This window comes from Triticum aestivum, chromosome 5B, assembly GCF_018294505.1.
Source record: "Triticum aestivum cultivar Chinese Spring chromosome 5B, IWGSC CS RefSeq v2.1, whole genome shotgun sequence".
In the NCBI taxonomy this organism is placed as follows: Eukaryota; Viridiplantae; Streptophyta; class Magnoliopsida; order Poales; family Poaceae; genus Triticum; species Triticum aestivum.
Window position 1 is genome coordinate 432,202,653 of NC_057807.1, and position 72,089 is coordinate 432,274,741.

The window sequence follows — 72,089 nt, forward strand, 5'->3', positions numbered from 1 at the left end:
CAGATGCCAGGTGCAAAGGCCAAGTTTTAACTGGCCCACTATACTAATGGATATCTTCGGATCACCAAACAAATACCACGCCGAAGAATAAGTCTTCGGCATTGTCCCCTCATACAGTAATTACCACATACTACCAGGACGAACCACGTTGGCTAGACTCAACGGGGTACAACATTAGGCCATTCCCGCGTGACATAGCCACAATTATGGGCAAGGTCGAACCCCACCCATAGAGTGGAAATCATACCGCTGCTGGAATAGCGAGTCGTGCCTGTTTATCAAATTTTGATTCGGCAGCCAACTACCCGGACACCAATTGAGGAGTTCGAGCTACTTTAGGACATGATAGCCTGGTCCAGCCAGGCTCCAATCAAGCACCCGCGGTTCAACCACAACAGTACATGCAGATGCCTTCAAGCATTTGTCTTTACAGACTAACTTTGGCACAGAACAGGACTGGCGACGCAGAATCAGCTCGGACGCACAAGGCAGGAACACATAAGGCAGTCCGGATACACCTCAGATCCACACACAGCCTCCTCCAGTCCGGCCACGACAGGTTCCACCAAAAACACTCCTTTTCATAAGCATAAACCGCACTCATATGCATAGACATGTCATTCTACTACAATGCATAGACTTAAATAACACTTACCAGCCGTCATTTCTCATTGACGCCTTTTGTCACAAACGGCACCCATGCCTTGTGTTATGCCCGATTATTCCAGGGGCTTCATACTACGGCAATAAAGTCCGACTACATTTTTGGTCGCTCGGCACCCCGAACTTATAGCACTATATGCATCAGCTCTGAATCATGTCTTGGGTCATTAGTTGGGTTTGCCCGGCTCCCATGTTTTGGTACCTTACGTTCCGCTTCATTGGATAAGGTAGCGCTGGGAGAACTACTGCGATTGTGTCCCGGTTCTTCCGGACAAGCACCTCAGTAGAGAAAGCCGAAAACTGACTGTCATGATACAGCGAGAGCTGGTCAGCTATTCAAGAGGTTGTAAAATCCTTAAAGATTTATTCCGCATAATGCCATTATAAATGCAAAGTGCGACAGATCGTTCTTCCGATCAGGCACCGATAGAGCCCCTAGTACGGTCTTCCGAACACCAGGGGTTGCGCCCACCATACTCGAATTCCTATGGCTAAGTGAGAGTGATAAAGCCCTATAGTCTGATTGCCTGGTTCGTGGTGAGAAACACCTCCTTAAAAGGACCCAACAATGGGATAAAGAGTGTTCAGGTATGTCCCTAACACCCCCGTACTTTTTACATGGGGGAAGAAGCTGATGACTGGCCAACCCTCGGGATTTATATACACTAAACAGCCGCACAGGAAGAACAAACATTCAAATAAAACATGCAATAAATAATAAAAGTGCCATTATCCCACATTACAAAGAATGACATGACTGCCTTCAGGGAAATATAGTGTCTTTGGCACACTTATCCGCCACAAGGCGGGATCCTTTCAGTACACCTTCATAGTATAACTCGGGCTTGCTATGCTCCTTACCCTCCGGCGGTCCCTTAGTCATCATCTTCTCAGCATCAAGCTTCCCCCAATGCACCTTCGCACAGGCAAACGCCATGCGTGCACCTTCTATGCAGACCGATCGCTTAATGGCATCAAGCCGAGGGCAAGCGCCAACAATCCGCTTCACGAGTCCGAAGTAACTGCTTGGAATTGGCTCCGCGGGCCACAGCCGGACAACCAAGTCCTTCATGGCTAGTTCAGCCGCCTGCTGCAGTTCGACCAGCTGCTTCAGCTGATCGATAAAGGGCACCGAATAATTCGGCGCCAAATACTGCGACCAGAAATCCCTCTCCGCGGACTTCTTCTCCTCGGTCCGGCAGAATTGGGCAGCATCTGATATGCTGCGAGGCAGATCTGCAAACGCCCCTGGAGAAACAAGAATTCAGCTTATCGCTTAGAGTTCCTCCCATTACTATGTAAAAATGGCCTTGAGTACAAAAGGCCTTACCAGCCGCAACCTTCCGGGCCTCCTGAATGTCCCTCAGAGCACCTCGGGCTTCTTCCCGAGCATCCTCTACGGCTTGGAGAGCTTGGGCGAGTTCGGATTCTGTCCCTACTAGACTCTGCTCCAAGCCCTTGCTTTTCTTCACGGCCTCTAGGAGCTCTCGCTCAGCTTCAATGACCCTGGCCTCATGCTTCTCATGAAGAGCCTGTTCGGAGGCGGCCTTACTATTGGCTTCGGCCACAGCCTTCTTCAGTGCCTCAATTTCAGCACTCGCCCCTAGAGCATACAATGGAAATATCTTAATCAGGCACAACTTCTAATTCGTGCTCAACTTAGCACAAGGTTTCGACATACCTTGCTTGTCCTCCAACTGCTTCTTCACGCGGCCAAGTTCCTCTTCGGCCCGTTCCAGACACTGCTTTAGTTCGGACACCTCCGCACTATGAGCGGCGGTCATCCCTACAGACGCCTGTTTTCAAACAAAGGGATACACATCATTAACCGAGTCTCCTGCAAAACGGAAAAATTTGATCCCCCTATTCAGCTTTATTTCACCGGACAGTGCATCAGGGGCTACTACTCATAGTATGACAATCTCCCAAAGGTTTCGTAAAAAACATACCTCAAAGCCCTTTATAAGACTAAGGCAGGATTCGTTTAGCCCGCTCTCAGCAGACTGAATCTTTTCAATAACCGCACCCATGAGGGCACGATGTTCATCGACGATAGACGCGCTTCTTAGCACTGTCGATAGGCCGCCCGACAACTCTGCTTGGACAGAGGCCGCTGGCGGAGCAGGCAAGCCCCCCAAAGGCGGCTGCTCACCCGATCCCGGAGCTTTAAAGGTCTCCAGGACCGTGTCCGGCTGGGGTCCGGACCTAAGATCACCCCCGCCATCGACATGCATGGGAGCCGCTGCTCCCGTGTGTCCGGCCCCAGGGATATGCCTCCCTGGTCCAGGTCCCGCTGAGACGACACCTCGGTGTCGCGCCTAGGCTTCGGGGAAGGGGGCTCTGGAGGCGTCTCGCTCGCCAGGGCATCTGAGCTCAGCGAATCCTCCGATGAGGACTGTCCAGCGTGGGACCTCGCCGGGCTGTACAAAACATGGCGACGGTTAAAACTACTACATCCTAATGACCTCGCGCACGTAGGTGTGTGCGGGTTTCGTATACTTACGACTTTACCAGGGGCTGGGCCCTGGGATCCCACTCGGGGCTGCTATCAGCAGCCGTGGTGGACGCCTCGGGGAGGGAACCTTTCCCGCTCTTCGGTGATTCGGCCTCCAGGGATGAGGAGGCCATCCTTTTCTTCCCTCCCCCTGCGGGGGACTCGTCTTCTTCCTTCTCTTCATCTTTGGAGGAAGGATGGTCGCTGGAATCCTTTGCGTCCGAAGCATCACGATGACGAAGGCCACTCCGGGTCTTCTTGACCTTCTTGAAGGCCTCTTTCTTCGGTGCCTCGTAAGGCGCTGGGACCAGCATCTTCGTTAGAAGAGGTCCGGTCGGTTCCTCCGGCAGTGGGGCCGGACAGTGTATCCGCTCCATCTTTTTCGTCCATTCCTGGGATTATTGTAGAAAACATGATGAGTGCGTCGGGATATGCCGGCTAAAACACGGATGGACAAAGCACAACAATGACTTACCGAACTTGCAGAGCGGGATAGTTGATACCCGCGGTCCTCGGCGGAGCCCGGCCACGGTTTGCCGGACTTGAAGAGCACCTTCCAGATGTCCTTTTGGGAGGAGCCATAGAGCTCCCGTAGGGTCTGGTGTTCGGCCTGGTCATATTCCCACAAATTCCAGGCTCGACACTGGCAAGGGAGAACCAGGCGAACTAACATCACCTGGACTACGTTGACGAGTTTGACGTCCTTGTCGACCACGCTCTGGACGCGCGTTTGGAGCACTGACAGCTCGTCGGATGAGGACCAGTTCAGGCCCTTCTCGGGCCAGGACGTGAGCCGCAGTGGGGCTACGGATCTGAATTCGGGAGCAGCGGCCCACTTTTTACCACGTGGTTCGGTGATATACAACCACTGCTGCTGCCACTCCTTGACGGAATCATTGAAGGTGCCCGTTGGCCATACGACCTTGGGCATCTTGCTCACCATAGAGCTGCCTCATTCGGCGTGCTCGCCATTCACCACCTTGGGCTTCACGTTGAAGATTTTCAGCCATAAGCCGAAGTGGGGCGAAATACGGAGAAAAGCCTCGCATACGACGATGAACGTCGAAATGTTAAGGAAAGAATTGGGGGACATATCATGAAAATCAATCCCGTAATAATACATGATGCCGCGAACAAATGGGTGAAGGGGAAACCCGAGCCCGCAGATGAAATGAGGAAGAAACACGACCCTCTCATGGGGCTCCGGAGTGGGGACGATCTGTCCCGCCGGTGGAAGACGGTGGTCGATTTTCTTGGCCAAGTACCCGGCCTCTCGGAGCTTTTTGATATCCCTCTCCTGGACGGTAGAGGCCATCCATTTGCCTCCTGCTCCAGATCCAGACATCTTCGGAGAACCTCTCTTTGGTGGAAAAGAAGAGTGCTTGGGCGCTAGAGCTCGTGCAGAGGGGAATGGACTAGCAGAGGGAAAAGGCGTGGGTAAAAAGGAAGAGACCTTATCTCTTTACAGAGGCGGTAAAAGCTTTTGCGCCTCCCGACTTGCCTGGTGGAACCCGCTCGTTCTCCACTCGCCGCAATTAGCGGTGCGTTTGGGCTACCCATACCCGTATTGATGAGAACCCGCAATAAGGGGACACGATCTCTGCTTCGGCAAGACATGCAGAGGAAACCGCCTCGCGATATGCGCTATGGCTGGTTGTGGGAAAACGGTTCGAATAATGACCCGACCGTAGTGTCATGTCACTTTGTCTAAAGTTGTCAGCAGATTATATTTGTAAAATATCATTCTCTCTACGGTGGTGTATGAAGATCATCTTGCAGATCCGGACACGATCCAAGTGTTCGATAATTATTTTGGAGTATTCAGACAAGGAACCCGCCTTGCAATGCCGAAGACAAACTGCGCGCCGGACTCATCGTCATTGAAGCCTGGTTCAGGGGCTACTGAGGGACTCCTGGATTAGGGGGTATCCGGACAGCCGGACTATATACTTTGGCCGGACTGTTGGACCGTGAAGATACAAGACTCAAGACTTCGTCCCGTGTCCAGATGGGACTCTCCTTTGCGTGGAAGACAAGCTTGGCGATCCGGATATTATATTTCCTTCTTTGTAACCGACTCCATGTAAACCCTAGCCTCTTCGGTGTCTATATAAACCAGAGGGTTTAGTCCTTAGAGGCACAATCATAATCATCATAGGCTAGCTTCTAGGGTTTAGCCTCTACGATCTCGTGGTAGATCAACTCTTGTAACACTCATATCATCAATATCAATCAAGCGGGAAGTAGAGTTTTACCTCCATTAAGAGGGCCCGAACCTGGGTAACATTGTGTCCCTTGCCTCCTGTTACCATTAGCCTAAGACGCATAGATCGGGACCCCCTACCCGAGATCCGCCGGTTTTGACACCGACAGACGCCCTGTCCGTTTTTTGATTTGGGTCGGCGTGTGCACACAATGCTGGCCCGACCATATTTTTGCGGTCAATCTAGCATTACTTCCATTGTTACTTGCTCTGCCTTGGCCATGAATCAAAATGAAGGGGAATGAATTGTTCATATTCATTGCTAGGAGTACACTGTATCCATCCATAATTTCAGGAAATTGTGGTAAATTTATCTCCTCAAGTTTAGTTTAGTACAACACACACAAAAATTATGCACAATAAAACAACAAACGGCTCCAGCTCCCCTGATCTACTTCAGGAACACATACAACAACATAGGATTGAGATGGGATGCTGTTATCTTACAACAAACTGGAAGAAGAACACAGATAACTAGCTATCCAAACTCATGACCTCTTCTAGCAGTTTCTCAAAATTCAAAACCACATATGTGGCAATTCGGGGCCTCTGCCCAGGCATTTGCCACCTTCAGCCCTCCCCAAAGTTGCCTGGTGACAGAAAAAAATGCTAGTGCAAAGACGATGAAGCTATCACCTCTATCTAGCGGTTTCTCAAAAATCAAAACACATAGCATGTGGGAAACTCGGGGCCTCTGCTAGGCAATTTCCAACTCCAGCCCTCCCCAAAGTTGCCTGCTAACAGAATGTGCAACGATGATAGTGCAGGCAATCAGACTAATTATCAGACATTCAGTCTGACTGAATCACCAAAGCTAAACGAGCAATCAGAAAGGTACTCGCTGGATTCCCTCCCAAAATCCACGAGCATCACATCACAGATTCATAGCCATATGAAATCAATCAATCATCCATCCATCAATCCATCAGTTTATACAACACCACGACTCAGATTTCGATTTACATGAACAGACACGACCTGTTTGAGTTTGACATGAGGACATGGAATTTGGCAGTACTCTGCAGTGGAGCGAGCCAAGGACACGGAGTGCCATCTCAATCAACCGGGAAAGGGGTAGATCGGCGGCTCAGCCAAGGCAGCGCACGACGGCGGAGGGGCAGAGCAGAATTGGAGGAGCCGCTCCTTCTTTTGTTCCCATCGTTGGACGACAAGTGCTCAGATCCGACAGGGATCTAAGGTCCGAGCCGCGGGATGCATCGACCCGGTGAGGGATCGACACGGTGGAGCACAGGACGACGCCGGGAGGGAGAAGCGGGGGCGCGTCGGCGCCGGTCTAGAGCGAGGGAGCCGGGGTGTGGGGTATGTCGGCCGAGAAGAAGGCTGGGGATGGAGGATCTCCGGTGCCAGCGCGAGGGCTTCGATGGAGGCGCAACGCAGTCGGTCTCGCTGGGGCGTGGAGGAAGGTGTGTACATGGGAGAGGAGTGGATCGTGGGGCAAAACGGCCGCACCGGGAAGAGAAACGGGGTGAGTGTTGGGTGCACCGCCCGCCCAGCACCTGAGGCCGCGATTTCCATCGGACGACGCAAAACGGTGTGTGCTCGCAAGCTCAAAAAACTGCAGCTGCACTTTTTAGAATTTAGGATAGAAAAATCCTTATGTGTTAATTTCCACCGTGTGGTGCTTTCGGCCCGCGTCACTGCATCCCGGCAAAAATGACAAATCTGACCTATAAACGGAACTATTTCACAAACTGAACTATGTTTGAAAAAATTTCATCCAACTTTTTTATGTAGCGCCTGACATTTAGGCGTCACATTACACTGTGCAACGTCTAACTTCCGGACGCTACACACCTAGATAGTGTCGTACCTCAGGTTGCCTGAAAAATGCTAAATCGGTGTGCAACGTCTAAGAGCTAGACGCTACACTATACAGTGTAGCGCCTAGCGTATAGGCGTTGCACTACTGGCTGGTATACCAAGCTCCTGTCGGAAGCAGCACATCATAGAGCAATGTGTATAAATACGCTGATGCGTGCATGGATAGGTTTGCATGAGAACCAGAAGTAGCATGTCCCACCGATGGTGCCATCAACGTGTTTCCGTCGCATTGGGACAGGCCTGGCCAGGCTCACGTGGGCAGGGCACGTATGCACATGCTGCTCTATCTATCTCGTGTCCATAGCAAAGGACTGAAACGAGCTAGGGGATAGGGCGGCAGCGACGTTTCTGCAAGTAGGTTAGACAGATTTATAGACGCTATGTAATCTTGTACTCCCTCCGATCCGTTTTCTTTTTTCGTTTTTTTCCTTATTAGTCTGCGCGTTTCCAAGCATACCCTGGTTTAACCGCAGTGATTAGCACTGCTTTTGGCAGCTGTAGTGAAACGGCAGCCAATCAAACACGCCATGCAGCGGGCCCGTACTGCGCGCATGGGATAGATAAAAGCAGCCGCAAGTACCGGCCAATCCACTGCATGCAGTGATTAAAATAGGCCAGCGCTTTTCATGCATGCATAGGGGTAAAGCAGTTAAAAAAACAACCAGCAAGCTACTTCTAGGTATCCGAGATGTTACTTATGCGCAGAAAAAAAAGAATCGGAGGGAGTATAGTGCATGTCACACTGACTTGGCATTTTTTAGGTAGCTTGGGGTGCGATGCTGGCTAGGCGTGTAGCGTCTGAGCGCTGTACAGTATAGTGTGACGCCTAGATGTCGGACGCTACATAAAAGGGTCAGTTGCGTGAAATTTTTTCAAACACAGTTCAATTTGTGAAATAGTATTGTCCACAGATCAGATTTGTCATTTCTGCCACTGCATCCCAAGTCTCTACGAATACTAGCAGAGGCGCAGTGTGAGGACAAAACGTGTTACGGACTGTGAATTGGTCCACATGCTCGCAGGCTTTCTTTTCTTAGTAATCTTAGACCAACGAGTGGAGCCTCGTGCAGAGAGAGTACTGCCTCCTGGGCCCCGTCCATCTTGGAGCAGAGCTGACTGATTCAGGGAACACGAAAATCCCACACGTCTCTATGGAATATCAAGGCAACACATCAAAATCGTTTGAATGTGATGCTGGGCAACGATTTCACACAGGTGCCTAGATACTGCCAGCTTTGAAGTGGCTCCACCTCCACGCGTCCAGGATCCCTCCTAGTGAATGAGATGAGTTGCTAAGCGCGTGTCTGGTTGTCATGTCAAATATTATCAGCATTGCATATTGGTCTCAGTTCAGCCTGGCCGAGTAAAAACAGGTTAAAAATCAATATCTGCATGTTGTTTGGTAGTTCGTATTGCATCAGTGCTGATTTTAGGGCTAGTTGTTTGGTTGCACACATATGTGCTTCAGAAGTCGGCAGATGCACATCACACCTGTTTGGCTGTGTACATGTTGATGTTCTGCTCATCCCTTTTAAATTCGGTGACCTTACCACCACATTTATAGCACAACAAGAAGCATAGCATAAGAACAAACTATCTAATGAGTGCGGCGATTTGGAGCTCGGGCTCATCTGAGTCCGAAATCCCTCTCGTCCATATCTGTCTCGGGATGGGAACAAATCCAGCTGGCGTGTCAGATGCGCGACGCGGTAAGTCACGGATACGAGCGAATACGGTACAAAACAGTAGCCAATGCGTGGGTCCGCAGTTGCGCCCTGGACGGACGGCGGCACGGCACGAGCTGGGCCGTGGACTAGGACGTCACATTTTCTATCTGGGCCTTGTGTCAGATAGGGTCCAGGTAGAAAGCTGACATCTGGTCGCCCACCCGTGCGGGATGTGGGTCGGAAAAGGAAAAGGATTTCCCCGTCTCCCTTTGTCTCGCTCATCCTGGAAACCTCTCGCCGCCACCCCCGATTCAGTGTAGGGAAAGCACCGGATATACGTGTTGAGCCGCGCCGCCCCGTGCGTAGTCGCCGGAGAACCTTCGGATGGACACCGCGGGCATGGAGTTCCTGCTGGATGCAGTCGACAGGTTAGGTTCAAATCAGATCTATGTTTTTTCCTTGTTTGATTTTCCTGCAGTAAGCAACGACACTGCGAGACAACGAGCTTACAAGCCATCGTTTTCTTCTGGCTATGGCCACCGGTTCTCTCAGGTTCCCCATAAGAAAGGAATTCGCCGACAGCCTTGAGAATCCGGATCCGGTTCCACTACATTACCTCGTAGAAAAATGGGGGGAGGAGGGAAAATGTGGAGGGCGGTGATTCAGACGGTGGGTCTGCCATGGCTGAGAATGTTGGGGGAGATGGAGATGCTGGTGCGATAGTAGGGGCGCGCCGTCAACGTGCTGCTTCTCCGACAAGGTCAACACAGTCCATTGACAGGGTAAACCGAGAGGCGCCTGGCTGGACTAAGCGGTATGAAGAAAAAAATACAGTGTTTTTAATTTCTGGCATGCGTTTGTAAAATACTGATATGCATGGTAGACATTATGGTCTGGAAGAACAAACACTGATTAAGGGAGTCGTTCATAAGTTCCCTGAATTTATCTTGTGTGGTGAATAAACAATGACTGTAATTTTAGTTCTGAAGAATGTGTGAACTGGCAAAATGCAGTCTTCGCCTTGGCAGTGCGCCGCCGGACAGGGCCCCGTGCCCATCCCGGATGAGTGCACTCGAGCTTTCCGTGCGCAAGTATCGAGAGCAGCCTGACAAAAGCGTAATACGACCAGAGCTAGGCCTTAGCTTCGATTCTTTGGGCGAGGCATATGATTTCTATAATCTGTACTCAGTACTCCTGGGAGATCGGGTTTGGAATAAGATACAGCAAGAGCCGTCTAAATGCTGGAAGAACGAAATGCATGCAAGAAATCGTCCGTGGTTGCTCAGTAAGACAGGAGAAATATTTCTGAAAACATAATTTGTGTAAAAGCATTCGCGGTGCATGAACTGCCGTAATCGTTTACTTGTTGCTGATGTCAATGCAGGGAAAACCAGAAGCCGAGAACAGCAAGTCGTGCAGATGCGAGTGCCCAGCACTAATCAGACTTCTGCGTGCATGAGCTGATTCGCATTTCTGGGACAGCTATGCGTCAGCAGCTCCTTGAGCCGCGAGCACTCGATCACGAGCTCGCGTCTATCATCATAAGAAGGTACACTCAATCCGACCAGGAAGCTACTTCAGACTTCAGAGTGCCCATACATGAAATGGAGGCACAATATGGAGCCTGGATTCACGGTAATCACAGTGCGCAAACTTGTTTTTCCATTTTTGAATACCTCCAAAAATCTGCAACTTTATTCTCACCTCTTTTTTTATGTTCATACCCACGTGTTTTTATCCCAATCAAGACGATTGTATTAGCGGACCATGAATATGTCACCAACATTTCAATCCAGGACCAGCTTGTTGGAAAGGATATCCCTTATGACATAACCTCATCTCAGATGGTGTGTCTTTCATACTTGCCCTGTTTTGTTTCCCATGGTACATTATATTTTTGTGTGCCATCAGTACCTCCCTTAATTTTTTTATTCCTGTGATATGTTTGATTTTCTTGCACAGTTCTTTCTACCAGTTCCACTCGAAGAAGGGTGGATACTTCTGATGTGGGACATGATTCAAGGAAACTCCATGTCATTGACCCCTTCATCAAAGGTGACGGCCCAAGCGAAGCATCAAAAGATAAGCATGAAATGATTGCCTGGAAGCTGCACCATGCATTATTCCAGTGCCTTAATGAGTATTATGCTGGATGGCCTACGCAAGGTGGTCAGTGGGTGACCAAGTACCCGGTTGTAGCGGAAGAAACTTTTACTAAGTACTTTCCTAATCGCGAAGTGTACAGCAAGCATATAAAACATAAGGTTTTTTCCCCGGATATCTGCAAGTGAACTAATTTTTTTATTCATTTTTTTTTTGCATAAATGATCGAACCAAAAGGGGTGAAACTGGAGCTTGCGTGCTTCATGTTGTCAGGCACTATGACCGCTCTAAGTTGAAGATCCCGCTAACAAAGGTGAATACTGAACGTAAACTCTTTTTTTTTTCAGTACTCATTTTATGAGTTATTCCTTTTATTAGTCACACCTGATTCACGCATTTCAACTCCCTAACAACATCAAATCCTATACAGAACAACTTCGACAAAACAAAAAAGCAAGCACTACATGAGTGCCTTAAACTACAGGGGAACTCGTCAAAGTTGGCGCACAATGAACTCTGGACGGTACTAGCACCCAGTGACTCATGGCTTGACTCCAGCTAGTCCATTTAGTGGGAAAATATAGTCTCCCAAAAGGATATGAGTGCCGTGTGACGGTATTTTCTTTCTTGTGCCGTGTGACGGTATTTTCTTTCTTGTGCCGTGTGACGGTATCCATGAATGTTTTTCTTTTCCCTTCTTATTTACCGTAACCCCATGCTTTATGCGAGGGCTATATTTAAATTCGACGATGTAGAACCAGATACATCATTATGCCTGTAAGTTGTGGAACCTTTTATTTAAGTCGCATCAGCTTTCACCCTTGTACCATTATGGTTTCTTCACTACACATATTACGACGTGTTCATATTGTGCCTCCAAAACTGACTTCATAAACGAGCATCACTTAAATATTAGATTTTTATTCATTTAGTGTTCAGAATCCTCACATCTATGCAAACTTAGCCTTACATTTCAGTTTGTCCAGCTTTTTCTCATCGGCCACCGGTACCGGATGAACATAGTTTATCTTCTGCAAAGCCATATTTTCCAATACATTTGCCCTACATAAATTTTGATTTTCATAAACACATGTGCGTCCGCTGTTGTTCGTCATTTTACTTATGCACCGATCCATGACCAAAACAAGGCAGTACGTTTTCTTTACTAGACATATTCAGCAATGAGAGTTGGGGAGTGTGGGTTGGCATTTATGGCCAGCGGGCTGGGCGCGACTGGCTAAACGACCCGCGCGGCTCGTGATGGCTCAGAAACAGTGCCGAGCCATCTCTTGCATATCTGTCCCGCGACGGCGGCTGGACGCTCCGTCGCAATGAATGCGTCCCTGCAACGTTCCAGAAAAGGGCATATACGGCCGGGAAATACATCGGGCAGCCCTGATCCACATGCGAACCATCGGTCTTGATTTCGAGAGCATCTGAGCTCGGGCTCAGAAACAAATTTTCGCTACCTAATTAACTACACAACAACAGATAAACAACCACTGATAAGCATGCATACTAATAGTAGTGTTTAAGGTTTAAGACAACAGGGGCATCCCATGCCCCCTACTTCACATCAGGTCTTGATCCTGCCAAAATATAAACAAGTTTGCAGCACTAGTTCACACCATCAACACAAACTACTAACATGTTTATACTTTAGACTTCTAGAGCGCGAGAGAAATGTTGCCGATGCAGTTGTGCATGCTGCAGCACACCCTGCACATGATCGAGTTGTCGTGGTTGTAGATCTGCACCTTGAGGCCAAGCACGGAGATTCACAAGATGAGGAGGTCGCCGGGGACGATCCTGTGGCGGCGGCAGAAGTACTGCCAGCCTCGGTTAAGGACCATCTGACCCAGGAAGTTCTGGACCTGAACCCAGAACTCGCACCACTTGTTGGCCGACAGCGTAACGACGCGCGGGGGCTTGATCACCAGCCGTTGCTCCATCACCTCCGTGAACTTGGGCGGGATGATGAGCATGGCGAGATCCTCCATGTCCTTGATCTGAACGTAGAAACGCAGCGGCTCTCATGCCCCCTCTTCGTGGCCGATGCTCAGAGACCGTCCCCATGAAGGTGGCTGGCTCATGGCAGCGATCCTACCGGGCAGGTTCACCCTTTTAAGCAAGCAGTTCGTTAGGATCAGGTCCTCGGCGCCCTCGGTGCCAGCCACGACATGCGCTCCTCCACCGGCTACGTCCCACTCCGTCTTCATGATCTTGTCAGGTAAGATGACTTGTGTTAGTAACAAAGCATTGGCAACTGCCTCTAATGGTTGGCGGTTGCAAAGGATCAGTGAGATGATCATTGGCAACTGGCATTGATCAGTGGCAGTTGCCCAAGTGCCAGTGTCACTCATCAGTGCCACTTGCACTTGGGCAACTGGCACTGATCAGCGCTAGTTGCAAAACATGCAATGCTCTGTGTAGATCATAGCACTGGATCAGTGGCAATTGCCAAATCAAATCCAATCTAAGCCATGCCTGGTACAACAAACCTTAATCTACATCTGCGAGCAAAGGGGGGAAATGCAACTTACAGGAGCAGGTGCCGTTGGAGCGTACACCGGCCAAGGAGAAAATCCCGGCGGGAAGGAGAGGCAGGCCGAAGAGGACGAGCTGGCAATGCCGAGGGCCACTGGCGATGCACTGGTGCTCCTGGTTACGCAGGAGGTTGAGGAAGAGGGCGCCGTCATCCATGGCACTGCCGCGCTGCCCAAAGAAAACCCTCGAATGGGGGTTAAAAAAAACCTCCACCCACTGGGGTTCTGAACAGTGGCGCACCTGATGTCTCTTCCAGCGGCGCAACCGAACCAAGGACCACCAGGTCCGGATACAGCGGCATAGACGAAGCAGCCGACACCTCATCGGCCCTATGATGGGGCCTGGTGCAAAAGGGGATGGCGCGCGGATGGCCGCCATCAGGTCAATGCCTGAGTTCACGAGGCCGGCCACCCATCGGTCTTGGATGTTGTTGTTGCCGGCGATGATGGGGTCAGGGGGCGGTGCGGCAGCGAGCGAGCCGTCGGAGGAGAGTAAGGGGCGGTGAGGAGAGTAAGAGAGTGGTGTGAATGGAGGGGTGGACGGTGACACGAGAGGGGGAAGGGAGTTATGAGACATCCCGTCCGTCTCCCGCGCTCTCCGAGGCGTGCAGCGAAGAGGCACGCGTGGCTCTAGTGAGTCTGGCTCGCAAAAAAGCTGCCGATTCGCAGCCGTGCACCTTCCTCACATGCAGTTACTGATGGCAGCCGCTCAACCAGGAGGAGTGCGGGGCCGCCGGCATTGCCTTCCTCGCTTGCGGTGGCCAGTGGCGGCGAGGAGAGGCGCAACGGTAAGGTGGCAGATTATTCGTGCGCTACACCCTCCTTGCCTAAATATGTTTCTGCACAATTCTTTTCCCTCCCTTTAGCAACTTCAGAAACAAGTACAGGATGCAACATCTATTGCCAACTTTTGGAATTGTTTACTCTAGTCAGCTTTATCTCCGTGCTTTTTCTTAGAACCTATCTCTGTGCTATTGCTATTGCTATTGGATGCTTAATCTTCCCATTTCTTGATCAACCAAGTTTGTCACCATCTGCATTTAAGATCAACCTTTAACTATATATAAGCAGTAGATTTTTTAAGGAAGGGGTACAAGGCTTCGGATTTGGAACTGAATCTCACACTGCTTTTACTACTTCCTATATCTGCAGTATGAAGTAGACACTATAAGGTGGGCATACAAACTGAATTTTCTCTTAGCAAGAACAACTACAGCCAACCACATTAACAGACAAATACATTTTACTCTTAAGAGCTAATTTCTCTTATTTCGTTCTGAGTCAACAGAAAGTAATTCAAAAATTATGAAAACATTCATGATTTTCAGCATATGCATATTGGAAGATTTAAATTTTAAAAAAATATACACAACTTTAATAGGCAGACACGTGATGAAAACCTGACAAGTCTTTTCTCTTGGTAGTTGATGTGAATTCCCCACTTCCTAACATCTTTCACCTCTGCTTTGATCCTTGGGAACCCGCTTTTACTAAGTTCTGCAACTGAGCTCATCATCAAGAGCATGCAAATAAGAAATGTATGGAATTACTATGGAAACAAGTGAAAGATGCAGATGCATATCCATGCTAAACTTGAGTAAACTAATGTATGGAACTTCATGACTGCTCGGAGATTGATTAATAGAGAATGTAAAGTTTAAACAGTCGGCAGACAACACATTTGATAGCATGACTGGTAAGAGAATGTCCAATCCTAAAGTGTAAAATTAGAAGAAGGTACATCAGCTCTGTGGAATCTACGACTTTACAAAATGGCATCATGGTTTGAACATATTACATATGGACGCAAATAATCATGGCATGATGGCAAAAAAAAAGGCCATTCGGATCTCAACCACAAAAATCCTCTTGTAGCCCTTCACTATCTTCTAACCTCTATGACCTAAAGGGTAGAAAAACTGAATCAACATAAATATATGACTCTATACTCTGTAGTTTTTTTTGAACGGTCACCGCGGGGGGGGGGGGGGGGGGGGGAGTCCCCACCTGAATATATTGCTCAAAGTGGCCATAATGCCAAATATTTGATCCAGTTTATAAGGAAAACCGGATCGAAAACCTTAACAAGCTGACCCCGTTTATAAGGGAAACTGGGCCGAAAAACCGCACAGTAGGGAAAGATTACATAGGGTGAGAACATATGGACGCCCTGAAGAAGGCAAGACCTAGCCAGCAAGCCAAGAGACCACCACCATAAAAGTCGAGTGGAAGTGGTGTGTCGTCGAGGAATCACAATACCAACACTAAACAACTATCCTAACGCACCACACCGGCGTGCGTACCAACCCCTTGGCACAACAGAGGAGCAGCACCAATCAACGAGTGACCCATCACGAACCTTAACTGGAAACTCCGCCACAGTAAGCCGACACGATTAGCAAGGTGGGAAGGCATCATTGCGTCGTTGTTGAGCAAAGATGAACCGAGATAGCACGAAGAGCACGAAGCTCACCAAAACAGACGACGGTCATGAGAGGGTCTTGAGCTAGCAGAGCAGAGGATGACCAACCCCCAAGGGCAAAGAAGGATGAATGGCGGCAAGGAGCTCCCTAGTGACGCCTTCAAGAAGGTGGACGACATCCGAGGATGACGCCGTCACAGAGCTTTCGCCTGGAGCATAACCGGTTAAATTCCCAGAGGGCAGAGCCGAGAGCTGCGAATCCGGACCAAGAGACAGGAGTGGCACATGAGCCACGCCCCCAAGAGGGTAAGTGACGCCGAAGTAGCGCCGCCGTGGTCAGCTGAACAAGGTCAGCGGGGATTTCTCCCGTAGCACATCCGTCAATGGTGAGCCGCCATCCAAGAGGAGTCGAGGGGCTACAGAGGACAAGACCGAGACGGACATGTGAGGCGGATGGTGAACCGAGGGAGGACGAGTGGAGCAGGCCGCCGGTGAGGAGGGTGGAGACAGAGCCAATGGATGGGAGGAGAGGATGCATTTTTGGATTAGAGGATCTGGGAAGAACCTGGCGATGGCGCATCTGAGCGTGCAAGAGCATGCCGCACAGGAGCCAGGTGACCAGCCGAGGGCCACCCCGGCGTGGAACAGGTCCAGCGCACACGACGCGACGCAGGGCAACCACCAATAGCGTCGGGCAGCGCTGGGATGGACAGCCCCAGATCCAGGTGAATCCCACCGGCAGCGACGTCGGCAGGCTCCCTTGACGTCGAGGACACCAGTGAGGACCACTGGTGCGACGCCGCCTGCAGGTGAAGCCACGAGACAGCGACAACCCACCGGGGGATCTGGGAGATGGAGGGCTCCCAAGATTCAGGAGCCACGACGCCACCTTCGTTTGGCGAGCGCGCGGAGGAGCACAACGACAACAGAACGAGCGGCGGTGGAGGACGAGGGAGGAGGCCCGTGGCAGAGCATGGGACGGGGCGCAGGGGCAAAGACATCCAGGTCGGACCCTGCCATGGCGGCCAACACGGCAGGGCACGAACGCGGAGGGGAAAACCACCGGTCTCGGGCGCTGCCGGACCCAGCTCGCAGTGCAGCATGGGGAGGTGGAGGGGGTCGATGCCTACGGTGGAGAGGGACGAGAGCCAGCTAGGAAGCCAGCCGGAGCCGAGGCAGCCAAGCGGGAGGGTGTCGGGTCCGAATCCGGCCACGGGCAGCCCCCCCCCCCCCCCCCCCGAGCAGGAAGAGGGCGGATCCGGAGGTTGGCATGCCAAATCCGGCACGGGAGAGGGAGGGGGAGATCGGCTCGGGGCGCCTGCCATGGCCATGTCAGCGGAGCTTTCGGGTTGGATCTTGAAGGAGCAGGTGGGGGGTGGTCGAGGCGGAAGGTACCTCGCCGCCGCCGTCCGCCGCTAGGCTTCGCCCCGCGGCCTCCTCCGGCGACAGTGAGGGGAAGGAGTGGTGGAGAGGGGCGGAGGGTAGGTGGCGGCGGCGGCCTCCAGAGTCGCCCGAGGAGAGCGACCCGGGAGGCTACAAACATATCCTGCATATATATATATATATATATATATATATATATATATATATATATATATATATATATATATATTTCCGTGAGTTTGCGGGCATAAATAAATAAATTTATTTTCATTACTGTATTGGAGACATGCAAGAAAGCTTACATCCTTTTCCAAGCCCTTGTTCCAGACTTTGAGCTCCTGGGTTTGCGTGTTCAAGCATTTCATCTCCTTGGGCTTGAGACTTTGAGAGCCAGTTTAACTCCCAACTTCAATTTTCCAGTAGTGTAGTTGTTTCACCTTGTCATCCAGCTGAAACCTCAGGCTCTCGATTTCCCCTGAAATCGCGCAAGAATCGTCCTTAGAGACCATCGAAAACTTTCATTATCACTAGCTTTCTTCTTCCCACTTGCAGCTGATTCTGGCCAAAAAAGCTCTGCATTCCGACTGCTGCAGAGAATCATTTGTGCATTCGGCAAGTAAAATGTAACAAAAATGAGACATGCATGAGATATGACACAAAATTTTCAACTATACTTGTTCATAAGGGCGTTGTGCACTTCTAGTTTTATCAACCAACTAAAATGGCAAGATGATGGTGAGTGGTCTGATATTCATTCTTGAACAAAATTCTGCTATTGGCCGCCGGCCCTTTCAAAAACCTGCCCAGGTTATGGATAGCGCCGATCAGAAAGCGGATAATGGAACATACGTCTTCTCCATTTCCAAAAAATAAAAAACGTCTTCGCTTCCCGTGCGTGCCCGTCTCTTATCTCCAATGGTTCGAAGCGGAACACGGCGGCCGCCGCGGCCGAGGAAAATCGAGGATGTGCGGGCCGCAGGCGAGCGGCGCCGCGGCTTCGTGAGTGGTGGGGGCGGATGGACACGGACGAGCACCTCTAAGAGGATGCCACCATGCTGGGCTCTTGGCGCTCACCGTCTCCCGCTTCGATGCCGACAAGGTCAATGGGCTCAAGCGCCTCCTCGCCCTCTTCGGCTCTTCCCATAGGTTCGGTTCCTCCCGTCCTCTGACGCCATGGAAATTTGAGATGATTTGCGTGTGTGCGCAGGTAGGCAAGAACATGGCAGCGTTCTCATTCCATCTCTTCACGCAGATCACGCAGGTTGGGTTCGGCTCGCGCCTCCTCCCCTCGTCGGATTTCAAATTTTCGATTTGGCATAATATTGCATTGATAACAATATTTGACCTATCTGGATAAAAACTCGGTACTGGTAATGAAAAAATATTTAGTTCCTTTACATTGAATTTAAAAGGTAAAGCAAATATTTACCATCTGTCTCCATGATAATATACAATGATATTACGACCGACAAAGTTTATGAGAAACTGATAATAAAGATAGACAAACTGATTGATTACATTACAATAAGGTCACTCACACTGCATAGTATATATCATAGTGCATGATACTGCTTTAGTTACTGTATTCACACTGCATAGCATCATATTATCATTTCATTTATCCATTTGTAGAATCCAAACATAAAGTTGTGGATATGATCTATTTCTTAAAAACTTTTCTCGTTTAATGTATTATACTATTCCACAATATGATGCAACAATCTTCTCTCACATTCTTAACTGCAATGCCGCATCATCGTTTTCCTTAAGTGGCACTGCATTGATACCCTTTATGATACTTGCACCGGGACAGGTCTAAGGTACGATTACTCATCAGCCAGATCCCAGACTCGTCACTGCTTCCTTCTCGATGCTAAAATATTCAGCACTAACAACCGTCGAGTTGACCATTGCCGATCGCTGCCCAAGTAAACTTTCGTTCTCTTCAGGGTTTTGCTGCAGTTGCACCCAGGGATGTTGCATCACCTTCCTCAACCTATCAAGCTTCTCTGCAACTTCCTTCATCGATGGCCTATTCGTACCGCACATCTCCAAGCATTGCTTCGCTAGCTCCGCGATCTCTTCAAGAACCTCCATGTTGTCTTGCTTGATCCCATCATCCAAGATCTCCTGAAGCTTATTCTCCTTCACTGCAGACATAAACATCATTGATAGGCTCTTCTCTTGGTCAGAGGCATCAAGACTAAAGGGCTTCTTCCCCGTGAGCAGCTCCAGAAGAACGACACCAAAGCTGTACACGTCACTCTTGTCTGTCAACTGGCATGTTTGCATGTACTCCGGGTCAAGGTACCCGCACGTCCCTTGTACAAGTGTTACAAATTGTGACTCATCGGTTGGTGCCAGGATAGAGGCACCGAAGTCGGAGACTTTAGCCTTGTAGTCGCCATCAAGGAGGATATTGGAGGACTTGACATCACCATGAAGGATTGGTGTCGAAGTGGATGAGTGAAGGTAGGAGAGCGCGTCCGCGGACTCATGAGCGATCCCCAAGCGAGTGGCTAAGGGGATACGTCGGCCATGGTTGCCGTGGATGAGATGGAAGAGAGTGCTGTTTGGGACGAACTCATAAACCAACATGGGGACTTCCACTTCGAGGCAGCATCCCAGAAGCTTCACAATGTTTTTGTGGTTGATTTGGGATAGGATTAGCATCTCCTTACCGAACTCTTTCTTGTGTTGCTCGTTGATGGTCATGCATCTCTTGACCGCCACCTCCAAATTGTCCTTGAAAAGTCCCTTGTACACGGTCCCGTGCCCCCCATGACCTAAGACTTGTTGTTCGCTGAACTTGTTCGTGGCTTGCTGCAGTTCTTCCTCTGAGAAGATTTTGAATGTAACGCCTTGCTTCTCCTTCATCTCTTCAAATAGTATAAGGCCGCCGTGCTGCCGGAAGTAGTTCTGTTTCATGTTCTGTAGCTTCCGTCTCTCTTGGATGAAGCATGCAAAGGCAACAAAAATCACAATGATGACAAGTCCAACACTTGCACCTGCATGATTATCAATCCAAGTATAGTTATGAGATACCTTCTCAAATGAATTTAATGTCTTGTTTTCTTCTTTTCAAATCAAACACAGTGGCCCACTTGAAACCTAGTATGTTGGAGTTATGTTTTGTACTATGGTCCAAACTAAGAATTTTTTTGGTCCTTCAAACTATTTATTTGGTTCACTTTCCCTTTTAAAGTATTGTTGGATCAGTTTCTCCTTCAAACTATAGTGTCTAGTTCATTTCACTATCGAGACTAATTTTGGACGACATCGGTCTTGACGTTGTGGACGGTTGTTTTGCCAGTGCGTGACATGCATGCCATCCAAATACTGCTTGTTCCAATTTTATTTTTCCAAATACTGCACACACAAAATGACACGTGGTAGCAGCACGCACCACTTTTCGTTGGCTGATGCACCGTCGTCTATCAATACCTGACTACTCCGGGGTCAACCTCATTTTTGAAAAAAGAAAACAATACCAGAGCATTGATGGTGGGGCGCAAGCTCGGTGAGCTAGGCAACCACGGCCATCACCATGGTCTTCGATGACGAAAGCGTAGGAGGCAGTCATACCCAATATCTGATCTTCCTAGAACTTGGATAATGCCTTGCGGGCAAAACCATTGTCGAAGTCATGAAATCGAGCATCCAAGAAAGGTAGGGGATAAAGACATAAATGTAAGTAGTATAGTTTTGGAGGGGTATATTGAACCTAAAACATATTTGAGAAAAAATAGCAAATCAATAGTCATTTTGGGTAGGTGGGGGTGGGCGTTGAGCTTTTTTCCCCTTCTTAGTAGTGATGATGTATATGCTCACTTAGCAAAGAGAAGAACACACCTACAACTGGCACCGCAGGAAAATGGGGAGACTTTGGAATTGGTACGCAGACACCATTTGCCATATAGTTCCCAGGGTGGCATGAGCAACTGTATTTCCCCTGCGTATTCTTGCAGATCCCTCGGCCACAAGGATTAGCTTTTTCACGGCACTCGTCAATATCTGGGAAAGAAATGTTTTATATTCAAGTAGTTATACAATGCGTATACTTATGATCTACATGAGATGGTGAAAATGTAAGTGAGGTAGAAGGAAGGAAAACGGAAGGTACCTTGGCATCCAGCCGTGATGTAAGGGTTGCCTTTGTACCCATTGGAGCACTTGCAATGGTAACCTGGATTGTTGGTGGTGGAATCAACACACGCACTATGGCTGCTGATGCACGCATAGGTACTCATGTTCTTTTTAGCTGCCTTGCAAGTCCATGGTCTTATTACCCAGTTCGCGACAAGAGGAACTCCCTCCTTGTATGTCTCATAGAATACTTTGGGTTTGACATAGCTGGTGTTGAAACTGAAAGCTGCCTTTTCCATCACTATCATGTAGTTGCAAGGGTAGTCTTTCCATATTTGAGCAGTGTTGTGTTTTCGTTGAAATAGCCACGATAATACTGTATTCCCTTTGGGACATCGGCTTGACAACAGCCAGCGCCAGAGCATTTGCCATTCTCGAGGGTGACATTCTTGCATGTGGAATAGCAACCTATTACGTACTGCACACAAAACGAACCAAACAAAACTTATATTATGAGATGTCCTTTCTGTGTGTGTGTGTTGGGGGGGGATATGGGGTGTCTTTAACCAGAGTAACGGTTTAAATTAGGAAATTACGTGATTTTTATCCTAAGGAAATGTTATTTTAACCTATTATTTGTAGAAAAAGTCTTGCAAATCTGTTCACACTGGTTAATGGTAAGAGTTTTTTTTCTATGACAATCGACAAATCAACTTTTCTCTATGCACCATATCGTTAGCTTTAGAAGTATTCATCCTATTTTTCTCCCCGCTATTTGGAAACTTAAGATAGCACCTAGAACTCACGCATTTCTGCGTCTGATCCTCAAAATAATTATATGGAACCTAGCGGATTTATTCAATGTAATGCTCACAGCGCATGAATCGTTACAATATACATCTTCTCTACTGTGTTGTGGCCAAATTTCAACTTGTGTGGGAGGAAAGTTAGTTATTTCTGAATCTTTGCAAAGTTTTTGGGAAGGTGCCATTAATACTGTAACTTGTAACTAATGCAACGATGTGAGGATTATGGAATAGCAGGAACGAAATTGTGTGAACAAAAAAGTCTGGGTTAATATGGAACAGTTTGTCCCCTCGAAAAAAATAGTGATAATAATAGTATGGAACAGTTTGGGACATGATCATGGCCTACATCGGGAACTGGAAGGTCCCTTGCAAAGGGGCATATAGATAGACTTGCTGGAAAAAGTTGGGGCTCTGTTTGTAAGGAGGGTGAGAGAATTTAACCTCTAGCACTACCAGGGGCTGGGGGGTAGAAGTGCAAGCTGAAAATTAAAGGTATCTTTCAAGCCGAGTCCAGCAGAGCTTTGATGTCATAGAAAGCTCAGAAGAATGCACTGGTAGGAAGTGGTAGGAAGAATGCATACATGCTCACAAGATTAACTATTAGCTATCAGACGACAACGCGTGAATGGTTCATCATTTTGTTATGTAGCATGTTCTTTGCCTGGTTATCTGTAATTAAAAACGGATGTCTACTTAACTGAAAAACACTTGTAGGTTTCATCATCTACATAATGAAAATGGAGCTAGAGAGGTTTTACTCGCTGAAAATTAATAGAAGTAACGGTTTTTTCCTTCCCAAATACTTTGACATGGATCAGTAATTCAGTATAATAAAAATGCTGAAATTACTCACAGTAGAGCTCATCATATAAGCGACAGCATTGCACCCGATGACGATAATTTTGTTATCCACTTCCGATATCGAGAAGGGTGAATTTGTGAAGCTCAAGCTTGCATCAGAGTAATTCGTCGTGCGAGTGGCTTTCAAATAGCACTGCCGGGACATCCTCGTCATCATCCAGACCTTGCTGCTGGGTACGGAGATCTTGGTCACCTCGATGTTCCCTTTAAAGGGCTTCATGGTGCCGTTGATGCTCTTGCAGTTGAGGCTAAAGCCACTGTGCAACGCGCAGTGCTCGCCGATGCCGAACGGGAACGGGATTGCAACGTCGCCGCACTTGGCCGGGCAGCCGGGACGCTGGCCTGCCGGTACATCGGCCGTGGCCAGCACCCATGTCGCCGAAAGGCAGATAAAAAGAAGCCGAGAACAACCCGGCTTCATCCTTGCGTGAACTAGTAGGTGTGTGGCTGTTTGCCCCTGGGCTCCTTGCTGACCATGGCGCTACCGTGGGCTATATAAATAGATGAATGAACAAAGCAACAGTAGTTCTTTCTCGTTATTGGCTGCCTTTTTTTTTGCGAGGGACTAGAGAGCGACTACCAGTTGACTAGGGTTAAGTGATGAAGTGACACAGGCAAAGCGTAATAGCTGCATTATCACCCCTGCCTTATATGGCCATCTTACTTCCTGGCATATTTGAAACATCAATCCATGCCTGAGTCAGATTTGGCCTTCCTCATCCAGTAGGGCCTTCAGCAAGCAGCTTCAATTCCATGACCGCTTGGGTGGTTCAAGATGGAAACCTGCCTGTGCCTGAATATGCTCTTTTTGGCATGACAATATAGGTTCGTTGACATGCTAGATTGTCGATGAATATATTTGTTAATCTACTAATTAGCTACACTTCCAAGTGTATTGTTATTATTCAATTTGGACAGCCCGTGGATTTCTCCAAGCACACAAAACAGTGTTCAATGAAATGCTTGTGAGGTTGTGAAGAATAGCTTGTGGTTTTTGGTCGTTTTCACTATGCCGTTGTACCCACGGTAGTGTTGAAGTCTGTTTATGTATCTTTCAGCAACTCTGCTACATTTAAATTTTACGGCCACCTTGTAAATGAGCATAATAATCAAAAATGTTTTCTTAAGGGAAAATGATCATCGAAAGTTATATCCAGTTTGTTCTCCAGTGAAAACAGTTTTGATCACTAGTGGCGCAACAAAACGATTCACTTCCTGTTAAGAAAAGACATTTCTCGGTCAGTCCAAACAGTTGACGACCCCAGACCTTCTAATCACGTAGAGAAGAAGACTTGAAGACTTGAAGACTTGGACTTGGACTTGGCTGTCTATGTGGGACCCTTGGAATTCCGATGATAGTATATTCATGTGCACGACGTACACGCTTCGTTTCATGCTCACTTGTCATTGTCGAGTATTTTGGTCGTTCACAGATACTAGCCACTTATGTTTCCGGAGCAAGCATTGTTCTAGTTTCCCCTCGTTCATCCCTCCCTAACACTTATCTATGTGGCGGTAACCCCAAGTTGAGCTCTCGCATATATGCTCCCAAAAATGAAGCCGTCAAAGATCATGAAAAACATCAAACTTCCATATTGATTCTTTTTCTACTCCCCCGGTACTTTTTAATCTGCATATAAGTTTTGTCTCAAGTCAAAGTATCTCTATTTTGACCAAATTTATAGAAAAAAGTATTAACATTCACAATGTCAAATCAATATTGTTAGATTCATCGTGAAATGTAGTTTCATAGTATATATATTTGTTATTGTAGATGTCAATATTTTTTAATATAAATTTGGTCAAACTTTGTAAAGTTTAACTTGACATAAATCTAATATGCAGAGTAAAAAGTACCAGAGGGAGTATACAGAGTTTGGTGCAACCACATGTATTCGTGTGTCATGTGAAAAAGAACAAATTAAGTGTGCAAAAAAATGAGCTGAGCGTAGCTCAGATGGTTAGGTTTCATGTGCTGGAACCAACCCACTAGGCTTCAAGTCCTACATTTGACATTGTTGCTCGATCTTTCTTGGATTTATTTCAGACTTCCCCAAAATGTTCGTTCGACCGCGCTCCCCTCCCCGTACCCCCCGTGCCCCTCCCCCCTCCCCCCCGAGCGGGGCTACCGGGGCGGCCCTCCCTCCCCTCGCCGCCCAGCCCCAACCTCCCACCCCTCCTCCCGCCGTTGCCGCCGGCTGGCGTGGCCGGGTGTTGCCCGCGCGGCGCCGTGGCGAGGCCGGCGGTGGCGGCCCTCTTCCTCTCCCCCTCGCGGTTCCCCGGCTCGGGCGGCGGTTTTCGGCGATGGTGCGCCTCGGCGGGCGGTGCTCCAGTGTAGATCGGGCGCAGATTCGATGGCGGCGGTGGCGGCTAGCGGCGAGGGTTGGCCGGCGGAGCCCTGCTGGCCCAGATCTGGGCCCTTTTGGGCCCGATCTGGGTCAGGGCGGGTTGGTCTGGCCTCCCGCGGGTCTCCTCCGGCTGGGCTGGCGGGATGCGGTCGTTGGGATCGGCGGCTCTGCGCTGCGTCGGCTGCAGCACGACAGCAGGAGCTTAACGGGCCCGATCTGGGCCCGGCTGGGCAGGGGATCCGGCGTGCTCCCGCGCATGCATCCGGTCTGCTACGACTTGTGCCAGTGGAGGTTGTCCCCTCCCACGTGGTTGTGGTGCTCCTGGTCCCTATCGACGGTGGTCTCGTTTGGTTCAGCCGGCCTCGCAGCGTCTGCGGTGGAGAGACGATGGTGGTGTCCCCGTGACTGTGGTGGCGCAGGTTGGTGGACGGTTGGCGTGGTGGAGCCGCCGGTTGGTATGAGGGGTAGGGCGAAATCCCTCTCGGGTCCGCCCGGCACCGACACGGTGACGCCTGCGGGCGCCATCAACCTTCTTGAAGGGCGTCGGGAGTACCTCTCGCCTGCTTCCCTCCGTGTACCGGGAGAAATCCTAGGATTCGTCCGGGCAGCAGCGTCGTCGTCGTCGCAGTCCTTCTTGAAGGTGTTGCTTGGTTCGCGGCGACTCGATGGCATTGGAGCATGGTGGATGTTTCCGGTGGGCGCAGCGGTTGCGGGATGCTTCAACTTTCGTTCATCCGGTGCTGTCGGCATTTCTTTCTCTTGCTCTTCTCTTGTTTTTCTTTTGGGTATGATTGTGTTGTTTGCCCCAGCATCGAACTTCTTGCTGTATCGGGTGGTTGCTATATTAATATAGCGGGGCGCAAGCCTTTTTCGGTAAATGTTCGTTCAATGAGAGGAGATGTTCCCGTCGACCACAAAGACGCCTTAAATTCGCTTTTAAATGTATGCGGACACGACTGGATGAGCGGTGATATGACTCTCATATCACCGTTTATGGAAGCGTCTGGATGCATCGGCGGACAAATACCGTGTCTGTTTTATGGGTTCGTGTTGGAGATGCCCTTACTCTGCTTTAATTTTTTTTTGAGGTTGCTTACCACATACACCGTGTGGTGCCCTTACTATACTTTAATGAAGACTAGATCCTTCGGGGCCGATCTTTCTTTTTCCAAAAACGGTCTTAAAATAATTGGATTAGTTACCAGGGGCATTTTGGTTATATCTCAGCTATTCAGTTGTACATCACGATCGTGAAGTCGTCAAGACCTGGTGGTGTTCATGCCGGTACTTCTAGACCACCTGTCGCTTCCAGTGGAAAAAGACTGCCCCGACATGCATGTCCCCAATCCAACGAACTGGGGTGACCTTGACTCAACGCGGCTCCCCTTGGTTGCAATGAAAGAAGGGGTTTTAGGTTTGAAAAATACAGAGAATGTCTTACGTGCGCCGGTGCTTCCGGCTCGCATGAGACAGCATCTCAAGTCTCGGCGAGCACTGACGCCGGTCGTTTTACGGGACCAAGGCGGGACTATAACGTTCAGTGATTGTAATTTTTTGTTGATAGCTTGACCACTTGGTAGCGGGACTATAACTTTTTTTTGAGCATAGTACAGACACAAGCGCTCATATACACACGCATACACTCATCCCTATGAACGCACACACGCACACCCTATCACTATGAGCACTTCCGAGAGACCGAGCCAGCATATCATTTTGAGATTTACGAAGTCACCGTAGGCGCCTCGTCATCGACGGGAACGTCTCCTCCCACTAAAAGCGCATCGCCGGAAATCCTGAAATAAATCCAGGAATAATGCGAGCACCAGGATTTGAACCCTGCTGGGTTGGGGATACCACTGTCCACCTAACCAACTCAACCACAGGTTGATTCGCAGCGGGACTATAACGTTGGTTGTACGAGCAATCGGAGGTGCAACCGTGCATGGTTCAAGTTATATTGGACGCACTAATTTTTTTTCCTTTTTACTGAGCAACTATTTGTTTTCCTTTATTAACCGGGAGCAAGTAATTAACGAGCGCTCCTTCGGGAGCCTCGCAACGATCAGCGCCACTTGGCGCGCTCTCAGCTATTTGCCACGTGTCGCGCTCTGGACGCTTCCTCCGGATTTATTTTTTTATTTTTCCGCACGCGTTTTCGGCTTTTAAAACTGTTTTTTTGTTTTTTTTTTACGTTTTGGTTTTCTACCGGTCTTCCCTAGCTTTTCGACCAATTTTTTTTTCGAAAAAATAATGTGCAAAAGACACATTTTTTTCGCGAGAGTCACGATTTTGTTTTCGCGAGAAGCACAGCCGTGCCTCTTGGAAACGGAAAAAAAATGTGTTTCCTGTTTTTTTTTCTTTCGTGAGAGGCACGGTTTTGCTTGCGCGAGAGGCACGGTTGTGCTTTCGCGAGAGGCACGGGCGTGCCTCTTTCGGAAAGGAAAAAATACGTTTTTTGTTTTTTTTTTCTTTCACAAGAGGCACGGTTTTGCTTCCGCGAGAGGCACGTTGTGCTTTCGCGAGAGGCACGGGCGTGCCTCTTTCGAAAAAGGAAAAAACGTGTTTTCTGTTTTTTTTTCTTTCGGGAGAGGCACGGTTTTGCTTCCGCGAGAGGCATGGTTGTGCTTTCGCGAGAGGCACGGGCGTGCCTATTTCGGAAAGAAAAGAAATGCGTTTTCTGTTTTTTTTTTCTTTCGCGAGAGGCACGTTTTTGCTTCAGCAAGATGCACGGTTGTGATTTCTTCATAGGCACGGGCGTGCCTCTTTCGGAAAGGGAAAAAAACCGTGTTCCCGGTTCGGTTTTTTCATCAGTTTTTTTCTTCTGGTTTTTTCGTGAAAAAAAAAGTTTCATCAAAACCTATCAACATGAGATCTAATTTTGAAGTTCTCGATGCGAGAAATCTAACGGCGAAAGCGGTTCAAGATTTGAACACACGATTTAAGAGATAAAATATTTTGAATAAACGGATCTACGAAAAAAAGGAAAACTCCCAGGTTGCGACAAGTGGCGCACATGTAGCGCGCCACTTGTCGCAACTTGGGAGAGTTGGAGTGATCTCCGCAAGGAGTACTCCTTAATTAGTAATTTCGCTATTAACCAACCTCTCACGTCAGCCCAAAACTGACCGCCTAATCAAAGTCCAAGAGTGGGTCAGAGCCCATCAAATGGCCAGTAGCAAGGCCCAGCCTAGGTCGTCCTCCTCCTTATCGCTTCGTTGGACATATGCTCACAATCACACGCGGTCTTCCCATCGATCCCAAGTTCCCAACCTAGCGCCGCCACCCGAGCTTGCTTGCCCCGCTTGAGCGCCTCTGCTAGTTCCCTTCCCCACCTCTTCTCATTTCTTCCTCATCCTTTCCCGTCGACCTCACTGGCTCCCGTGGCTCTGCCTCCCAACCATCGGGACCCTGAAGCAAGCGGCCACGCCGCCCGTAGTTAAGTCCTCGACAACCTCCGCTTCGCCATGGCAAGTGTCTTCGAACACCGACGACTACCTTCCTATAGCCCCTCTTACCTCCATGCTCCTGTGCCAGCGCGCACCTGACGCCGTCGCAACCACACCCACATGCCTCGTCCGCCTACAGCGTGCTGGCTGCTCCTGCCACAAGGCTCTCTCCCGATGAGGTCAGCGTTACTTGCCTCTGCGCGACCTCTCCACAGCACGTGTTCCGCCGCCCCAGTTCGCGTCAGCCCTGATCTATCCGCGTGTTCCGACACCTCGCATGCATGCCCAGTCGGCAGCGGCGGTCGCTCGTCGTGTGCCTCGCCCCGCACAGCTCATGTAAATCTGTCGGGAGAGAAGAAAGAAAAACAAACTGATATGCAAGACGAAACGTTTTAAACTTACAATAGTACTGCGGGTTAATTACCCAAAAAATAGAAGGACTATTTTGTAAAAACTCCATGACGATGAACCCAACAGATTCAACCCGTACTTTATTATTAGGGAAAGATAGGTCAAAAGTTTTCTCGTGAAAAAGTCACGTGAAAGGGCGACCAACATTATTCCTACAGTAAATAATTTGTGAGGTAATATTACAGAAGATCTGTGTGATAATAATTAGACTAGCCACAATGGGTAGTAACATAGAGTAGTAACATGTCCATGTTAGTACTCTATGTTACCACCTTTATAATGGGGAGTAACATATGTGTGATAATATGCAACAATTTATTTATTAGGCTATAGACTCATCTTGCCTTGATATGTGCGATATTACTCAGGCTGGTTATAGTGGGGAGTAACTTATACTAGTATCATGCATATGATACTAGTCTAAGTTACTACCTCCATAGTGCAAAATAACATAGTAGTAGTGTCATAAATGGCTTCATTTATTAGCTTATAGACTCATTTTGCCTCGGGAAATGCTATGTTACAGTAACATATTATGTTATCATAAACATCTCTTTCCTCATTAAATACATGCCACATAAGCAAAATTGTCTTGGGATGTGTTAAGTTACTACCTAAGTTACCCCCACTATGGCTAGCCTCATACTAGTAGTAACTAGCTATATTACCACATGTCTCTCTTTCTTCATTTATTACTTGCCACACCATCTATTTTATCTAAATATGTGTTAATGTTACTACCTATGTTACTTCCATTGTGGGTAGTCTTATAAAAAAGGTAGGTTTAGAGCACTATCTGGAATTCAAGTTATTTTGAACATGTGTAAAAAATTCAGGTTTGGACCATCCATGCGGCATGCGCCTGAGATTTTGTGCGGCATTACCTACCGAAATCACTAGTTAAGGAGTACTCCTTGCGGAGATTACTCCAACTTCTCCAGGTTGCGACAAGTGGCGCGCTGCATGTGCACCACTTGTTGCAACCTGGGAGTTTTCTCTTTTTTTGTAGATTCGTTTATTCAAAACATTTTATCTTTTAAACTGTGCGTCCAAATCTCGAACCGCTTTCGCTGATGGATTCCTCGCGCCGAGATCTTCAAAACTAGATCCCATGTTGATAGATTTTGACGAACTTTTTTTTCACGAAAAAAACCGACGAAAAAACCAAACCGGGAACACAGTTTTTTTTCCTTTCCGAAAAAGGCACGCCCGTGCCTCTAATGAAATCACAATTGTGCCTCTCGCGGAAGCAAAACCGTGCCTCTCGCGAAATAAAAAAAAACAGAAAACACATTTTTTTCCTTTCCGAAAGAGGCACGCCCGTGCCTCTCGCGAAAAGTACAACCGTGCCTCTCACGGAAGCAAAACCGTGCCTCTCACGAAAGAAAAAAAATAGAAAACACGTTTTTCCCTTTCCGAAAGAGGCACGCCCGTGCCTCTCGCGAAAGAACAACCATGCCTCTCGCAGAAGCAAAACCGTGCCTCTCGCGAAAGAAAATAAAAATAGAAAACGTGTTTTTTCCTTTCCGAAAGAGACACGCCCGTGCCTCTCGCGGAAGCAAAACCGTGCCTCTCGCGAAAGAAAAAAAACAGAAAATGCGTTTTTTTCCTTTCTGAAAGAGGCACGTCCGTGCCTCTCGCGAAAGCACAACCGTGCCTCTCGCGGAAGCAAAACCGTGCCTCTCACGAAAGAAAAAAAATAGAAAACATGTTTTTTTGTTTACAAGAGGCACGGCCGTGCCTCTCGCGAAAGTACAACCGTGCCTCTCACGAAAGCAAAACCGTGCGTCTCGTGAAAGAAAAAAAATAGAAAACGCATTTTTTCCCTTTTCGAAAAAGGCACGCCCGTGCCTCTCGCGAAAGCACAACTGTGCCTCTTGCGGAAGCAAAACCATGCCTCTCACGAAAGAAAAAAACAGAAAACACGTTTTTTGTTTCTGTTTCCAAGAGGCACGGCCGTGCCTCTCGCGAAAGCACAACCGTGCCTCTCTCTAAAACAAAATCATGACTCTCGCGAAAAAATACGTTTTTTTGCGCAAAAAAATATTTTTTTTGAATTTTTTTTTGTTGAAAAGCTTGGGCAGACCGGTAGAAAACCAAAACGTCAAAAAAAAAACAAAAAAAAAAACTGTTTAAAAAGCCGAAAACGCGTGCGGAAAACTAAAAAAAAATAAAATCCAAAGGGAGTGCCGAAAGCGCGACACGTGGTAAATGACTGAGAGCGCGCCAAGTGGTGCTGATCCTTGCGAGGCTTCCGAAGGAGCGCTCATTAATTAGTTGCTCCCATTACCCACCTCCTTCTGGAGGTTGTTCAAGTAGGATTCTTTTGGGTTGAGAAAAAGCTTGGCCGACATCCACTTGATTTACATTGGTGAATTTTAAATGAGGCCGATGGTTTCTTATGGAATTCAGTGGCGGTCAATGGGGAGTCGGAAGTTAAGTTTAGGCGTGCCTATATTTCTGGTTGACTTTGTTCATGTTTGCTGCTATGACCAAGGTTTATTATTTTGTTTCAGGATCTTTTTTCCTGTGCAAGCGCCAAGATCCATAGATTTTGCCAAATTAATGAATTTACAAGGAAAGTTCCAGAAGGTCAGCAAATTCAAAACTCTAGCGCTTAAATTCCTTTAGAAAACTAAATGGTCCCTTTGAACCAATTGATTCTCTTTCTATAGCAACAGGTTTAATATAGTTGCTTTGTACTCGATCTGTTCGTTTTTATAAGACATTTTGGACGGCCAGTTTTGAACTGTTTTGGGCACTGTCTGAGTTATTTAAAACGTCTGATAAAAATGAACAGGGAAGTACCTATTAACAATGGGCGCTAATAGGCACCGGTGCACCGGCCGAAAGTTTCGGCCGGTCTAGCCTAGGCCATTGGATGTGAGCCGCGCGGGTCGTTGGATCCAGGCAACAAAAAAAAACGAATCGCCCCCAGCTTCTTCTTCCTCGAGCACTCGGGCTGGATCTGTAGAGAGATGTTTTGCAATACAGTAATCGTTGTATTGATTTGGGGTGCTGGTGCACGCATATATAATACAAGGGAAGGCCTCTACCTCAACTATACAAGACTAGGAGGTGGGCCACAACTCCAATACACGTGTAGTACAAAATACATACTCAACACCCCCCCGCAGTCGAAGCGTCGCCGGAGACACAGAGACTGGACCGGAACTCCTCGAAGACGGGAGTAGGCAATCCCTTAGTCATCACATCAGCAAACTGTTGCGTCATCGGCACGTGGAGAACCCGAACACGGCCAAGGGCAACCTGCTCGCGCACGAAGTGAATATCGAGCTCAATATGCTTCGTCCGTCGATGGTGCACCGGGTTGGCGGAGAGGTAGACCGCGCTGACGTTATCGCAGTAGACAAGAGTGGCCTTGTGAACATCACAAAGCAACTCCTGGAGCAGCTGACGTATCCAAGAGCACTCGGCCACTGCGTTGGCCACGGCGCGATACTCTGCCTCGGCGCTGGAGCGAGAGACCGTGGACTGCCGCTTCGATGACCAAGAGATCAACGAGGGCCCAAGGTAGACGCAGTAGCCTGACGTAGAGCGTCGCGTGTCGGGGCAGCCAGCCCAGTCAGCATCCGAGTAGGCCACGAGGTCGGTGGAGGCGGAGGCCGTCAGGGTGAGTCCCAAGGACATGGTGCCGCGTATGTAACGGAGAATACGCTTCACCAGAGTCCAGTGAGAGTCACGCGGGGCGTGCATATGGAGGCACACCTGCTGAACAGCGTACTGCAGGTCGGGGCGAGTCAGCGTCAAGTACTGTAAAGCACCGACAATAGAGCGATAAAACGCTCCATCGGACGCGAGAGACCCCTCAGAGCAGAGACCTTCGCCTTCGTGTTGACGGGGGTGGGCGCCAGCTTGCATTTAAGCATACCGGCACGCTCAAGGAGCTCGTGGGCGTACTTCTGCTGATACAGAAAGAAACCGTTAGCCCGGCGGATCACCTCGATGCCGAGAAAGTAGTGCAGGGGCCCCAAGTCCTTGAGGGTGAACTCATCGCGAAGACGAGTAGTCAACCGCTGAAGGAGATCGGGGGTGGATGCCGTGAGGATGATGTCGTCGACGTAGAGCAGCAGATATGCAGTGTCAGCTCCCTGATGATACACAAAGAGTGAGGCATCAGAGCGAGTGGACCGAAAGTCCAGAGACTGCAGGAAGGTTGTGATACGCTGGTACCAAGCCCGAGGCGCCTGCTTCAATCCGTACAGATAGCGGGAGAGCAAGCATACAAAGTCGGGGTGCTCGGTGTCGACGAAACCAGTAGGCTGCTCACAGAACACCTGCTCGGCAAGATGACCGTGCAAGAAGGCGTTGGAAACGTGCAACTGATGCACAGGCCAGGCGCGCGAGACGACCAGCTGAAGGATGGCGCGGATCGTGCCTGGTTTCACAACCGGGGCAAAGGTGTCGGTGAAGTCCATGCCCGCGCGCTGCCAAAAACCACAAACCACCCATCGAGCCTTGTAGCGCTCGAGAGAACCGTCCGGGCGAGTCTTGTGGCGAAACACCCACTTGCCAGAGATGATGTTGGCACGGTGGGGTCGCGGAATAAGTTGCCATGTACGGTTGCACTGTAAGGCGTCGAACTCCTCCTGCATCACAGCTAGCCTGTGGGGATCCCGAAGGGCAGCACGAGAGCAGATGTGGGGACGGGTGATGTAGTCGACGTCGAGGCGGCGCACACATACTCGTCGGCGGAGTAGCGCGTGCTGGGCCGAAGCACTCCTGCTCGGGCATGGGTAGTCATGCCAAGTGGCGGGGCAACAGGGCCGGTGAGTGCCACGGCGGCGGCGGCAGAGGCGGCCGCAGGAGCACCCGGAGCGGTGGCGGGGGCCACGGTGGCGGTGGCGGCGGAGACCACAGCGACGGCCGAGCCGGCGACAGAGGAGGCGACGGGCGAGGGTGACGTCGAGCCCGTCGCAGGGTGGGCGGGCGGGGTGTCGGGCTCAACCTCATATGAGGGAGACAGGGACTCGGGGGCCCGCTCGGACTCGACCTCGGGGGAGGGAGTCAATAAGCCAGGTGGTGGCGGCAGAGGGTGCCGTGCCGGGGGGGCGCCGGGGGCTGCCGCCGCGCATCGCTCCACGAGGGAGGCGCGGGGGCCGGTGCCGAAGGGGCCGAAGCCGGAGGAACCTGAAAAAAAGGGAACACCGTCTCGACAAAGTACACATGCCTCGAGGTGTACACACGATGAGTGACAGGATCATAGCATCAGTAACCTTTGGTGTTAGGAGGGTAGCCAAGGAAGACGCATGGGGCGGATCGTGGTGCGAGCTTGTGTGGCGTGGTGGACGCGGTGCTAGGATAACAAAGACACCCGATGATGCGGAGACCATCATAGGATGGTGGTGTGCCGAAGAGAAGGTGGTGTGGGGCGTAGTTCCACCGAGGGCGACATGGACGAATGTTAACTAAGAGAGTGGCGGTTGCGAGGGTATTAGGCCAAAACCGAGCGGGCACGTTAGAGTGAAAAAGTAACGTGCGAACGCAGTCATTCAGAGTGCGGAGAATGCGCTCGGTGCGGCCGTTCTGCTGAGAAGTGTAGGGGCAAGTCAGACGGAAGGTGGTGCCGTGAGAGGCGAGAAGTGTGCGAAGAGCGACGTTGTCAAACTCTTTTCCGTTATCAGTTTGGAGTGCGAGTATGGGGTGACCGAACTGGGTGGTGACATAGGAATAAAAGGCGGTGAGTGTGGCTAAAGCATCGGATTTACGATGAAGAAGAAAAGTCCACACATAATGAGAATAATCATCTAGGATCACCAAGTAGTATAGATAGCCCGTGTCACTCGCAACGGGAGACGTCCAAACATCACTATGAAGCAACTGAAACGGAAAAGTGGAAACTGAGGTAGACGCACTAAAGGGAAGACGAACATGCTTGCCTAAGCGGCAGACCTCACAAGAGTGCTCGTCAAGCTTGTTACACGAGAAAGAGATACTCCTAAGAATTTGACGTAATACTGTGGGGTTGGGGTGGCCCAAGCGAGCATGCCAGAGGTCAATGCCGGCGGCAAGGGCGACTGGTGTGGAGGTGGAGGCGCCGGCGTGCACAGGGTAGAGCTGATCGGGACTATCACATCGGTGACGGATCGTCTGGGTACGGGTGTCTTTCATAGAAAAACCAACACCGTCGAATGCAACAGTAAGTGGGTTCTCACTAGTAAGACGACGAACGGAAACTAGGTTTGTGACTAACTCAGGGGAAACAAGAACATTAGACATAGTAATAGGAGGGAAAACTAGTGCTACCGATGTGAGTGATAGGTAAGGAGGAGCCGTTGCCGACGGTGATACGAGTGGGTGTGCGAACAGGAGTGGAGGAGGTTAGGTTACCGGGATGAGCTGTCATGTGCGCAGTAGCACCTGAGTCCATGTACCAGTTGCCTCCACCAATAGAGCTACTCGGCGACGACGCAGAGTGCTGGGCGGCGAGGAGGGTGGGGTCCCATGACACAGATACCGGCGGCGGCGGGAGGCCCTCGTAGGGCGGCGCCAGGGCGGGTGGGCCATAACCACCGAGAGAAGGCAGCGTCGGGAGGCCCCCGTAGGGCGGCACCGGGACGGGTGGACCATAACCGCCGACGGGCGGCGGAGCAAGGAGGGCAGCATAGCCGGCGCCATTCGGCTGGTAAGGCGGCAACGGGTAACACCAACTCGAAGAAGCCATCGATGGGGCGGGCGAAGCATGGCCGCCGGCCATTGGCAGGGCCGGCTGCATGTGGGTGACGCCGGGCACGCCGTAGGCGGCAGCGGGGCCGCGCCGGAGGGCGCCAACTGCATGTGGGTGACGCCGGGCGCGCTGTAGGCGGCGGCCGCACCGTACAGCGGCGGGGCCACACCGGAGGGTCCAACGGCGGACGGGCCGGCAGAGGCGGCGGCGGACAGGCCGGTGGACGCCATCGCGGGTCCTACAGAGGCGGTTGGGTGGCGACGGCGGGTGGCGGCGGCGGCACGGAGGAGTCACGCGGCGGCGGCGGGGTGGCGGCGGCTGCACGGGAGGAGTCACGCGGCGGTGCTGGCGGCTGGGTAGCGGCGGCGGCGCAGAGGAGTCGCGCGGCGGTGGGGGGTGGCGGCGGCAGCACGGGAGGAGTCGCGCAACGACGGCGGCAGCGCGGGAGGGGTCGCACGATGGCGGTGGCACGGGAGGATTCGCGCAGCGGCGACACTGGGGTCACGGTGGCGGTGGCGCGGGAGGAGTCGTGCGGCGGCGGCGGCGCGGGAGGAGCACGCGGCGGCGGCGGCGGAAGACGAGGATTAAAACCTAAAAAATGATACCATATAGAGAGATGTTTTGCAATACAATAATCGTTGTATTGATTTGGGGTACTGGTGCACGCATATATAATACAAGGGAAGGCCTCTACCTCAACTATACAAGACTAGGAGGTGGGCCACAACTGCAATACACGTGCAGTACAAAATACATACTCAACATGATCCACATGCTTCGCTCGAGGAGCGCAGCGCCGCGCCTCTGGTCCCCTCCGGTGGCCGTACTCGTCACCGGCCCCCGTCGGTTTTCCTCATCGTCGGTCCCCATCCCTCGCCACCCCCCCGTCGCCGGTCCCCATCCTCGCCGGTCGTTCTCGTCATCGCCTAGACCCATGCAATAGCCACACATGTGGTTGCATCTCTCGATGGCGCTAGTTGTTGCGTCTGGTTGTAGCTCCGTCACCGCCGCTCGCCGTTGATGCTCGCTCCAAGGAATTGCGTCGACGACAGCTGCCAGTCAATCAACGCCGTTTGAATGGATGTAGCAAAAACTTCACCGGTAGTAGCAAAATTAAACTACGGTTGTAGCAAAAATATTCTCGCCGCCGTCGCGAGGTCACAGCTCCGCCTAGATGGACGTAGCAAAAACCTTCAGCGGTAGTAGCAAAATCCTACTATGGTTGTAGCAAATCGTCGTCGCCGTCGCGAGGCGCAGCTCTGCCTTGATGGATGTAGCAAAAAACTTTGCCGGTGGTAGCAAAAATCAACTACGGTTGAATCTTTATTATGTACGGTTGAAGCTTTTTGCGACACCTTGAAGCTTTTTCCCTGTTGGCAGTAGCCAGCCCCTAGCATTGGCATTTAGTGTTTGAAGCTTTTTCCAACGTGAGTTGAAGCTTTGTACGATACCAGATGTAGCCTTTTGTTGTGGCAGTGGTTGGTTCCAGCATCTATCGCCGCTAGTTGAAGCTTTTGGCCGCATCGGTTGTAGCTTACTAGAACGCTGGTCACAACATCAGGGGGTGTCCTCATTGTGCTCTCAGCTCGACGAACACCTCGAGCTCGTGTGCCATGGCCGTCCTGCCTGTGAGCTCACAGGTGATGCCTCCCCTGTCGTCGTAGCGCCGGTGCTTGGCCCCCGATGAGTGCGGCCATGGCTTACGAGATGCAATTGAGAGAGGGGAAAATCAAGGAGAGGACACTAGCTTGGGGGGCGGGGGGGGGAGGGGTCGACTTCGGGGGTGCTCGTTGGAGAAGAAAGAAGGGGAGGCTCACCGGAGGAGATCGCAGGTTTGGACTTCCATGGCAGCCGGGGAGGTGAGGAAAAAAAGAAAAAAGAACCAGGAAAGGAAAGAAGAAGGATGCGGGGATGGGGGAAAGGATAACGTGGTGGGCCCTCGTGGTTTGATTCAGTGTAGCGCTGCGCGCGTGGACGAGACCGGCCGAAGCGTTCGGTCGACGCGCCGAACGCAAGCGTTTCCCATTAACAATTTGTATAATTTGGGCTGCATCAGACTTTTTTTTAGAACGAAGACGCTAGGAGCGTCCGACTTTAAATTAATAAAGCCTACAACATAGGCAGCGTACCAACCAAGTCAACCTTACACAACACCGAAGTGCTCAGACCAGACAAACGCGGAAAGTTTAGGGTTCAACGGCCAAAAGAGCGCGAGCAGAGAGTTACATGGCGCGGAGGCCAGATCATGAGCACGCAGGCTCCCACACGGACAAAAGGGCCACTCCAAATCAAGAAGTGGCGGCTGGCTCCCTAGCCATCACGTACACCTGGCGCAGACGGTCTTGGGCTTGTTGCATCTTCTCAGCATCCTTGCACCTCGCCAACAAACTCCACTGCTGCAGGAATAACTTGCATTTGTAGATGATGTTAGCCGGGTGAGTTGGGAAGATTCCCTCGATTGTTATTTTGTTTCTAGTTAACCACAACACCCAGAACAGTGCCCCAACACAGCTCCACAGCACATGTTTATTGCTCCCCTGGACCGAGTCAAGGATAGCCGCAAGATCACTGGATGACCTCGGGTCCCAGAATATGCCAGCCGCAGTCCGGACCGCGCTCCAGGCAAACCTGGCCAGCGGGCACCGAAAGAATACATGGTTCTTGTCCTCGGCCACATTACAAATCGCGCACATGTCGGTCGACGACCCTTGCCTTTTAGCCACATTTTCAGAGGTGGGAAATCTGTTCCTGAACAGCTGCCAAAAAAACACCTTGATTTTTAGCGGGAGGCGCGCTTTCCAAAGACCCTTCACCATCGGCAGGGTCGGTCCCTGGCAAAGCTTACGGTACAGGGATTTGACCGAAAACTTGCCGGACACGGTGAGTGCCCAAGTCACCGAGTCAGTTGTTTTGGATAGCGCAGTCGGGCTTATGAGCGCAAGCATCACCGTAAAGCTCGCCTTCTCTTGGCCATTAATCTCACGGGGGGAATGGATAGCCGGGGGGGGGGACGAGGCAAGGGCCGAGGCCACAGACAAGTCTGGGTCTACTGCAGTTGCGTATAGGTCCTGAAATTCCGACCAGAGAGGTTGGGAGCCAACCCAAAAATCGAGCCAGAACCTAGCCAATCTACCGTCTCCAATGGTAAACTTAGCCCCCATGGCAAATGCCGGGCGAATGGCTTGGAGGTCATTCCAGAAAGGTGAGCCCCTAGCTGCACCTTCGAAGAAATTTTCGTTCGGGAAGTACTTGGCACGCAGCAGGTCGACCCACAGGCTAGTCGCCCCTTGGGATATCTTCAAATCCATTTACACATGAGTGCAATGTTGAGGATTCTAGTGTTGGTGATCCCAAGCCCCCCCCCCCAAGTCCTTGGGGCGACAAACTGCGGCCCATTTTACCATATGGTATTTGCGCTTCAGGCCCGTGCCTTCCCAGAAGAAACGCGATCGGGGCGTGTCCATTTTGGCATGGACACCCTCGGCCAAAAGGAAGAGGCCCATCGCAAACTGGGGCACGGAGGATAGGTTCGAGTTTGTGAGCACTAACCTGACTACGGAGGAGAGAAATTTTCCCCTCCATGCAGGGGCAGCGCCAGCGTGGGGTCGTGTAGGGGCGGCCGCCCCGGGTAAAATTTCCGTACATAGGGTACCCACCCTGCTACTCAGGCCGGCGACACCAAGGGAGCGAGAGTCAGGAGGTTCGGTCGTGGTCTGTGAGGTCGACTCGAGCAGGAAGATGAGATAGAGAAGAAAACGATTCGTTAGATGGTCCAGTGAGAAAATAAAGGCCCAACTGAATAAGGGCCCATTATTATTGTTCCCAACTCCTATGATTTCCAATCCACCATGATCAGGGCATCCTGATCATGCCTCCCAGCATGCCGCCTCGCCGATGGCGCTCGATGGAGACGGGTGTCCCTTTGTTCGTGCTGCTTAGTTCATCGTGCACACGGGAGATGACATTGCCACCGTCGCCTGCACGTGCCCCGCTCAAAATTACAAGCGAGCAAACAAGATCAGGTTCTTCGACTCTCCCCCGATCTTCTCTTCTTTCGTTCCAGGTTTCTAGATTCTTCTCACATTGGCTTAATCCTGAAAATTGGATACTAAAGAGAGAATTGCTGGGATTGAAGGCCAGAAATTTGTTGAGAATTTCCATGGTATACGGAACACTAGTGCCATCTACCAAATCCTCCGCGTATAACTACAACTTAGTGGTAAATACTTGTCTTATATTTTGTGTGAACAAGTGTTGTTTATGCTAGACTTTATATAAATTTTTAACTGTACCATGTTCTTGAATTTGAAACTGCTTTGAGAAAATAACAGTATTTATTGTCTTGTCTGAATGCATAATGATTATATTGTGGCTTCATTTTTTACCTTTAAAAGTCCGCCCCGGGTAACTTCAAATCCTAGATCCGCCACTGCCTCCACGGACAAACTCGCCCCCCACCTTGGTCATAGCGGGGCCCAACCATCGATCGTGATGCATTTGGAGTCTAATGGCAAACCAAGGTACGTAAATGGGAGCTTGCCAACTTTACAGTTGAGCAAGTCCGCGATGCGCCTGCCTTCTTCCGCTTCCAAGCCCATGGGCAGGACTTCACACTTGCGGAAGTTGATCTTGAGCCCTGACATGAGCTCGAAGCTAAGAATAAGGGCTTTGATCGTGGCCACGTTGTGGAGATCCGGCTGGAATAGCAGTAGCAGGTCGTCCGCGTACTGCAAGTGGGAGATCCCCCATGGGATGAGGTGTCCCAGTACACCTTTGATGTGACCAGCCTCGTTGGCTCTCTGCAGCATCGCGACCAATGCGTCTACTACGAAGTTGAACAAGATCAGGGACATGGGGTCACCCTGACGGAGTCCACGCTTGTTTCAGAAGAAGTGCCCTACTTCTCTGTTAACCGAGATCGCAGTCTGGCCCCCCGAGACCAGCTGCATTACTCGGTGAACCCAAACAGCTGAGAAACCCCGGTTGATGAGAACTTGGCACAAGAAATCCCAGTTTACCCGGTCGTACGCTTTTTTGAAATCGAGTTTGAGAAGAATGGCTGGTTCGTTCGTGCGTTTAAGTTCATGTAGGATTTCTTGTAGGGCCAGCACGCCCTCCGGGATGTGGCGACCACGAATGAAAGCCGATTGCGATCGACTTAAGGTGTGATGAGTGATTGAGATGAGACGCATGGTGCATGCTTTAGCACAGATCTTGAAGGGAACATTAATTAGCGCAATAGGTCTATACTGATGGATGTTGTCCGCCCCGGGCACTTTAGGAATAAGCGATAGAACGCCATAATTAAGCCTAGCTATGTGGGCCGAGCCGCGCATAAAACCGTTGCACACCTCGAAGATGGGCTCATGGAGCAAAGGCCAGAAATGCTTGAACATCGCCACCAGCCACTCGTCCAGGCCCGGTGCAGTGTCAGATTTCATGCTAAGAAGCGCATCATCAATCTCCTTGGGGAGAAATGTGAGCCCCAACTCGGTGTTCTCACTATCAAGGACCCGTTGATAGGGCAGCCAGGCATCAGCACGAAGACCAGCCCTCTGGTCCCCATCAGATTGATATAGAACTCGTAGACGTGGTTCGTAATCTCCGCTTGGTGCAACAGCAGCCCCTGCTCCGATTGCAGCCGCAGGATCACGCATTTCCGGCGTCTTCCATTAGCGTAAGCGTGGAAGTACTTGGTGTTGGCGTCCCCCTTGAGCGTCCACTTGAGGAGGCCCATGCGCCTCCAGTATTCCTCCTCGGTATGAAGCATAGCTTCGACCTTCCCTTCCAGGGCGTAGCGATGAGCCCATTCTTGCTTAGAGAATGGTCTCACATCGGCTTGGGCGTCGAGACTCACGATCTCATCGACAAGACTCGCCCTGAGTAGCTTATCATCACGCCCTTGGTTCGCACCCCAGCCCTTGAGGCTCGCGCGAAGACGGCTCCCTGCCGCATTCCAGAACTCCATTGGACTACTGTGGGCCGATGAGTAGCACGCAACTAAACCATTTGTCCCTAAAAATGGTGTCGAAACCTGGTACAACCAGGCCTTCTCAAAAAAGAAACGGGAGTTGCATCGAAACCTGTCCTCCCCTGAGGACAAGATCAAGGGAACGTGGTCTCACTACAAAAAAAATACACTTCCGTGATGATACATGTTTGTCACAGTAGGTCGCGTTTTTTGTCATGCATGTACATCCATGACGATTTTATGACAGAATCAAGATAGTCATACCTGTGCCGTCGTAGAAGTGTTCCATGACATTACCAAAATTATCATCATGGAAGTGTCCACTTCCATGACGATAAATCACGCGTCACAGAAGTGCTTTCGTCAAGGGTGACCGACACGTGGCATCCATCGTAACGGAACGCCGTTAACCTATCGAGTTCGGTTTTGGATCCGATAACCTGTTAACAGCCCCGACCAATGGGGATTTTCCACGTGTAAAATCATCATTGGCTGGAGCAAACACGTGTCGGCTCACTATTGGGATAGATGTCATCCACTGATTGGACCGAAGGCGCCTATGATATGGTGACACGTGGCATGGCCCAATAGAGGCCCATTCCTGTGAAAAGGCCGGCCCGTTTTACTTGCTCAAAAGGTGGCGGGCCGGCCCATGGAAAGCATGTTAACGGCCTGTTCGCATATAGCCCATTTACAACCCGCTAACCCAGGGCCCGTTACGACCTCTCCGAATTAGGCCCAGTAGCGTCATCTGGGCCGTCCAATATTATTCCAGTCCATTTTAACTTCCGGCCCATGTGTGGCCCATGACTTCTTTCGGCCCATATGAGGCCCTTTGTAACTCTTGGCCCATTAACGACCCGTGGTGAAACTGGCCCGTAATGAACAGTGTATCACTTTATACCCATTAACGGCCCGTTATTCCATTGGGCCGTTTCCAGCCCAAGTTATCTTTCGGCCTTCTCAGGGCCCATTGATTCTTGGGCTCATTTGCAGCATTCGGTTACATACGGCCCGTTACTGTCATTTTCTGCTTGTGGGCCAAATTCAGCCCGTCGTTACAGTCGGCCCGTTTGCGGACTGTTAATACGTTGGCCTGTTTTCATGTAAAAAAATCCATTGGGTTGTTTTCATAGAGTTATCAACTACGGCCTATTAACGGCCCGTTATGGTCCACGAATAGTACGACCCATGATTGGCGAAATGATGATAAGCCCCGTAGAAGGCCCATGGATCTTACGGCCCGTATGACGCCCATGGATCGTACGGCCCATAGAAGGCCCATGGATCGTATGACCCGTAGAAGGCCCATGGACCCTACGACCCGTAGAAGGCCCATGAATCCTAAGGCCCGTATAGAAGGCCAATGGATCCTACGACCCATATAGAAGGCCAATGGATCCTATGGTCGCAAGAAGGCCCATGGATCATACGGCCTGCAGGAGGCCCATGGTTACAACAGTCTGTGTGCTGCCATGATTATTTTGGCCTAGTTACCAAAAATAGGCTATTATGGCCACTAGAAAAACACAGAAAAAGAACTACAATGACTACAAGCAAACAACTAAACAAGACAATAAGGAAATAAATAAGCAAGCAATTAACGCTAGTCTATTACCGCTATTACACATATTACATCCACTAGGCATCAAAGTTCGCCACCAGTGCAAATATAGGGAACAAAGCAGCATATTACATACACTGGCCGTCAAAATTGGCCACCAGTGCAAATAAACGCGGCAGCAAAACAAGAGCATAACTGAAACAACTTCAGAAGAGCTCAAGAAACGTTATCATGGGTATCCACCATGCTGGGAATAAGCTTAGCAAGCTTATTAGCTTTGTCCTGTTTGGCGCTAAAATCCTCCAACGCTTGCTGTTACACCAGAAAGTATGCATCTGAATGCTCCAGGGACTTCCGTAGTCCTTCCGCTTCTTGTCGCAACACAGTTGATCGATGTCTTTCAGCTTGTAGTTGAGACTCAAGAAACCGAACTGATTCAGACGGTGAGTTTGAATAGCTTGTGCAAGCGGTAGTGGCCAGTAACTCAAACACTAAACCAAGACATGACTTTGGGGTTGTCTCGCTGTCTTCAAGATAGTCTTCCTTAGCTGTTTTATCAGCTTTGTTGGAGACCAATAAGGATGTGCCACTATCCTGAACCTTATCTGCATTACTTCCTTTACCATTGCTTAATAAGGCACTCTTCCCCAATATTCCATCAGCATTCTAAAAGAAGAAACAAGCAGACACAGAACAAGTTTAGCATGTACTAGTATATAAAACTCATTTCGGTGAACCAGTTCATTAGTAAGGTGGACAGGATTAAACTACCAAGTCTTCTATTGCCAAGTACTAGTACATAATAAAAGCATCAAACAAACATATATCTATGTCCTATGGTCACTGCATTGTCTTGCCAAATCAAAATAGAGACACGGTTCAAATCATATCAGTTCAAGACAAAGCAGCAATGAAAGAATACAAAGCGTGTGAAACTACACGGCACAGCAAGATTTGAGATGGGTACCACGGGTCTACATGTACAACAACACTATTGGCTCTGTTGTGATGCTAGTAATGTGCATGATATGAAAGTCAACTGTATACACAATTGAAATTGAAATCAACAGAACTATTGATAAGAGCAAACCTGTTAAAGAAACATGCGTGAACATACCTGCTGTGCCATTGGAGTTTCGATTGGATCCTTCAATTTAAAAATAAGTTTGTATGAGTAAATACAGTGATACAAGAGCAAAGCAATCATAGTTAAAAAAGGCGCGCCTAAGCGTGCGCTTAAGCGTGCCTAGGCTCTAGGCGTTGGCAAAACACATTGCGCATAAATACGCTTAATCTGTGCATAACTGTGCATAAGCATGCGCTTTGGTCAGTAAAGCACAAGGTGGTGGCAAAACACACAATTAACGCCTAGCGCTTTTTTGAACTATGATAGCAATGGAATCTTAAATTAGAACAGTCGTTCTTCAGGTTTAGGCACTTGTTCTACATGAACAGAGTACAGTAAGACGCAAGAATATAATACTTAAAAATAGAAATGAGCTCATAGACCTTACCACATTCTTGGTTCGGGACCAATACAGAACAAGGCATTCCTAGTCATCATCCAGTAAATGTGTCTCGGGAGAACGTAAGGGAATTTGATGAGTTTATTTGCCGGTGAAGTACATTTTCTTTAGGTAATTCCGATACTGCCACCAAGCATTCTTGAAGATAGCAGAGGTATTAGCACAGGTTACCTCATCCCGAGTTTCCAAATCGGTCCTTCTCTATAGAGAAAAATGGGAAAATTTGCTGTATTATAACCATCATGGAGGTAGGATGTATGGGACAAAGCAAAGTAATTGCCATGAATAACATTACTTACACATAACTCCTGGACAAACACCTGCAACTGGCATTTTCCTTCATCTTCGGTATAATATTTCCAAGATGGGAAGATATGCACATACGATTTAACAACATCAAATGCGATAGCTGCTAAACTACAACTAGCTAGTTGTGCTTCCTCCACAGGAATAGGCGTACTAACTGGTGGAGTTGGGGTTCGCCGTGGTAGTACTGGCCGTTTGGGCACTAGAGTTGCCTTACTAACTGCTCTTGTTTGGGAGCTCTATGGTGGATATGGTGTTGTGTCAACAGGAAATGGGTTACTATCTGTTGGGGTTGGGGTTAGATTGGGTGAAGCTGGTTCTCTGTCCATCGCAGTAGGGGTACAATCTGCGAGAGTTTGGGTTATGTGTGGTAGGGCTAGTTCTTGTGCATGTACAACCGGGGTGCTATCTCCACCAAGAGGTAGCACTATTTTATTTGAAGACCATGTTTTTAGTCCGTTGGATACTGGCATCACCTGCTCCAATTCAAATGGCTGATAAACAGGAAACATAGTTGTATGTACAGACATTGTATGAGAGACAGATGCAATAGATAGTGTGGAAAAAAGGCATGAAATAGTTGACATGTATATTGTTTAATTAAAACAGATAGCATGACATAATTTCACATATATGATGTCTATCTAAACTAGATAGCATAGCATAACATAATTCAAAGATATGATGAATAACTAAACATGATCGCATGACATAATTCACCTACATGGTATCTAAGTAATCAGGATCACATCATTTAATTCACATATGTGATTTATATGCTAAACAGAGGGCATTTGATATGATGTCTGAACTAAGAACATGATGTTGAATATTGTGTATATGATGTCTAAACTATGCAATGGAAGACACCATATGCATGATATGAGCAGTATAACCGTGCCAAATTTGAGCATACACCTCGGTGGGGGAATAGGAATGGTCATCTGTCTCTGAATCCATCTTTGAGGAGCTGTCGAGACCCAACAAGAGATCTGCATCGACAGGTAGCATTGTCTGCTCTGAAGGCCTTGTTTTCACTCCAGATTTTTCCATCTCCCACCCAAATGGCCGATTCACAAGAAGAGTAGTCTAATGTACAAACATTGTCGACAAATGGAAATGTAATGAAGAAAAGGATGGGCAAGATATCATTCAAATATATGATGCCTGGTTAAACAGGATGGCATTGCACATTTCACATATATTATGGCTGGCTAAAAGACATGAGACTGCATAATTCCCATATATGATATAGAAACTAAACATGTGACATTACAGAACATGTCTAAACTAAGTAGATGACATATATGATGTCAAAAGTAGGCACTACAAGGCAACATATGCATGATATGACTAACATCATCATGCCAAGGTAGAGAAAACACCTTGGGGGGTAAATAGGAGTGGTCAGCGGCATCTGAATCCGCCTCAGAACAGGTATCTTCCTCTGGATTACAATATGGAGAGGGGTGGGGAGGGTTTACCATTGAACCCACCATGGAGCAATGTCTGCATGACATTGTATTGCCGCGCAAAACTCTTCTCTTTTTCTCTACATGTTCAGCATGACTGTGTACAATATCTGACATGCATATGAAAAAAATATGGTGAGATTATGTAAGGAGAGCATGCAGAAATTTAGAGTGATGGTAACAACCAGTGGATGGATCCAAAAAAAATGATAGCAGGTTGATGATTGCTTTAAATTAATAAAAAGACAGATGATGATTGCTTTACTATTTGTTTCCCACCCAAGATGAACAACATAGGCATACCCTAGGTGAACCAGATATTAGGCAGACATACTATTCATTGATGCCTCGATATGTGCCCCACAACTAATTTAGAACTCAAGTTTGAACATTAATTTGAACCTGACTTGGGAGTCCAAGAGCTGAACAGGATGATAAAGTAGCAGGTAAGTTTAAGCAATGCATAACATAAGCAGAAACAAAAGAGTGTGACCTGTCTTGTGGACCCGTGTACTCCTCAGGTTCATCTGCTGAGTCGATGATGGTGATGCTGTTGCGGTGGGTGCCGGCGGCAGGAAAGGAGATCAGAGGCGGCGAAAGATGGTCAGGAGTCGTGATGTCTGGTTTGGTGGATGCTTCTATTGATGGATCAACTCAGGTGAGGTGGACGACGTCGCGGCAGGAGCAGGACAAACCACACAAAGTTCCCTTCGACATGTACTTGTAAATGAAGTAATTCTGTAAGGGTTCATTTGGCTTGCATGATTCTTAAAACGCAGGGATAGGAAAAACACCAGAATAGGATAGGAAAATGCACATGGTAAACAAAGCATTTGTAAACACAGGATTTCTGTCAACTTGGGTGTTTGGTTTACAAGAATTGGAAGAGCAGAGGAATGCAAAGAAACATGGCCAAAATAAAGTGAAACCATATGAAAGCGTGTATAGTTAGAATGTTATTCTGGCACTAATGCACTTGGTCTTGTTTTCATGCATAGGATTTTGAAAAGTAGGTCCAGGTGGATGTTTTGCTTCATTCCTTTCAACAAAATGCATGAATAATTGGGTTGGTCGCTGAAGCAGTTGAGGCAGAGGTGGCTGTCAGAGGTGTGGAGGAAGATCTGAGGAATCTGTAGACGGCGTCCAGGGCACTGCTCTGTTGTGATGGATCGTTCTGTCGTTGGAGCAGTTCCGGTGAGCCGTAAGACGTCAAGGCTGAAGCAGCACAAGACAAACATCATCAATCTCAAGTGGGATTCTAATAGCATCTCCAATAGATGATGTAAAATAGATGTAAAATTTACATCACCAAAAACCACCTGACTACAACAGATGAGGTAAAAACTGTTGACTCTGAACTTAACTGTCGAAATTGAAATTTACTGTGGAATCTGAATGCTACTGTCGAAACTGAACGCAATGGTAGCAGAGAGGCACTTGACATGTAGTTTAGAGAGGGCCTGTAATTCATCTTCAACCTGCACCCCCCTGAGCCGCCAGCCACCACCGGTCGAACCGCCAGCCCCAGCGCTGCCTCGCCGCCCCGAAACAACTCCCTAATGCCGCCCCGTCCAGCCCTCTAGGCCCCCCGCCCCCACCCTGAACCCTAAGATAGATAGTGGGGTACCTCTCCGGTGAGCCACCGTCCCTGCTGCGGGTGGTTCTTCCTTAACTCCAGCGAGCCCCCCTAACCCCTGAAAAACGACTGACCTAAAAGTCGATTCAGTCGACTGAAGTGTGGCTTGATCGGAGTAGTGCAGCAGCACGAGCGAGGGGGAGAGCAGCAGCAACAGTTGGGCAAGCGAGCGATCGAGCGAGAGCCGGAGCAGCAGCAGCAGCGCGAGCAAGCAAGTGAGAGCCGGAGCAGCAACAGCAGATCCGGCTGGTATGGATGCTGCCGCCGAAGGGGCCTCGCACTGGGGGAGAGCCACCGTGAAGATGTCGCCCACGGCACTGGCTTCAAGGTAGCCGCTCCATGGGGGTGCGGGATGGAGCACCGTCGGCGCCGGGAGGTCGAGTTAAGGAGAAGGTGCAATGCGATGAGTGTACAACCTCTTTGGTGGCGCCGAGTAGGCCTCGGCTTCATTCGAGGATTCGGTGAGGATGCTGCAGTTCCGGTGGAGCAGGTTAAGGCGGTACTGTGGGGATGGAGCAGCCGCGATATATGAGGCGATCGTCAGAGCGGCTCCTTGGAGGTGGAGGACGGGGCAGCTGAACCGGCGGGACGATGAGATGGACGACGGATCCTCATCCAGGAAGGTGGACGAGGGACGTCGAGCTGTTGCAGTGGACGACATCGTTGGGGAAGAGGCTTCGGCTGGGCAGCGGTGACGTGGCGGACGGAGGAGGGTGGGGTTTTGCGGCTGGAGCGGAGAGGTTATGGCAGCCTGGGATTTCGAATGGCGAAAAGGGGGCGATGGGAGGGGGTAAAGCATGACTTAGGGACGCGCTTGTCCAAAATGTAGGGTGTGTTACAAAAGTACCCCCACCTATTTCAACTAGCGGCCCTTTCGGCTCAGGGTTAGAAGGGGGATTTCGCTTGTCGGGATTTGGCAGCTGGAGGGAGTTTTCGCGCGCGTTGTAATTTCAGGATAGCAAGGCACGGGTTGTGAAGGTGCCAGTTTTGGGAGCACGATATCTGAATTTTCGGGATATAACAAGACGCGGGTTGAATTTTTGGGACAAGCCTAACATATAGTAGTATTGTACTTGTCTATGATAAATTTTAGGGACAAGCCTAACAAAACACTATGATAAATTCTTCAAATATTCGAATTCGCTTTTTTATAATGAAGTATATATGATCTCTATTCGTCTTTTACACCCATACAACCCTCTTATCTTCGTAGCTAGCGCTAACTTTCTCTCGTGCATGCACACGCCCGCATCCCTCTCACCCTCCCTCAGCATTCTCTAGCTCCATCGCGCAAATTTGTCTTTTCACTTTAGGTCGTTCACCCACGGTGTGTGTAGGCCCCCTGGCTCCTTCTTTACGGCACACATGGATTGATATGCCTCTCTAGCGAGGTGTGCCTAGCACAAACACAAGCTTCCCCTCTTCTCTTGTCACCGTCCATGCCTCACTCCCACCACTCTTTTCATCGATCTCGTACTCGCACACTCCTTCCCCCTCGATATAGTATGCCTCTCGTACCACCTCCTAGATGCATCCCTCTCTCTCTATCCTTCTCCTCGTGTCTCATTTGCTTCTAACACACACATGCATGTATACCGATCGATCTCCCAACATATACCTAGATCGAGTTTAACTATCCCCCCCATCGATCGACGTACCTCACAAGTTATGTCTCTCCTTTCTCTAACAAAGGAAGATTGATCTTCCTATGTAGTTATGTCTGCTTACCACAGCCATATCATCCCCCCTCATCATTCGTGCATGCCTCCTGACCCGTCTCTCACACGCACATGCACAAACAACAAGCAGCCATCTCCTCTCTTATTGATATTGCGGGCGTGCCCTCCGTTTGTCTAGCAAGCCTATCCCACCATTTGTTAGAAGCAACTCCACTACCATCCCTCCAACACTCTAGCTCTGTCTCTCTCCCAACCTTATTCCTCTCCTGCACATATGCATGGATGTCGATCGATCTCCCTTAATACATGAGGCAGATCGATCTCCTTAATACATGAGGTAGGCCTCTCTCCTCCTCCACACATATACCAGCCATTGTACCTCTATAGTTAATTGGGCCTCCCTCTTCCCCCACCACACACCGATAGTCGAGCGCTGCAGGTAGGTATCCATGCCACAGAGACAAACTGCACATGTCCCCTCTCACGTTCCAGTAGGCCAGCCACTCTATATCTTTGACATGGGCACACACAAATTAGATGACACTCTTTATCGATTGCGCGCACACACACACATCATCCCTCTCTTCGATTCTATGGACACCTCAAGCCGATGATACCTCCACTCTCTTCTCGTGGATCGCCCCCTCTATATATATGTTATATCCAGGACTCTATTTCACACACATTGCATATGTTACATTTTTTGATTGACCCCCCCTTATATCTGGCCATGGGCCGGGCCGGGCCGGGCTTGGGCCGGGCCTAAAAATGCCCACGGCAGAAAACTGAGGCCCAGGCCCTCCCAAGCCCTATCACCAGGCCTACTTTTCAAGCCCAAGCCCGACCCATATGGTAAAAAGTCGTTAGGTCTTAGGGCCGTGGGTCGGGCCTCTTCCTTAAAACGCCAATATGCCAAGCCCAAGCCCGTCCAGGCCCTACTGGTGGGCTCAAAACTCAGGCCCAAGCCCGGCCCATGGGTAAGCCCATCGGGCCTAGGCCCTGGATTTTAGGGCCGGGCCTGGGTGGGCCGACAGGGCCGGGCCTGAGATGGCCAGGACTACCCCCCCCCCCCCCCAAAAAAACTCTCAAGAACCCACACACTATATCTATCTAGGTTTGTATCTCTCTCACACAACCCCACGTAGGTGGTGTATGTATACAAGAAGAGAATAGGTGCACCGTGCACTTACTCACGCTTCATGCCCAGCCACACCCGCGCGGGTACATAGTGGGGCTCATTTCTTTATGAAATGGCAGCCCACGTGCTAATTTGAACGCTTGTAGCGGTTGTTTACCTAGGGTGGTCGTGTACCACGCGTGCACGAAACAAAGTTTGACTTGACGCGTTGCCGCGTTATTTTTAAATAAAGATATAGCGCTCAATGGCATGTACACAGAATATAAAACAATTTTTATGGAGAAAAAGGTAGTCCGCTCAACTATATACAATGGAGCCTGCCTGCCTGGTTTGTCGCTCTTCAGAGTATCTCACACAAGGCTGCGGTGGCCTCTCTCTCTCACTGTTGGTCACTGATCCGACCGCATCCTGTCCGCCGGGGGAAAGGGAGTGTGGTGGCCTCTCTCTCTCTCTCTCACCGTTGGTCACTGATCCGGCCGCATCCCGTCCATCGGGGGAAAGGGAGGAAGTGCATCGTTTCTCCGTTCGACGGTGCCGAGGCAGCACGTCCCGATCTGCGGTACACGCCGTTCTCTGACCAAGCTCCAGCGCGGCAGGGCCTATGCCACCTGCTCGCAGATTCCGCCCGCCGTCGCTCACCTAGTTACATCCTGTCGACCTCCAGGTATCCCCTCCGGCCTTGCTCCACTGCCCGTCTTCCCACGTCGCTGCATGTGGATCTTCCATAGTTCTTTGCCCAAAACGTTTCGTCCGGCGTACATTCCATATTGCAATCTCGTCCTCACGCTGTTTTAGACAAACACAACCGTGTTGTTATCTTCCCTTAGGACAAGGAATATGCTTCTTTTTTATCGTCGCATGTGTCATCAACTGTTATTGGCCAGTAATTGTTTCCTTTCTACCTCTTTTTGCAAACAGGGCTATCCATTTCACCTCGTTGCTATTGCGACCTTTTGGTGAACTGCACAAATCACTTTTTTCTTAAGAGTGTTTTGTGCAGTTGTACTAAAATGTCACACGGGCAACGTCTCTACATTTCAGTGCGACTACACAAAGGGAGATTGGTTTTGCTCTATCCTCCTCATCCAACTCCGAGCCTAATCTTCTCCAACTAGTTAGTCTTAAGAGAGACTGCAAAGGTGACCGGCTTCTATTTGTGTGTTTATTGTTTCATCAGCAGTCCTCTATAATCGTAATCACACGTAGTATCTTTGGAACAGGGACGCTCAACTCTATTTTAGTGGAACTGCACAAAATTATCGGAATGTTGCATGCTCCAGACAACTACTTTTTTTCCGAACATGCCTTGTTGATTTAGACAGAGCTGGGGGGAGGTTGCTGCCAATGAAAGCATGGATCAATTTTAATTTAACACCTTCTCACAACTCTGTCTTCAGTTGTGATGTAATTATTAGCTCTAATCTGCTAATAATTGACATGCATTAGCAAGGAAGTTAGTTTTTTTTATTGTTTCCGAAAAATCATCCATGGCAAGACACACGAAACAAAAGCTGAAAGCTCAAACCATTGTACAGTTTCATGTCGCTGGAAAATTATTTGTATAGTACGTAAATTATGTAAACAAATGATGGAAGCTTGATAGCATTGCCAGAAGCCTCTTCATCATCCGGGTCCATGTGCCCACAAAATTATACTCCTTCATTCCTAAATATTTGTCTTTTTACAAATTTCAAATGGGCATATGTTAGAGTGTAGATTCACTCATTTTGCTTCATATGTGTACTCCCTTCGTTCCTAAATACTCTATTTGTCTTTCTAAAGATTTCAACAAGTGACTACATACGGAGCAAAATGAGTGAGTCTACGCTCTAAAATATGTCGATATACATCCGTATGTAGTAGTCCATTTGAATCTCTAAAAAGACAAATATTTGAGTAGTCACTCATTGAAATATCTAGAAAGACAAATACTCCGAATTATATTTAAGAACCGAGGGGGTAGTGCACAACCGCATGGGAGACTCAGCCCGGTCATTGTGCCGCATTAATAGTGAGTAATGAGCAGTCAAATCATAAGCCCCACCTTTCCCACTGTAAGTTGCTCGGAAGAAGCAACCATCAATACGCTCTTCTTTGGATCCGCTCATACTACTCCATCCATCACTGTTTATAGAGCGCACTTCAGAAAAAAGAAAAAAATCTGTGGGACGAAGGCGACTAGCGATCAGCCTAAAAAATAGCATTGGTAGTTACAGCACAACGTCTATTACTAGAGGGAATAATGCGTACACACATGCATGCAGTGCTTCCACCCCGGGTACACACATGCATGCACTTACTCCACTCCGTAGTAGTACTCCCTCCTTTCCGGTTTATAGTGCCCAATTAAAAAATCTCACCAATCAAGGTAGATGGCGAGTGGTGGAATACTTATTGTAGTTTTGCAAAAGCACCTAATTAATGCTCTTGTTATCCTCAAAAAATTATGTTTATCAATGCATTAATTCAATGCATGCATGCATAAAGTACATGCATTGGTAAATTTTCTCTTAATACTTGCATGCAATGATTTAATGCACCTTGGAATCTGAACATGTGATGGAAAACAACCAAATTGAGCCTTATAAAATGGAAAAACTAAAATTTTGAGATAAGCCCTATAAACCGGAAAGGAGGGAGTACATGGAGAGAAAATTGTGGACTTGATTGCGGTTACCACGCCCTAATTAATTGAGCATTAAACAAAACACATCTAAAGTCTCTCTGGTGGTGGAAATGCATTGAGAGAAATGCATCATAATGAAGCGCGCCCTGTAAACTGTGAAGGAGGGAGTAGTATGAAGGTGCAAAGCCAAGTACGCGTATGGGCAGTCGGTCAACGCACCTCCTCTTGGCATATCACTGACATGTGAGACAGGAGTGTGAGCAAACCGATCTCAATTGACAGCAAAGAGCCAACCCGCCGTTCCTTGAGAGAGACGAGGAGCGAGAACACACAAACGGGCTCGCACGGAGGCCAAGATATATTCGAGCATGGTTGGTTGATCGATATCATTCATTACATGTTGGGCTGCCGTTTTCCACCCATCTCCGGAATAAACATGTACTTTATCAGAGATAAAAAATAAGATTACATACGCTCCACCATGCGGTTCTAGTAGTAGTACTACTCGTACTACTGCGCTTGGCTCTTCGCCTCTTCGTGAAGTCGAACAATGATGGTACTCCGCATGTTGGGTACTACAGTGTATGCCTCTGACAATCTGACACCGAATGGACTGATGCATGTCCACCGAGGGTAGGTTGCATTAGTCAAAAGGCATAAGCGAGCTTCACCTTGTCCTGCAAGCTTCTCCTCGTTCTGCGAGTTGATGGGACACACCAAAAAGTAGTGCTAGTCCATACTCCCTCCTTTCCGGTTAATATGGCTTAATCTTTTTTGCAGGTAAATGAGGGAGCTTTATTCATATATAAGCATTCTTAGGACGATCAGCCAAGACACTGGTCACTAGGAAGCGAGGTACCCAGCAAAAAAAGAAGTAGGAAGCGAGGTGTTTCATCAAGCCAGCTCTCGGCCACATTCAAAGTGCAGCAAGCATGGTTCGCACGAAGATGCGCCACAAGGTTTGCTGACCTGTTTACATGTTGAATAACAAAAAATAGGAAATATTACCGAGTGCTCCTATTTGTAACAGGATATGAGCCAGAATTAAGCAAAAATTGTGGCGAGTGTTCCATCCAATCAACTTCCATTATCACATGCGAGAACCCTCGAAGAGAACCAAATGTGTTGAAGATTGCTTTATCACATTTTAAAATTATAATAAGAGTGCAGACGCTCCTCCAGCCGGTTCCTAGTACTAGTATAGTACATACCTTTATAGACTATAGTAGTAGTACTAGTACTACTAGTAAACTTTGCGCTTGTCTGTTCGCCTATTCGGGAAGTCGAATAATAATAGCACTAGTAGTATAGTGTATGCTTCTGGCAACCTCACACCGAATTAACTATTGCACGTCCACCGCCTGAGCGAGGGAGAGCTTGCATTAGTCAAAAATTTCTCCTTGTCCTGCGAGCCACTGCTCGCAAGCTTCTCCCGTCCTGCAACCTTCTCCTCGTTCGGCAAGTTGACGGGACACAACAAAGTAATGCTAGTACATACTGCCTCCTCTTCGGTTAATATGGCTTTTAATTTCAAAAGAGATAAATACATTGTCTGTCACTATATATTTGTAAAAATACGGTCAGTGGACTTCATAATACGCTCATTGCACTCAATATATATATTTTCCGGTGTTTACGGTCACTAGCTCACCCTGGCTGAGTATGTGTGTGCATGCACGTGTAGGTTGAGCACTTGAGCGTGACCGTGTGTGTTCCGTCGTGTGCTCGGACATGCATGCATTAGGGCGTCGCGCGCGTTTTTGCATCCATGTGTACGTGTGACTGTTGCATACACGTAGGGGAGTACGTGTAGGGGCCAGTAAGGAGCAGTCAAATCACATAGTAAGTTAGTCGGAAGAAGCAACCATCATTTCACTCTTCAATGACACGTACGCAATATAAAATGGTTGATATGGAGAGAAAAAGAAAACCACTATATATACACTAGCAGGAGCCTAAGCTACAAGCCTGCTTGCTTAGGTTGCTCTCTTCACAAGCATAGAACGACGGGCCTGATCCCGCAGCTGGGGGAAGGGAACAATGTTCTGCGTAGACGCTGTCGACATCGGGGAGGGAGAAAACCCACAGTCGGTGCATCCCAATCGGGGGTCACCGCGGTATGGGCCGATGCCGCGTCCCAACCGCCCTTCTAGCTACAGCCCGACGTCCCAGGTAGTCCATCTTCCTTTTGGAGCCGGCTTGCTCCACTGCCGTAGCTCCATCTCCATGTCGATCTTTCTCTACTTCTACCGGCTTCTACTTGTGATGAGTTTATGTCTCATGAACTAGTGCCAGTACTATTATTCTAATCACACTTCTTCAATATCTTTGCCATCAGGGATGCTCAGGTCGATTTTAGTGGAACTGCACAAAAGCATCGTATGATCCGAGGGTGCCAGCCGTCTTTCCTTCGACAGGTTCTACCTGGCCAAGAAATTAAATCATGTTTAGGGTTTAGGGTTTAAGTCGTAGTGACCCCATCAGTAGCGTTTCTTTCGTACACGCTCTCACAACTTTTTTCTTTAGTTGTGAAGTAAATATTGGCTATGATCTGTGAATCATTGAGATGCATCAGCATGCGTGTTAGTTTTCCTTTGTATTTGATGGAATGTTGTAACGGGGCAACCTTGGAATAGGAATGAAAATGGAGTGGAAAGTTTCCGTTTTTCCAGAGAAAAAATGGAAACAGAGAGAAACCAACATTTCGTTTTGTTGGATCGCGCCATCGAGCAAAACCAACATTTAAATCATGTCTGTCGTGTTCGTGTCTCACCCTCCTCCATGGCTCGACCCCACACGGTCGCTCGGCATGCCACTCACTGCAAACCGAGTATACGATAACTTTCCCGCCTGCTTGTCGATGGATCGCGCCATGGAGTACTAGCACTACTAGAAGAGATTGACAAGTTGGGGGAGGACAGCTCGCTGTAGCACAGACTCCCAAGAACTTTTTACATGCATGTTGTAGCCGGCTATTGCGACCTTTGAATGCAGAGCAGCCGCGTGCACCCGGAAGCGGCATGGGCGACGCTCTCTCGGCCGGCGTGCCGCTTCAATGGCCGAGCATGAATGTGACACTGACCGTTTCGGTCGGGAAGCACACGCGGGTGATGAAGAGGGTTCGGGTTGGTCAGGACCGGTCGTGGCAGTGGTCCGGACGTCCGCAAACAAGAGATGTTGTACATTAATATTGTTGTGTATATAAGTAACAACGTAAATAATGTGCCAGTTGGAAAAATATGATTGGAGATGGAGATGGAAATGGAATTTTACGTAAACACGGATATGCATGTCTATGTCTATGTGTGTGTGCGTGACGACTCTCGCGACCTGGAAGCGGGGGCGTGTTTTTGATCGAGTTTTCTTTCTTGGTACGTTAAAAAACCAGTTCGTCTAATTCACATCTAGATGTTATTTAAGGATATCACATCTAAGGTCCCACAAGTATATAATGTAGCAACAAGAAACAAAAAAAACTAGGACAAAAAAAATAGACCACAAACAGAGTGGACATCAACTTAGATGTGACATAACTATGTCACATCTAGATGTGTCCTAGACAGACCCTTAAAAAATTGTCTGCCAGTTTTCATTTATTTTTCCGGGAACACGCGTATTCTATTTAAAACCACTGCTATGGAGAGTTTTTTTACTCCATTATAGCCTCTTGTTTGATAGAGTTTCTCGCGTCTCGCTCTCTCACCCTCTCCATATCAAAACAAGATGACAGTGTCCACTCTATCTCTCTCCTCACCGGTGGTCACAGATCCGGCCGAATCCCGTCCGCTGCGGGAGGTGAGGAGGTGCAGCGTTGATGTTGTCGCTGTCGGCGACGGAGGAAGCCGATGCGCACCATCCACTCGGAGCCGGCGCTAGCGCGGACGAAGGTCCTCCGCGCCTTTGTTCGCTACCGTCGTGTGGGCAGATCCTGCTCGCCCGCCTAAACGATATCTCGCCCACCTGAGGTATAACTTCTTGTACTGGTCCAGCTCCCTAGGTCGTTGCATGCGGGTTTTCTTCTATGCGACTACTCCCCAGCTCCCCATGTATAGTAGCTAGGGTTCGTCGGCTAGTCCAACATCACCTACTAGTACTATTATAGATGAAATGCCACTTGAAAAGTTGTCCTGATTTATGCCTTGGTGGAGGTATACATGTTGTCTTGACAAAAAGTACATGGTGGTTGTGCGGTCATTGTCCATATGGTGGTAGTACTATCACTGGTTAAATGAAGAAATGGTTTTTTTCTCGGGTATCCTAGTTTAGTTCCCATCAAGATAATTATGATGCTTCTGTTTGTTGGTGTACTTTTCATTTGTTCTTATTGACAATTGAGATGTCATTGCTAATCTTGGAAAACAAAGTAACAACACTATATCCCTTTTTTATATTTTTGGAAACAGCGATGCGTATCTCCATACCCGGGCATGTCTTCCTCAATTTTAGTGGAACTACACAAAATTGGATGGCCATTGTTGTTCCGCCTCACTGTCCTCTGCCACATGGTTCTTCCTTCCTCGAGCTTGATTACTGAGAAGAAACAGACCATAGTGAGGATTTGTCGAAATTCATAGGTGCCTCACCCAAACTTGATGCCAAATGGATGATGCATCACCATGATGACCTATCGATGCTCATGGTTGCACCTCATGGTTGCGTCGGCTGGTGAAGCTAATCGATTTTCATTGAAAAACAAGATGTCTTCCATCAGTGCTCTTTGCTTGTTACGCACAAAGATGATATCCTTCGTCAGTTCACCTTGGCTGCGTTGGAGACGCAGTCGTCTCTCACGTTGGTGTAATTTTATCACACAATTGGCTATGAATCAAATGTTTCCTCGAAGAAGGATCGACGTTGGTACTAAGAACATAAGTTTTGTATTGATTTCTAAGCCTTCTCACAACTTTGTCTCCAGCTCCCCTGTAATTTTATTTGTCCAGCTATTAACTTTGATTTTAAAAAATGGTGTGGACTAAAAACCCGGATGGACGTAGTAGCCCTCCATTTTTATTTACTCCGCATATTAGATTTGACTGAAGTCAAACTTTGTAATACTCTCAAGCCTTTCCGATAATTGAAATTAAAGTTCTTTATTTGTACACACTCTCACACGTTTCCGATAATTTGGCGCATGTGTGGTTGTTCACTTAAGGGAGGGTAGTGTACCGCACGTGTAGGACAGTAAGTGCGACCAAGACGCGTGGGCGTGGATCGTTAGTTCATCAGAAGTAGTACTCCCTCCGTCTAGGTGTGTAGTAAGTCATCTTACGAAAACCAAATAATTCCAAAACACTTAGGCGCAGTGCATTAACTTCTACCTCGCCTTTTGTTTCTTGACATTTCAACCAATAAGAGATAAAGGGTGTGCATGCTTTTAATGACTTGATACTATCAAACACGACATGCAGTGGTTAGTTCATTGCATGCAATACTATTAATTAGCAAATAAACATTAACATTTCTCGTTTTCCCCTCCTCCTTGGTCACGGTGCATAGCCTAAGATGACTTACTCACCTAGACGGAGGGATTAGTAGTTTTCTTCACTATACGTTAAATAAAGAGTTTCATTTTGTACTTACACAATTTAAAACGATTGTTATGGAGAGAATAAGAAAACCACTCCACTATATTAGTCGTATACACGAGAGTACTATATGGACGCAACTTCATTGACTTAGTGCACCTGCCTTTGGGTTTATGACAGGTGGGCCCAAAATGTGGCTGGCTCACCTGTCATACAGCCAAAAGCAGGTGCAGTAAAGGCACCAGAGCTTAGTCTGTACTACAGTAGTATATATATATAAGCTGGAGCCTCAGCGCTTGTTCGCTAGGGTTTGCACTCTCCACACTCTCGCCGCACTACATATATGTATACACGCTGGAGGCTCAGCGTTCATTTGCTAGGGTTTGCTATATTTATAGTCTCTCACCCTCTCTTCACAGATCTAAACAAGACTGCGTTGGCCTCTTGTCTCTCTCTCCCCCCTCACAGCTGGTGAAGGAGGTGTCTGTATCCCGTCGCACCGGGAAGGGGAGGAGGTGCAACATTCACTCTATCGCCTTCGGAGAGGGAGGCAATCCACTGCTGGTTGCGCTGTTCTATTTCACCCAACGCCTGTGCGGGAGGGCCACCGACCCCTTCTTCCTCACTGCCGTACGCAGTGTGGGAAGATCCGGCCTCCCGCTGCACGCCTTGCCACATCCCGACGACCCTAAGGCATTAGTTTCTTTGAAACCGTCGTTGCTCTAGCTGCATGTGGATCTTTTTCGATCTGTAGTCGAATCTAGGTCTTGGTTCAAAGAGGAAAGAAGGGTGTGGTGGGCTGGAGCATTAATCTAGGACGTGGTTCAATGAGGAAAGGAGGAACGGAAAGTAGTATAGAGTGGCTATCCTGCCGCTTTGTTGGTCGAAAAGGGAAAAAGGGGGTAACCCAGTACACACATCTGTAAGGAACCGATCTCTTTGTTGAAAAGGGAAAGAAACTGGGGGGTCGGGTAGTTTGTGCAGGACTAGATTTTCTGCCCTCACATAGGAAAAAGGTTCAAAGAGAACAAATATGGGACCAACGCATATATGCTGCTTAGCTACATACTCTGCATCACCCATTTATACGTGTGGACGCACATGGTGCTGGCATGTCCCATATAGCTATTTTGCTATTGTTAATCTAAGAATGCCGCCGGAAAATTGAAGCAATGCCACTGTTAAAAGTAAATTACATTTTTTAACGAATGTTGTTTCAAGAGAATGCCTCTGTTAATATGAATCAATGCAACCATTTTAGAAATGCTACTATCCTACTTTGTTTTCCATCCAAGATAAGTTAGACGCTTCTTTCTGTCACCGTTTGTTTCATCCTCCTTTATCGGCAAGTAATTGTTTCCTTTTTTGCCTCTGTTAAAACAGGGGTATCAATTCAACTTGTTGCTATTGCGACATTTTGCTTCGCTACTCGAAACACTTATGTTTTAAGAGTGTTTTGTGCAGTTCAACTTGAATGTCACACCGGTGACTTTGCTTAATTTTGGTGGAACTGCACAAAAGGAGATCGAGATTTGTTTCCAGTCTTCGTGGCGAGTTGTTTCAAATCTTGGTCTTATCCACATGACGTGTAGTGTGCTTTGAGATGTTGTGCCACTTGTTTTGGTATTGTTTTAAATAAATGTTGAATTGAAGCTATTGTATTGCTATCTTTTCCCATTAAGTAGTGAACAAAAATGGGACCAACCCAGACATGATGCTTGTTGCTTTGTTACAACAAATTCAGCATCACCCCCTTTATAAGCCAGTAATTGAAGCCACTCTCAGAATTAACTACTGGATCTTATTTCAAAACTGCAACACTTGTTAGGGATTGGCGGGATTACCATTTTTGTGGCCGCATGTTTCATCCTCCTTTATTAGCCAGTAATTGATTCCTTTTTTGCCTCTGTTTAAACAGGGATATCTATTCAACTTGTTTCTACTGCCACATTTTGCATCGCTACGTGAAACACTTTGCTTGATTTCAATGCAACTGCACAAACGAGATTGTATTTCCTATTCATGTTGGCAGATTCGTATTTTATCCTGGTCTTCTCATGAAAGGTCAGTACAGGCCTTCATCCACATGATTGTGCAGTATGCTTTGAGATGTTGTGCTACTTGTATTGTTACTGTTTTAAATAAATGTTGAATTGAAGCTATTGTATTGTTGTCTTTTCCCGTTAAGTAGTGAACAAAAATGGGACCAACCCAGACATGATGCTTGTTGCTTTGTTACAACAAACTCTGCATCACTCGCTTTATAAGTAGATGGAAGCACATATTGTTGTTGCGCCCACTCTCCCCTGGAACTGTTTATGCTTTTCGTTAATCTAATGCCGCTGGTAAAATTAAGCAATGCCACTCTCAGAATTAATTAACTACTGAATCTTAGTTCAAATCTGCAACACTTGTTAGGAATGGTACTATCCTGCTTTGTAGTTCTTTCTACATGTTTAACCAAGGTATTGTTAAGATAATGTCTCTGTTAAAATGAATCAGTTGCATTGTTTTAGGAATGGTACTTTTCTGCTTTGTCGTTCTTTATACATGTTGAAACAAGGCATTGTTAAGATAATGTCTCAGTCAATATGAATGAATCACACTAATGGTGAATTGCTACTCTCCTGCTTTGTTTCCCATTAAGATAAAGTAGATCAGTAGATGCTTTTCTTCTGGGAGTACAAGTCATCAACCGTTATTTCTCAGTAATTGTTTCCCTTATACCTATTGTTGCTTATAGGGATATCAAAATTAAAGCTCGGTTTTATTCTGACTTCGATTTTAGTTGAACTGCACAAAAGAAGCCAATGTGTCCAAGGCAAACTGCTGCATTACTGGGTCCAGTTGGTCGTTCCACTTTGCAGAAAGAAGCAGTCACTGTTTGCGCTACATTATAGAAGGAATGACCGAGAAGCCTTATAGAGTATTATTAGACGCTGGTGACATGACTAGTCTGCAGAGAGCATTGGCAATTTAACAACACATGGAATGCACTGGGCAAAAAGTGCCCAAACAAGTACAAGAAGCTACGACAGGACTCCACGATCATAGGCATTACATATTTTGAATGGGAAAAGCTTGTCAAAGTTTAATCATTGATGTTAGCAAGAAGACGTTAGTTTAATATATTGGAATTGGAAAACCTTGTCAAAATTTGCTCATTGATGTTAGCCAGAAGACATGCATTTGATATTTTTGAGTGGGACGCCCTTGCTGTGAGCAGCGTCGATTGTTTTTTCCTATTCCTGTGTTCAGTTTAGAGGTAAATAGTTACTCTGTTGAGATATTCCTTAGTTAAGAGTTTGTTCTGAATATTGTCTATGTAATGTCAGGCCTCGTGTTTGATTGCAAAGTTGAGCTTGGAATGTTGTGGCATGCGGCATCACGAGCTGTTCACCGTGCCTCCTGAGAATAATGCTTCGTATTGTTTTGCATGTAGATCTAATGCCAGTGATTTTCTTGTTAAGAAGATCATCCTCTTGTTTTGTCTCCGTGCTTAAGAAGTTCATCGTCATATGTTTCATTCGTAGCCTATACGACAAGTCGGGTAGGTTTGACGTGAAACCATATGATCTTCCGACCAACTCATGATATTAGGCCGTGATTGGATCGCTGTTTTCCAATCAAAACCGCTTGTAAAACTGACGCTTGTAAATAAAAGCAGATGGTCTCGGGCGAAGCGCTTGGTTGGTCGATTTCGACTAGTAAAATATCGGAAGTACTTCACACACGATAAAAACGCTGAACGACACTCGGACGATTGCTAATCCAACCGTTAGCTGTCGTTTCAGCCTTGCCCATGGATGGCATGATACGCACGTCGTGCATGTATTGTCTGGTAATGTCGTCCATATAGTAGTGCTCGTAAAATATACACTGGTCTTTCAAATTACACGCGTAACCCGCCGGTTTTACTTACAGACCTCGGGCCCTTGGTTTCATTACGCCTATATTTTACGCGTTGTTTTCGATGATGAGTAAATTACACTTGTATATTAATACAGGTTTGAAATCAACCAGAGCTCCCAAGCGCAGCCTTACCGTTTCATGCCGTCTCAGTTTCTCGAAGGTACTCATAGGTGTCCGATGATCCTGACTTCCTGAATGAGCAGCAGGCGCTATATCGGACCATCCGTAGGGCCCACAAGGCCTGATACGTCTCCAATGTATCTATAATTTATGAAGCATTCATGCTATTTTATTATCTGTTTTGAATGTTTATGGGCTTTATTATATACTTTTATATTACTTTTGGGACTAACCTATTAACCGGAGGCCCATCCCATATTGCTGTTTTATTGCCTATTTTAGTGTTTCGAAGAAAAGGAATATCAAACGGAGTCCAAACGGAATGAAACCTCCGGGAGCATGATTTTTGGAACGAACATGATCCGGGAGACTTGGAGTACAAGCCAGGGAAGCTTCGAGGAGGCCAGGAGATAGGAGGGCATGCCCACCCCCGGGCGCGCCCCCCTATCTCGTGGTCCCCTCGAGACTCCCCCGGCCGACTTCTTTCTCCTATATATTCCCATATACCCTAAAACCATCGAAGGCGAAGATAGATCGGGAGTTCCACCGCCGCAAGCCTATGTAGCCACCAAAAACCTCTCGGGAGCCTGTTCCGGCACCCTGCCGAAGGGAGGGATCCCTAACCGGTGGCCATCTTCATCATCCCGACACTCTCCATGACGAGGAGGGAGTAGTTCACCCTCGGGGCTGAGGGTATGTACTAGTAGCTATGTGTTTGATCTCTCTCTCTCTCTCTCTCTCTCTCTCTCGTGTTCTCTCTATGGCACGCTCTTGATGTATCGCGAGCTTTGCTATTATAGTTGGATCTTTTGATGTTTCTGCCCCTCTACTCTCTTATGATGAATTGAGTTTTCCCTTTGAAGTTTTCTTGTCGGATTGAGTCTTTAAGGATTTGAGAACACTTGATGTATGTCATGCCGTGTTTTCTATGGTGACAATGGGATATCACGTGATCCACTTGATGTATGTTTTTGTGATAACTTGCGGGTTCCGCCCATGAACCTATGCATAGGGGTTGGCACACTGTGTTGGTTGAATAGATGAATCTGAGACTGTGTGATGCATATCGTATAATCATACCCACAGATACTTGAGGTGACAATGGAGTATCTAGGTGACATTAGGGTTTTGGTTGATTTGTGTCTTAAGGTGTTATTCTAGTATGAACTCTATGATAGATCGAACGGAAAGAATAGCTTCGTGTTATTTTACTACGGACTCTTGAATAGATCGAGCAGAAAGGATAACTTTGAGGTGGTTTCGTACCCTACCATAATCTCTTCATTTGTTCTCCGCTATTAGTGGCTTTGGAGTGAATCTTTGTTGCATGTTGAGGGATAGTTATATGATCCAATTATGCTATTATTGTTGAGAGAACTTGCACTAGTGAAAGTATGAACCTTAGGCCTTGTTTCCTATCATTGCAATACCGTTTACGCTCACTTTTATCATTAGTTACCTTGCTGTTTTTATATTTTGATATTACAAAAACCTATATCTACTATCCATATTGCACTTGTATCACCATCTCTTCGCTGAACTAGTTCTCCTATACAATTTGCCATTGTATTGGGTGTGTTGGGGACACAAGAGACTCTTTTTTATTTGGCTGCAGGGTTGTTTGAGAGAGACCATCTTCATCCTACGCCTCCCACGATTGATAAACCTTAGGTCATCCACTTGAGGGAAATTTGCTACTGTCTTACAAACCTTTGCACTTGCAGGCCCAACAACGTCTACAAGAAGAAGGTTGTGTAGTAGACATCAAGCTCTTTTCTGGCGCCGTTGCCGGGGAGGTGAGTGCTTGAAGGTATATCTTTAGATCTTGCAATCGAATCTTTTAGTTTCTTGTTTTATCACTAGTTTAGTTTATAAAAGAAAACTACAAAAAACATGGATTTGAGTTTGTCTCATACGCTTCATCTTTTTAATATCTTTTGTGAGTATGATGAAAAGGAAAATTGTGTTCAATTGCTAGAAGAAGAGTGCATTAAAATGTTTGGTACTAGATTGTATGATGAGCATGATTGCAATGTTGTTAGTATGAATTCCTTGAATATCCATGATGCTAATGATATGCAAAGCCACAAGCTTGGGGAAGCTATGTTTGATGAAGATGATATGTTTAGTCCCCCAAGTTTTGATGAGAATATTTATTATGATGAAAGCATTCCTCCTATTTATGATGATTATACTTATGAAAGTGGATTTGGAGAGGTCATGACTTTATTTAGTGATAAATCCACAATTTTGGAAGAGGTTCCAATTGATTATGAGAACAAAGTTGCTATATATGATGATTATTGTGATGACTTGTATGCTATTAAGAATAATGATAACCATGAAAATTGTCATCATGATTTTAGTTTTCAATTGGATTATGCCTCACATGATAATTATTTTATTCGAGTCTCTTATGATACTCCCACTATTCCGAATGAGAAGAATTTTGCTTATGTGGAGAGTAGTAAATTTTCTATGCTTGTAGATCATGAAAAGAATGCTTTAGGTTCTTGTTATATTGTTGAATTCATTCATGATGCTACTGAAAATTATTATGAGGGAGTAACATATGCTTGTAGGAATTGCAATAATATCAAGTTTCCTCTCTATGTGTTGAAAATCTTGAAGTTATGCTTGTTTAGCCTTCCTATGCTAATTGAGTATTGTTCCCATAAGTTGTTTGCTCAAAAAATCCCTATGCATAGGAAGTGGGTTAGGCTTAAATGTGCTAGTCATACGCCTCATGATGCCCCCGTTGTGTTTCAATTCTTATCTTTTATGTGAGCATCATTGTTATCATCATGCCTAGCTAGAAAGGCATTAAGAAAAGCGCTTGTTGGGAGATAACCCAATATTTACCCTTACTATTTTTTTGTGTCCACATGATTATGCTACTGTATTAATCATGTTTTATAGCTTTTGTTTCAATAAAGTGCCAAGTAAGACCTTTAGGATAGCTTACGGTGATAGTTGTGTTGATCCAGCTGAGAATCAGAAACTTTTTCACCCAGTAAATTAGTTTTGTTAATTCACAGAAACATGATTTTGATCTGATTCTTTTTTCTATGGATTGTTACACAAATTTCTTAGGACTTCCTAATTTGGTATAATGTTTGGAGTTCCATAAGTATACGTTTGATACAGATTACTACAGACTGTTCTGTTTTTGACAGATTCTGTTTTCTATGTGTTGTTTGCTTATTTTGATGAATCTATGAGTAGTATAGGAGGGTATGAACCATATAGAAGTTAGAATATAGTAGATATTACACCCATATGAATTTATAATGAGTTAATTACAGTACCTAAGTGGTTGTTTTATTTTCTTATACTAACGGAGCTTACGAGTTTTCTGTTGAGTTTTGTGTTGTGGAGTTTTCAAGTTTTGGGTAGAGATTCGATGGATTATGGAATAAGGAGTGGCAAGAGCCTAAGCTTGTGGATGACAAAGGCACCCCAAGGTAATATTCAAGGACAACCAAGAGCCTAAGCTTGGGGATGCCCCGGATGGCATCCCCTCTTTCGTCTTCGTCCATCGGTAACCTTACTTGGAGCTATATTTTTATTCACCACATGATATGTGTTTTGCTTGGAGCGTCATTTTATTTTGTTAGTATTTGCTTGCTGTTATTTATATTAATGTTGTGCATCTTTAGTTTCAATATAAATGTCAAGGATAGCCTTTACCATGCTTATTTTGCTAGTATACATGTTGCTGTTTGAAAACAGAAAGTTTACCACTGTTGCAAAAATTCCCTAGAAAAGTCAGAGAATGGTATAATGTTGAAACTTTTTTCATATTGAGCTCTGATAAATCTTCTACAGTGTAGTATTTTTCTCATAATTTTTTGAGTTAGGGAAGTATGATAAATCTTGCATTCTTTACAGACTATACTGTTTTGGCAGATTGCTGTTATGTTTGTGTTGTTTGCATATGTTTGCTTGTTTAATGATTCTATTTGAGGATAGGAGTATTAAATATGCAGAGGCATTTAGTATGCAATGTTGAATAATAATTTTAGTGATTTGTTATAGTAGAAAATGATAAGGTTTTGCATTGGTTTATATTAACCTATCTCACGAGTTCTTGTTGAGTTTGGTGTGGATGAAGCTTTTTATAAAAAGAGAAACCATGATATGAGAGGAATTAAGGAAACACAAAGGTTCAAGTTTGTGGATTCCCAAGGCACCCCAAGGTAATATTCCAAGAAGTCTTAAGCATCCAAGCTTGGGGATGCCCCGTTAGGCATCCCACCTTTCTTCTTCAACAACTATCGGTTAGTATCGGTTGAACCTAAGTTTTTGCTTCTTCGCATGAGTTGTGCTATCCTTGCAATATCATTTTATTTTGTTTTGCTTGCTGTTTGAATATAATACGAAGATCTGAAATTCTTAAATGAGAGAGAGTCTTCACATAGTTACATAATTATTTACCTAATCATTGATCTTTACTTATATCTTTTTGGAGTAGTTTGTCATTTACTCGTGTGCTTCACTTATATCCTATGAGTAAATTGTTGAATGAGTTGAATGTCATAAATCTGAAATTATATATGTCTCATTTGCTTATCCCATGGGGAGTAATGACTTCACATCTAAAAATTAGAGGTTGTAAATTTATTGAAGATTAGCAAGCATTGTAATTGTCACTTGAACAATTCATGAAAGAATATTGAAGGAAGAGAGACTTAACATATAAATATACTATCCTAGACATCTTTTATAATTGTGAGCACTCATTAAGTATGACATGCTAAAGAGTTGATGTTGGACAAGGAAGACAATGTAATGGGTTATGTTTTCTCACATCTCAATTAAAGTATATTGTCATGGATCATTCAAACATGTTGAGCTTGCCTTTCCCCCTCATGCTAGCCAAAATTCCTTGCACCAAGTAGAGATACTACTTGTGCTTCCAAATATCCTTAAACCCATTTTTGCCATGAGAGTCCACTATACCTACCTATGGATTGAGTAAGATCCTTCAAGTAAGTTGTCATCGGTGCAAGCAATAAAAATTGCTCTCTAAATATGTATGATCTATTAGTGTGAAGAAAATAATCTTTATACGATCTTGTTATGGAAGCAGTAAAAGCGACAGACTGCATAATAAAGGTCCTTATACAAGTGGCAATATAAAGTGACGTTCTTTTTCATTAAGATTTTGTGCATCCAACCACAAAAGCGCATGACAACCTCTGCTTCCCTCTGCGAAGGGCCTATCTTTTACTTTATGTCTTTTACTTTATGCAAGAGTCAAGGTGATCTTCACCTTTCCCTTTTTCATTTTATCCTTTGGCAAGCACCTCGTGTTGGAAAGATCCTGGTATAAGTTAGCATGAACTATTATTGTTGACATCACCCAAAGATGAATACGTTGGGAGGCAACACTATAAGCCCCTATCTTTCTCAGTGTCCGATTAAAACTCCATAACCATAAGTATTGCATGAGTGTTAGCAATTGTAGAAGACTATATGATAGTTGAGTATGTGGAGTTTGCTAAATCAAAGCTCTGACATACACCCATCCTGAAAATAAGATGAATTGCAATTGTTTGATGATTGAGAACATAGTTTGCTAGTTTTCAAGAAAGTTTATGGTCTATGCTTAAACATGTGAATTGATTGTTACTTGTTCGTGAGAAGTTTTATGAGATGAACTATTGTTATGACATATAATCATGCTAGAAAAGGTGATTGAAATTATCATTGATCAAACTTGTGCACCTTCTAGCATTCACACTTCATAAATTCTTTCTTTTTATCATTTACCTACTCGAGGACGACCAGGAATTAAGCTTGGGGATGCTGATACGTCTCCAACGTATCTATAATTTATGAAGCATTCATGCTATTTTATTATCTGTTTTTAATGTTTATGGGCTTTATTATACACTTCTATATTACTTTTGGGACTAACCTATTAACCGGAGGCCCAACACATATTGTTGTTTTATTGCCTATTTTAGTGTTTCGAAGAAAAGGAATATCAAACGGAGTCCAAGCGGAATGAAACCTTCGGGAGCGTGATTTTTGGAACGAACATGATTCGAGAGACTTGGAGTACAAGCCAGGGAAGCTTCGAGGAGGCCAGGAGATAGGAGGGCGCGCCCACCCCCTCGGCACGCCCCCCCTGTCTCGTTGGCCCCTCGAGACTCCCCCGACCAACTTCTTTCGCCTATATATTCCCATATACCCTAAAACCATCAGAGACGAAGATAGATCAGGAGTTCCGCCGCCGCAAGCCTCTGTAGCCACCAAAAACTTCTCGGGAGCCCGTTCCGGCACCCTGTCGGAGGGGGGGGATACCTCACCGGTGGCCATATTCATCATCACGGCGCTCTCCATGACGAGGAGGGAGTAGTTCACCCTCGGGGCTGAGGGTATGTACTAGTAGCTATGTGTTTGATCTCTCTCTCTCGTGTTCTCTCTATGGCACGATCTTGATGCATCGCGAGCTTTGCTATTATAGTTGGATCTTATGATGTTTCTCCCCCTCTACTCTCTTGTGATGAATTGAGTTTTCCCTTTGAAGTTGTCTTGTCGGATTGAGTCTTTAAGGATTTGAGAAAACTTGATGTATGTCTTGCCGTGTTTATCTATGGTGATAATGGGATATCATGTGATCCACTTGATGTATGTTTTGGTGATCAACTTGCGAGTTCCACCCATGAACCTATGCATAGGGGTTGGCACACGTTTTCGTCTTGACTCTCCGGTAGAAACTTTGGGGCACTCTTTGAAGTACTTTGTGTTGGTTGAATAGATGAATCTGAGATTGTGTGATGCATATCATATAATCATGCCCACGAATACTTGAGGTGACAATGGAGTATCTAGGTGACATTAGGGTTTTGGTTGATTTGTGTCTTAATGTGTTATTCTAGTATGAACTCTATGATAGATCGAACGGAAAGAATAGCTTCGTGTTATTTTACTACGGACTCTTGAATAGATCGAGCAGAAAGGATAACTTTGAGGTGGTTTCGTACCCTACCATAATCTCTTCGTTTGTTCTCCGCTATTAGTGGCTTTGGAGTGACTCTTTGTTGCATGTTGAGGGATAGTTATATGATCCAATTATGTTATTATTGTCTAGAGAACTTGCACTAGTGAAAGTATGAACCTTAGGCCTTGTTTCCTATCATTGCAATACCATTTACGCTCACTTTTATCATTAGTTACATTGCTGTTTTTATATTTTGAGATTACAAAAACCTATATCTACTATCTATATTGCACTTGTATCACCATCTCTTCGCCGAACTAGTGCTCCTATACAACTTGCCATTGTATTGGGTGTGTTGGGGACACAAGAGACTCTTTGTTATTTGGTTGCAGGGTTGTTTGAGAGAGACCATCTTCATCCTATGCCTCCCACGATTGATAAACCTTAGGTCATCCAATTGTGGGAAATTTGCTACTGTCTTACAAACCTGTGCACTTGCAGGCCCAACAACGTCTACAAGAAGAAGGTTTTGTAGTAGAAATCAAGGCCCTCTCCGTCGTCCTTCGAGTTGTTGCGCTCGCCGTGGCGCCGAGCATTGTTAACATCGTCAACAAACATGGGGATTCAGGAGATGACTTTATTTTGACTGGATGACACTAGGGACCCACTAAGGCCATAGCCGTACGTACGCAAGTGCCTCATTATGTACACCTATATTTTTTTGCTTCCTATTGGTTTCCTGACATCACGATCCCACACTATTGTCAACCTATGTAGTCAATATAAACGATAGAATTGCACAAGGTGCGGCCGACAACTGGGACCAAGCAGCTCGAGCAGTATTTGTGTTTTTGAGGCGTGAGCACTGCAGAGTTTTTCTTGGCGATGATTTCATTGTTGTTCAGAGGAGTGCAGGGTATTAGCTGGGCGAGCTGTGGCCCGTCTAGCCCAGGCCAGATATCCAGCCCAGATACTAATTTTTCAAGATGAAAATGGCTAGCCCAGCTATACGTTTTTTTTGAGGAATACCCATGCAAGTTCAACTTGTTATTCTCCGCCCCGCTGGGCTGCAAAATCTTTCTTAGGAGGGATGCATTAAGCTTAAGAGGAAAATGGGCTTTAAAAATAATAAATGGGATGTAATTATAAAAACTGGGCAGTAACTATAAAAAATGCACCAAACATGAAATTAGTTTATAAAATATTATTTATGGATTTTGAAAATCTTAAATTTTCATTGTTGCGCGCGCAATGTTTCGTTGGATTTTTTCGTAATACAAATTTATATTTAATCTGACTAGAAATTTCGGGATAAAAATATTTCAGATCCCATCAAAATGTGGGAAATTTTATTGAATTCTGTCTTCAATGGTTGGTTGAAATTATTAATCATTGTCCTAGCTAGAAAATGGGATGTACTTTTAACAAACTGTAAATGGGCTGTAGTAAATTCCATTAGAATTCAAAAATGGGTTGTACATTCTTACAAATTGCAAATGGGCTATAAGTTCTCTGCCACACACTTGTGGGCCTACTAAGTTGACGCGTCCCTAAAAAAATAAGTTGACGCGTATGCAAGGCTTTGTCAACTTATTATAGTCAACACACGGTTCTAGCAGCAGTGGCT

At 47.2% G+C, this 72,089-nt stretch overlaps 1 long non-coding RNA gene and 1 pseudogene across 1 annotated transcript; one reads left to right on the forward strand and one right to left on the reverse strand.

The window, feature by feature from the left end:
- The first annotated feature begins 9,924 nt into the window (after window positions 1-9,924).
- On the forward strand, window positions 9,925-11,814 carry LOC123116324 (uncharacterized). Its single transcript, XR_006457033.1, has 6 exons — window positions 9,925-10,214; window positions 10,314-10,564; window positions 10,678-10,776; window positions 10,892-11,147; window positions 11,270-11,345; window positions 11,463-11,814. It is a non-coding gene; the product is annotated as an uncharacterized lncRNA (long non-coding RNA).
- A 7,282-nt stretch (window positions 11,815-19,096) lies between these two features.
- On the reverse strand, window positions 19,097-23,575 carry LOC123116325 (wall-associated receptor kinase 2-like; annotated as a pseudogene).
- Window positions 23,576-72,089: the final 48,514 nt, after the last annotated feature.